General features: G+C 40.5%; 4 protein-coding genes and 2 long non-coding RNA genes across 8 annotated transcripts in view; 4 read left to right on the top strand and 2 right to left on the bottom strand.

The window, feature by feature from the left end:
* The window catches only part of noxo1b (NADPH oxidase organizer 1b), a 3,658-nt gene extending 1,784 nt beyond the window's left edge, over positions 1–1,874 (top strand). Inside the window, exons 7-8 of the mRNA XM_004562313.5 lie at positions 26–143; positions 291–1,874. Of these exons, the coding sequence (XP_004562370.3) occupies positions 26–143; positions 291–969 (797 nt within the window). The 3' untranslated portion in view covers positions 970–1,874. The remainder of the gene's footprint in view (positions 1–25; positions 144–290) is intronic.
* A 13,306-nt stretch (positions 1,875–15,180) lies between these two features.
* On the bottom strand, positions 15,181–32,197 carry LOC101475382 (uncharacterized). Its single transcript, XR_191467.5, has 3 exons — positions 32,133–32,197; positions 16,103–16,255; positions 15,181–15,943 (listed from the first exon to the last, which is right to left on the bottom strand). It is a non-coding gene; the product is annotated as an uncharacterized LOC101475382 (long non-coding RNA).
* LOC143419799 (uncharacterized) lies at positions 23,293–35,897 on the top strand. 2 transcript variants are annotated; one of them, XR_013099807.1, is made up of 4 exons: positions 23,293–24,098; positions 26,394–26,563; positions 33,679–34,258; positions 35,071–35,897. It is a non-coding gene; the product is annotated as an uncharacterized LOC143419799 (long non-coding RNA). The 2 variants fall into 2 exon arrangements; XR_013099808.1 differs by having other exon boundaries at positions 33,679–34,262.
* A 2,788-nt stretch (positions 35,898–38,685) lies between these two features.
* tex2l (testis expressed 2, like) lies at positions 38,686–59,619 on the bottom strand. Its single transcript, XM_004562312.3, has 12 exons — positions 59,395–59,619; positions 50,689–52,121; positions 47,449–47,649; positions 46,942–47,269; positions 44,965–45,200; positions 44,738–44,887; positions 44,538–44,637; positions 43,841–43,976; positions 41,495–41,632; positions 40,940–41,149; positions 39,293–39,413; positions 38,686–39,208 (listed from the first exon to the last, which is right to left on the bottom strand). The coding sequence occupies exons 2-12, from the start codon at positions 52,078–52,080 to the stop codon at positions 39,050–39,052; spliced, it is 3,171 nt and encodes a 1,056-aa protein (XP_004562369.1). The 5' UTR covers positions 52,081–52,121; positions 59,395–59,619; the 3' UTR covers positions 38,686–39,049.
* A 2,504-nt stretch (positions 59,620–62,123) lies between these two features.
* neurl2 (neuralized E3 ubiquitin protein ligase 2) lies at positions 62,124–64,045 on the top strand. Of its 2 annotated transcripts, XM_012922173.2 has the most exons (3): positions 62,124–62,227; positions 62,351–63,150; positions 63,767–64,045. In XM_012922173.2, exons 2-3 carry the CDS (start codon positions 62,386–62,388, stop codon positions 63,917–63,919), a joined length of 918 nt encoding a protein of 305 aa, XP_012777627.1. In that variant the 5' UTR covers positions 62,124–62,227; positions 62,351–62,385; the 3' UTR covers positions 63,920–64,045. The 2 variants fall into 2 exon arrangements, with proteins under 2 accessions (XP_012777627.1, XP_012777628.1); XM_012922174.3 differs by having other exon boundaries at positions 62,179–63,163.
* Positions 64,046–65,137: 1,092 nt separating this feature from the next.
* msrb1b (methionine sulfoxide reductase B1b) lies at positions 65,138–67,343 on the top strand. Its single transcript, XM_074560013.2, has 4 exons — positions 65,138–65,298; positions 65,899–66,041; positions 66,152–66,269; positions 66,839–67,343. The coding sequence occupies exons 1-4, from the start codon at positions 65,244–65,246 to the stop codon at positions 66,853–66,855; spliced, it is 333 nt and encodes a 110-aa protein (XP_074416114.1). The 5' UTR covers positions 65,138–65,243; the 3' UTR covers positions 66,856–67,343.
* Positions 67,344–72,089: the final 4,746 nt, after the last annotated feature.

The raw sequence follows: 72,089 nt of genomic DNA, 5'->3' as shown, positions 1-72,089 counted from the left end.
TTTTTCTCTTGCCTGTGACTTTTAGGTGCTCTGTACTGTGCTGTGAGAAGTTACACGTCTAAGAAGGTTGATGAGATCTCCGTGCCCATTGGCTCTGTGGTTGAGGTGCTGAGGAAGTCTGACAACGGCTGGTGGCTCATTAGGTATGTCGGTCTTGTCTGTTTGCAAATGATAAACTTATCATCTTCTACTTAGAAAACTAGAAAGTCCACATTTAATAGTATAGCAGTTTGTAGACAATTTAATTATTTTTAACAGGTTTGAATTACATCATGTTTTGTTCTCTACAGATTCAATGGCAGAGTAGGCTACATCCCAACCATGTACCTGAAGCCATACAACAACCCTAGGGCCGGCCTTTATGGGCTGCACAACAGGCTGCATAGCTCCTCTCTGAATCTGGCAACAGCCAGCAGGGATCGCCAGGCTCCCTACCCTCCCAGTATCCACGAAGAAGATGACCTACACCAGAATTCTGCTGGCCCCTCCAGACAAATGTTTGAGCCAGCACGTCTCCACAAGGCTCGATCTCTTGATGTCCTCTCCGATCCCTGGCCTCAGGGAGAGGAGGAGAGGGAAGCCCCAGCCTCAAACAGTCACCCGAGCATCATGAGCCAAATCAGCTCTGATTCCATTCTCTCTGAGTTCTCCTCAAGCAGTGACTCGTCCTCCAGTCTGAGGGAGGAGGCGCAGAGCCACGCAGACCACCCTGCAGCCACGCAACAGCCCGACAGCTCGCGCAGCAGCCCCGATCCCAGCCTCTTAGACGGCGTCAGCTTCAACAGCGGCTCAGAGAGTTCTGGGTCTGTCAAGTCCAAAGGCAGCAGCAACGCCTCAGTCGTCCCCAGGGTACCTCCCCGACCCAAAACAGAGGAGATCCTGACCCGCTGCACCACCATGACGCGCAAGGCAGCCCTGGCCACCAAGGCTCGGCTCCAGATTCAGCCCAAGTCCATTCACAGCCGTTAAGGAAACCACGGCACCAGTGCTATACATTACAAATCCTACAATAAGTTGTATTCTTAATGATACTCACTTGTTTCTGCAAACCTTTTAGACTCATTATGTGTTTATAAGAAGCAAATGTAACTTGTTCAAAGCCACATTTAGATGAGTTTAAGACGCATTGCTTAACTTTTTGCTTGCTTCCTTTTTATGTGAAAGGCTAAAGGGAAAGCAGCTTGGACAAGGCAGCCGCAGACTAAAATTTCATAAAATGATGTCAAGACAATTCCCATTTTATCAAATGGATCTTGGCGTCTTAATTTTGAATATTTCAGTGTAAGTATAAGACTAATGTAGCTTCAGTGAAGCATTATGAGGAGCAGTAAGTAAGTCTACGTATGTGACCTTTGTTTGTTTTCTAGCTTTGAAGAGTGTTTTGGGGAAATTTCGGTGGCCTTGAAGCGGTTGTAAATGTACAGGGGCTTTATGGCTGTTTTAACATGTAGAAATCAATCAAATCAGCTGTGGGTTCAAAAATATTGTAATAGATTGTGAATATGGTTAAATGATTATTTCCTCTTTATTCACTGCAGTGCTTGTGCTTGACAGATTTGAAAAACTAATACATGTGAAGCAGCTTTTGCAAAAAAAAAAAGGAGCAGCAAGGCACGCATCAGTGAACAGACTGAATGCTGACGCAAAGGCCTTTTGAATGACTGCACTGAAACGTCATGGGCGTGGTAAACAAGCTGTCGGGGAAACAGGGAGGGGTGGCTTGTGGGTCTCCTGCCATGATGTGTTGTTTTTGTAGGTTTTTTTTTTTCATTTTTGTTTGTTTTTGAAGTAGCCTCTTGTATGAATGTGCTGCTGCTTCACTATGTACCTTATATCCTGCATGAAATAGGTCAATAAAATTGAATGTGCACCGATGTTTGTTCGTTTCTCGTGTGTTTGACAAATTTGGGTGTCAAAAGATTCTGAGTGCAAAAAAACCAAAAGGGCAACCATATGGGCTTGTACTTCTCAGATCACAGTCTCTTTTAATGACTGATTAAATATACAGTGCATCATGGGAAGCCCCCAGCTGCCTTGACCTATTGCAGCATATCTAAGGGAGGATTCAGGGTTGCCTGACCCAGTCCTAACTAAAGTTTGAAGCTTAATATTAACTTCTAAGAACCCACGGTGAAATAGGTGCCCCTTTACATATTTAAGAAAGTTCCTGTTAAAGTTTCAACATTGACTTAGTTTCCCTGACAATAAAAATGTCTCTGGGCTCTTATGGGTTATAAGTAGAGAGGGGTGTCCAAACTGGGAGCTGGTTCCCCTGAAGAGGGATCTCACATTCTACTTTTAAATACCAGCAGTCTGAGTAAAGTTCTCTATTGGGGTAATATAGTACTATGAGGTCTTTAAGATAAGCTGGGGCTTTATTATTCAAGACCTTGTATGTGAGGAGAAGGATTTCAAATTCAATTCTGGATTTAACAGGGATTCAATGAAGGAAACTCAAGAGAAATTTGCTCTCTCATTTTATTCTCTGTCACCAGTCACGCTGCAACATTTTGGATCAGCTGAAAGCTTTTCAGGGAGTTTTAGGACAGCCTGATAATAATGCACTGCAATGGTCCAGCCTAGAAATAATACATTTATAAACATTTATAAAGTACAAATGCAGGCCATTTACATTTATAAAGTTGTGTGACGGGGATGCGGTCCCTAGCTCTGCTGCAGTGGAAGGGTGGTACAGTAAGCTCACAGGGTGGTGCCGGGAGGTCGGAGGACAGGTGAGAGGGACTGCAACTAATGAACTCTCACCCTTTTTAGTGTGGAAGGAGCTGGAAAGCTGGCTTCCCGTTTGAGCATAAGGTGTCAAAGCAGTGGAAAACACTGTTTTAAAATAAAGGTGCTACGACTGAGACTCAAACGCTGTGCGGGTCCTGATCATTTCACAAGTAGTATTTCAGCATCATTCCTAGTTTTAGAAATATTGTGCAAATGGAAAAAGAAAACAGTCCTGCATATTTGTTTTATATGGAGTGAAGGACATATCCTTGTCAAAAATGACTCAAAGACTCCTCACAGGAGGCAATGGTAATACCATCTAGAGTAAGCATTGGGTTGGATACCATGTTTCTAAGATTTTTAGGACAACGTAAAATAACCTCAGTTTGATCCAAATTTGGAATTAGGAAATTAGAGGTCATCCAGGTCTTTATCTCTTTAAGACATTCCTACAGGTCACCTTGAGAGAGATGATGCAATGTCCCAGACATGACAAACTAACATTTTATGGTCTGTGGCTCTTCTGATAGGTCTGAGACGATGTGGGCATTATTAGAGCCAAGCTTCACCTTTCTCACGTGGATTGAATCACAGCATTTTATCTAGTATTGTCTCTTTTTTCATAAGATTAACTTTGGATAATTACTCAGTGCATCTGCTTGTTTGATTTATGAGGAACACATTGTTTTCTTTTTCTTTTGTCATCTAGCTATTTTGTCTGTGTAATAATGTAAGGAATCATGATTCCCTGACTGCAAGATTTTCTGCAGAAAACAGGTACAGAAGAGGTTAAAGGGAAACTAAATAAAAAAAAGATCTAGGCCATCTATAAACTTGCAAGTCAACTATTAAAATCCAATTTAAAGTCAGCCGTGTGCAAAAGTTAAAAAAAACAAACAAACCCTCATGCCTTTATATTTTGCTTCAAAAAAGTCAAAAAAATTATTCTATATTTTTTTACAAGTGCTCTTGAGTAGATGTTCTCCGGGGTTTCTGAAGGTACGCTTGTTTTCAATCCAGTCCTCATAACCAACCATTTTCAGAGGTGTGTTTTTTTTGCCTATTGAACCACTTAACACTGACATTTGAATCATTCAAGCATAAAAAGGGTCTTAACTCAAGAGATGAACCAGGGTTGTGTTCAGTGGCTAATTTAGCTGATGGCCAATTTTAAGCAGCCTTTGATCAAAACATACAATTTGGCCCTATTTCTTAAGCTGAATCTGTGAAAAATACTAAATGTAAAACCATTCAACAGACATAAAAATATATTTTGGTGCCAACAAGTTGATTCCCAAAGAGGTATTAGCCAAAGACCTGGCACAACAGAAATGGCAAAACAAACAAACTAATAAACAAAAAATGATCTACAGCAGACAGAAGAAAAGACCTGACACGAGACTTGAGATCTGGCCCTTCAGTTGATCCATCCACTGTTCACTAAAGACTCATCGGGAATGTCTCAGTGGAAGGCTGGCTGTCAGGAAGCCATTCTTAAGGAAGGACAACGATAAGAAAAGGCTGAAGCCTCAGCATTATTAAAGCAATGTGGGATCATTTTAACAGGAACCAAAAGGAACAACCAACATCCAAAGAAGAGCTCTTACAATTACATAACTCCGTTTTCCCCTTAAAATCTGTATTTACAAAAATTGCTTCTCCTATTTGATGTTTTATTAGGAAAATATAAAGAAAGGAGGAATAGCTCAAGATTTTTGCAAAGTACTGTATTTATCTAATCGTAATCTAATTAATATTGTTTACTTTTATTCACTCTTTTTTATTAACTTAGTGAAATAGTTCTTCTCACATGACTCTTTATTTAAGAACAAAAGTGAAGCTGCACCTCTCCCCAATATCAGTTGCATTCCCAGACTGCAGCTTTTCCACCTTTGATTCTTGGAAGTATAGTTATACCTATTATTAACAGGAAGTTAATAAATGTGAACAGGTTTCCCTTAAGGAAGAATTCGTTTATGACTCACTCTTTTGACTCCTTTTGTTGACTTTTTTTCTTTTTTCAATTCCTTCAGGTTTGTAGCCACAGATAAAGTTTTACTTATCAGTCATTTCAAGAACTAGGAAGTATACTCAAATGTGAACCACATACGTGTTGGGAGTCTTACCCCAGCTAAGACAGACACTCCCATAGGCTAAAGATAATTACCACAATGGGAATCAGATTTTTGTGTAATAGGGTATCTATTGCACCATTTTCAACATAAGTGAGCAATCATAAGAAGAAAACTCAACAAAAACTGCTGTTACTTCCTTAAGGTTCCTGTAAAGACAAAACAAACACACACACACACACACACACACACACACACACACACACACACACACACACACACACACACACACACTGCCATTTTGGTCATGAAGCTGCCTCAATGACAGAAGCAAACTGAAAATCTTTTCGATAAAAGTGTGTCAGCCACGTGGCACATCTTCCCATCAGCAGCCCACTTCTGGCTAATTATTCACCCCAGGTTTCCTTGCCCATGTCAGTAAACATTTAATCCTTGGTTGATAAGTGACTCTAAGGTAAACACAGCAGGAGGCTCTATTTCCTTTTGAGTGCACTACATGAAAAACAGCATCGACGCTGTGTTTTTATGGCATTCGTTTTATGGGGCAAATATCACGAAGCCGCAGTAAAAGGAAGTCTCAAGAAATAATAATTGTAACCCTTGAGGATTTATTTTGCACTGTTCAGTTTGCACAACAAGTCTACGTGACCACTTGTGAACGTGATGCATTTTTGGGATGTGGGTGCATTTGCTTAAGAACAGCGTATCATTTATGAAAGCTTGGAAACCCCAGAGCAATGTGTTCGATTTGTAACTGAATAACCTTCCTCTTTGGCGAATGCAACTTAACACGTGAATGCTGCTGGCACTGGATTCACGTGTTTATTTGAGCAGTGACCCGGGGCATGTTTCAGCTGTGATGTTGTGCAAATTATTTCCCCCACACATTTGATAAAAGTATCGATCTCCCAGGTAATTTGGTTTTCCTGCTAACAGGTAATACTCAAATGAAAAGCTTCGATAGTTGGACAAAAGAATAACCTCTGTATGTGAGCGACAAGCAGGGCACGGCTCAAAAACCAGCATCTGTGATGATGTGTGGCACACGGGGCAACATGTGCTGCCATGCAGATGATTTCATTTTCTAGGAAGGCAACAAAAGAGATCCAGCCACATTCTGAGCATGCACCAGCACAGATCTGTAGTCAGTCTAAACTGGCTTAACTGAAGTCTAAACTGGCTTAACTGGCCCAATTGCAGTCCAGAATTATCAAGCAACTGAAACAAATGATAAGAAGCCTTAAGCTGGTGAGCTTCTCAAATCTATACCTACATTAAAAATGAATGAAAAATATTTCACTTTTTAAGGCTCCAGTAAATGCTCTGAGCACTTTCCAAATGCTTACAGTGTTGATAAAGGTGATGCAAAAAAAAAAAAGAATTTCCACATTTTGAAATGCTTGGTACTTTCCACCGTTCCCAGTGGGTCACCACAGCAGACGGATCAGCATTTTGATACAGATTTTACCTTCACAGGTTCCGTTTGTGCTGTCCTCCTGGTCTTAAACTGGGGGATCTTTTTGCACGTAAAGCAATCTTTCCATAATTTGCAGAAATATGAGATAGAAAACAAATCGGTAGAGAAATTTGAAGTGTATTGCATTACATTTATTGAAAACATACTCATGTTTTTCAATTAAATATTATACAACTTTTCGGTAAACGTAAATTCTCCGGGTTTTATTTGTGCTTTCAAAATCATAAATCTTCATTTATATTCATGCTCATTTTCAGTTTGTGCTTTGTTGTGAGAAACACAGTAAAACCCTGCAGACTCCTATAAAATCAAAGTCTCATTTAGTGTCTTTTTATTGTGATTCAAAGTAGTAAATGTATCCAAATTATTATTTCCCACAAGGATATGCTGCCAGCAACCCTGTAAAATGCGTAAAAGACTGGTACTTGACAACAATGCACCAACTTTACAAATGCACAAAGCATCCCATCAGCTTTGGCAGTGAGACAATGGGTGTGAATATTATGTGTGATTGACAAATAACAAACAACAGCATTTTCCCAGCTACAGAGCTCCATTTCCTGATCATTACCCTGTAACCTGAGAATATACTGCAGCACGTCCAACATAATCAAGTTTCAGCGTAGAAGACAAAGCCTCACACCGTCTGGCAATGTGATCACTTCAGATTTAATGGCAATGTTGACAGATAGTATAAAGAAAGCTCTTATGGGGGCGTTACAGATGGAAAACCTCAACTTAGTAGTCACCTGTCGGACCTGTTACACCTATAAAACTTGATCTGTACTCATTACAAATAAAACTTCTAGGATCTCTCGCTTTCTCTCTCTCTCTCTCTAACACACACACACCTACACAAACACAGTGCTTGTCTGGGTAATGAAGCTGAGGCAGCAGGCACTGCTGTACATCAAGAAAAAAAAGAATAAATGAATGTGGACCACTATGACTTGCTGTCTTGATGCACGTTCAATCATCCAGGTAAATAAATCCCAACAGTTGATTCTGTTCATCTGGACATTTTCAGTGAGAGAAACGTTTCATCACTCATCCAAGTGACTTCTTCAGTCTCAGCTGACTGCAGGTTTCTCCAACCTCATAAACAGTGCATTTGCACAATAACTGAAACAAGCCCCCTGAATGAAAAATGGGCTGTGAGGTCAGTTCTTGATGATTAATATGCAAATTCTATGACCATTGATCAACAACCACTGATCAATGGCCATGAGTCCCATTCACAGAGAGTTGGGGAACGGCTGCAATCACAGCATTGTAACATGGCTAAAGATGTACCCTTAGGCCCCCTCCTCGATTCAGAGATGGTCTTTCTCTTTTCACATAAATGGCCTCCTTGACTCCGCGCTCACACCCCGCTCCTCCCCATCCAGGATGTGTACATCCTCATCACTGAAGGAGGGTCCACTGGCCTGTAGGTGTAAATAGACTGGCCTGACGAAGTAGCTCTTGTGTGTTGTCCGCTTAGCCAGAGGTTGTTTGGTATACATCATCAATCAGGCAATCCTCCTGGAACTTAACAACATACACTATATTACTCTGTTTGTGTCGGAGGACCCCATCCTCGTGGTGGACTAATTTTTGGCCGAGCGTTTAAAAGCCACCGAGACGTGGTCATCAGAAAAAATGCGTCTCAGCTGTTCCAATACTCCTGACACGTACGGGAACACTACAGGTTTTTGCTGAGGCAGCAGTTGGGGGCACTATTACTTATTGACTTCATTCAATTATATAAACATAAGTATTTGAAACAACTTAACTGATCACAACAACGATCAGCTACAGGCCTGTCTTCCTATTGCAGTTTTGATGCCAGCATTACTGCAGCTTTGCAGAGGTAATTTACAGGACATCATCACAGTTTATCAGCACTGATAATTGAAGACCATCCCAGTTTCACGCTCTTCGAACCATGACCAGTAAAATGTTACGAGGATGAGTCTCAAGGCTCGGAGTTTACCCAGAAACTCAAGAATGTTTAGTGTTACTGTCACACTTGGGAGTAGCTCCGACGGGATGTTTTTAATCTTCTGGGTTTGGAGTAACTGACAACAAACGCTAGCAGAAACCACCTTTAAATTCTATTCACATGTCAGAGAAACAAAATGCTAACCTTGTATTTACAGGTAGTTTACTCACAGCAGTTTATCTAAGCATCTCTATCTGACATTCTTGAGAAAACAATGGCCGGTATTTCAACTGACACGTCATATGAGAAACAGAACGGGATTATATAATGAGTCAAAAAGTATGCCACGACGATTATCCGTGTTGAGCTGCTTTAATCAATTCTCAGGACTGTTGTTAAAAGACACACTTCTAGCACTTAATTATGGTAGATTAGTTTTTTCATTGACACTTTGCAAAGTAAATTAAGTAAGTTTGCTGGTTAGAGGATATCATAAGCTCACATTGCATTTTAAAAATACAATCCCTTCTTTTTATTGTGTCCTCATAACATGCTAGCCTACATTAAATACTATAATTTCAATGTGCTTTATGACTCAGAACTACATTTAGTAATACATTATCTGGTGCACGTACTGCGTCTGTGCAGGTTTTCAAATGGATATTTTGATGCATATATAAATGTGATCCAATCCTTGCAGGGATGCTTTCACAGATTTTGTGACTTTTCTGATATGCACAAATCTGACATGTGCATTGGCTTTAATCTGTAGAAATAATATGACGTTTGCAGGGAAGGTAGTGCAGTGTTGTCTCTTTCCTCCAGACACGCAGTGTAAAATTAGACTGGTGGCCAAGGATCAGAGTCTACTGCCTAATCAACCCCTTGCAACAAAAAATCGTACAACAGACCAGACAGAGGAAACAACTCAAATAAAGAGGTGAACAACAGACACAGACAGAAGGGTGAAGTTTTAATATATTTTCTAATTCTGGTCAAACGTGACCGACGCAACGTTTTCATTTCACAAGCCAGATCCAAACATCTCGGAAAGAGTCTTTGATTTCTGAGCTGTATTGTTGGCTTTTGATGTGGTGACTGTTAAGCGGTAATCATTAACTTCAAGCGTTTCAATCTCTAGTATACGGTATGCCTCGCATGAAACCGCAGAATGGTGCAAATATGTATTTTACAGGTTTTATTTTACACTGAAATTTCACCATGAGAACTTATTAAGTTGATCGGGTTTCCTTCCTTACAGCTACATGGATCTTGTTGTTCTTGGAGTCAACTAAGTGCAGAAAGATTTATATGTTTTTTTCTTTGTTCCCCAGGATGGGAAATAACATTCCCTCTTCTTCCTCATCATAAATCTTGCGTGTGCAAGGTGCAACATAATCTCAGCTACGAGCACCAAGAGAGTCAGGTGTAATTTAAACCTTCTATTATGACGACTAAATTAAAATTTGATTAGCTTTACTTTAATATTTTTTTTTAATAAATACTTGAAGTTTATTAAGAAAATTCATTTTGCTTAGGTGAAAAGATTTGTTCTGACGGCTGAGCATTTCTCACACACACCCCTTTTTATGTCTCGTGTATTTGCGTGCCATTATTGTATGTCATACGTTATCTGCCTCCTATAGTTTCTGTCTTGCCACCTTTGTTGTTCGTCCTTCGCCTGCTTGTCTGCTGTGGCAGATGATGTCTCCTCCCTGGACCCAATTCTACCAGGTTAGTTCCTGAGAAAAAGGAGTTCCTACTTCCCACTGTTGCCAGGGTTATGTTATATTATTATAACACTTGTGTAAGATGCATTAATTCTGACTCAGTCTGTGATAGGTTCAGATGTTTTCATTTGTGCTGCAGTCTGTCTCATCTTCTTGTTAGGTCACTGCAGTGTGTCACTGTTACTTGTCTGGGCATCATAATAAGGAGCATTGTCCTCCTATTGAGCATACGACTCAGCGCCACACCAAACTAGATCATTGTTTTGCACAACACATAATTGACAGTAAACAAGTTGATTATAAGTGCTGTAATGAAAAGTATCCTGTCAAACCTCATAAATAAAATGAGCCAGTTCAGCAATAACCTTTTACCTACTTTTCTTTCAGTGTCTCTGATGGAGCAGATGTATGAGTTAGCAGCTAACAGACATGCCCGAGGACTCTCCCTATATCCATGTTGTAAAACACTCATGCAGAAAGCTGCAAGGACCCTGTACAAAAAACGAACAACAACAGTCGATCATTTATTGTCTCATTTATTAACTCATGTGGTTTGTAATGTTTCTTAAAGGTAATTTTATGCACAAAGATTCTTCCTGCTAGTCGTTCTTCTAATAGTAGCTCTGCAAACTTACTGGTTTGTAGAGCTATGACCGATGGATAGTGTGTGCTGTCAGGATTTGATGGTGACTGGAAAATGAAATGTAATCTGTTTTATTCTGAGAAAACAACAACAACAAGTTCACACAGTTTATACGATTAAAAACAATTAAACTCAATAATAATTTAAAAATGCGAGTACAGTGCAGTATAATAAAGTACAGTACAGCATATCTGTACAAACATAGACACACTGTGTCACACTCATGTCAAACAACTGGCTCGGTTCCAGTTTTTCAAGTTCTTTTAATACAATAATCTCTTGCTAGTATACACAATACATGCATTGTGGTTGTCTCTCTCATCTATAATGGCCACTGAGACATTTTTACACTGTACAGTCTATTAAGTTTCATGTTTTAAAGGAACATGCAAAATTGTTGTCTTTGACTGAGTCTACTTTACTTCAGATGACCATGTTAGGACAGCTTATTCAATGTGAACGCACAGTAATTAGAAAAGCATGTCTACATTTCCTGAGTGACAAATACAGAATTAATTACTGTAGTCTAAGACTTGCTCATCTGTGGCAGAAGGTCCAGAATGAAGATGTTATAAAAGATCAGAACTTTGAAGATGATTTGTCTGTGTGTGTCACAAAACTGATGTGTGGCAGGATTGTGGACCCAAACGCAGGATTGAGAAAGCAAGATGTAAAGTCAACAATGCAGCTTTAATGCTGATTGCTCACCAAAGCACATCATCCAAAACAATTCAAAAGGATTTCAAAAGGCAGACAAGTCGAAGAACTCATTAGACTACAGAGCAAGGGAGCGCACACCTAAACGGGACAACTCAACAAAGGGCGAGAGGAGACTGAGACCATGTACAGAAAATGTACTGAGGGAAGTAGGAACAGGTGAGAAACACAGCTGAAGGCACTCAACTAAAGAGACGGGGAAGTAAAACTCAACGCAGAGAACAACACTTTTAAAACAAAACAGGAGGAGAGACAATCGGGAGACACAAAAAGACCCAAAGACAAACACAGAGACTAAACAAGACACTAAACACAAGGCATGAACACATGAACATTAAACATTAAACATTAAACATTAAAGAACACATGAGCACACACAGTCTCCACCCTAAACAAAACAAAAGGTTTTTAAGCTTCAATAAACATGAAGCAATAATTCAGAGTAAAATGCAACTTAAATTCATTAAATCAATTTATTACTCAGTTAAATTATCATTAATTACAATGTGCTTTGGATAAACTCAATTTATATCAGTCAAGTACATTTCATTTTACATTTATATATATATTTAGTTAAAGTCATAATTTTAGGAAGATTTATTGATTGATTAGGTTTTGTTTGTTTTTTCTTTTTGTTTCTTGGATTTTTGGGTGAAAGACTGAAACAGAAACAAAAGTGAAACCAAGAACAGAACTTTGTTTCTCTATTAGTCAAACTAAAACTTAAAATAGAAATACAAAGAAACAAACAAAGCCATGCTTTGTTAGATAAATGAAAACAAACTCAAAAACCATGTGAGCTTCAGCTAAATTATAATAATTCGTTAACATATTATTCAATCAAATGGGGGTTTTTTTTGGTTTGCTTTTGTGTTGATACACAATTGTACACCATTAAACAATCTGTAATACTTTTAATTGACCTGTATTAAGATAACAAAATCAGAGCTTATCTTTTAATCGTGAGATGATAAGACATGGTAAAAAAAGTGCCTGGCTTCTGTGCTCGCTGTTAAATGATGAACAAATGCTGCCCTCTATTGTCTTCACAGATGTGGTGCCGATACTCACAGTTTAATATGACAAAAATTCAACTCTGTTCTCTTACAGAGACGATTACACAACCTATTAATTAAACTGGATCAAATTCCAACAACCTGCCTCGTGCTTTCAATGGAGAACTGAAACAGGACAACTCAACAAAGGACATTAGAGTTGTCTTTTATACAATTTTATATAATTTCACTGCAGAATAATAATTTTATTCACTGCAGAAATGAATTTGCACCTTATAGCAGTTTCACACAGAGACCCGGGGTCTGTCTAATGAGCCGTGCTGCGAATAATTCAGCAGCTGCACACACAGTCTCTCAGATTTATCACATTGCTTTCTCACTGTGATTCTTTCATTTCATGCATTGTTTTTGTGGATGCTTTTTTGTTATTCATATGCATTTCTTCATTTAGATATGTCTTTTCTGCATTGAGCATCTGCTACAGAGCATTTTCATTAGTGTTCCTGACTTCATGCTTTTTCATACAAGCTCTTTGTTATCAGGGAATTGATAAAATGATCTCTTGTTCTGGCACGTCAAAGTCAAAGCTCTGAGTTTGGATACAAGATGAGGTTAAGTGACTTAAGTGAGTTTTATGACAAAGTGGAGGGGCTGAAGCTATAAGAATGTGAGGAATGCTCAGACACTTCGAGATCAGGCGGACACCCACCCGCGCTCATCTCCCCTCCGGATGGTTTATGCACATAAAGTGTTGAATTGTATGGAATAAAAGATTGTTGATTGAGCATTTATACACCGAGTATTGTCCTTCCTTCAGCCCAAAGATCAAAAGAATTGGGAGGTTTTAACAGAGTTTACCCAGAAACTCAAGAATGTTTAGTGTTACTGTCAGACTTGGGAGTAGCTTTTTTAGTTTTTAATCTTCTGGGTTTGGAGTAACTGACAACAAACACTAGCAGAAACCACCTTTAAATTCTATTCGCATGTCAGAGAAACAAAATGCTAACCTTGTATTTACAGGTAGTTTACTCACAGCAGTTTATCTAAGCATCTCTATCTGACATTCTTGATAAAACAATGGCCGGTATTTCAACTGACACGTCATATGAGAAACATATCATTATATAATGAGTCAAAAAGTATGCCACGATTCTGACTCAGTCTGTGATAGGTTCAGATGTTTTCATTTGTGCTACAGTCTGTCTCATCTTCTTGTTAGGTCACTGCAGTGTGTCACTGTTACTTGTCTGGGCATCATAATCAGGAGCATTGTCCTCCTATTGGGCATACGACTCAGCGCCACACCAAACTAGATCATTGTTTGAGGGAATTTTTTAAGGAAATGTTTTTACTTACCAGAATAGCAGATTTATATAACAAATATAGTTAAACTGGTTATGCTGTTTCCTATTTTATGTAACAGTGATGGGATGCCCAACCCACATGAAACCGCAAGTATGAAAGGAGCACAACGCATAACTGACAGTAAACAAGTCGATTATAAGTGCTGTAATGAAAAGTATCCTGTCAAACCTCATAAATAAAATGAGCCAGTTCAGCAATAACCTTTTACCTACTTTTCTTTCAGTGTCTCTGATGGAGCAGATGTATGAGTTAGCAGCTAACAGACATGCCCGAGGACTCTCCCTATATCCATGTTATAAAACACTCATGCAGAAAGCTGCAAGGACCCTGTACAAAAAACGAACAACAACAGTCGATCATTTATTGTCTCATTTATTAACTCATGTGGTTTGTAATGTTTCTTAAAGGTAATTTCATTCACAAAGATTCTTCCTGCTAGTCGTTCTTCTAATAGTAGCTCTGCAAACTTACTGGTTTGTAGAGCTATGACCGATGGGTAGTGTTTGCTGTCAGGATTTGATGGTGACTGGAAAATGAAATGTAATCTGTTTTATTCTGAGAAAACAACAGTGCAGTATTATAAATTACAGTACAGCATATCTGTACAAACATAGACACACTGTGTCACACTCATGTTACACAACTGGCTCAGTTCCAGTTTTTCAAGTTCTTTTAATACAATAATCTCTTGCTAGTATACACAATACATGCATTGTGGTTGTCTCTCTCATCTATAATGGCCACTGAGACATTTTTACACTGTACAGTCTATTAAGTTTCATGTTTTAAATTATGCTAAATGATGAACAAATGCTGCCCTCTATTGTCTTCACAGGTGATGCTACGTGGTGCCGATACTCACAGTTTAATATGACAAAAATTCAACTCTGTTCTCTTACAGAGACGATTGCACAACCTATTAATTAAACTGGATCAAATTCCAACAACCTGCCTCGTGCTTTCAATGAACTGAAACGGGACAACTCTCTTGCACCTTACAGCAGTTTCACACAGAGACCCGGGGTCTGTCTAATGAGCCGTGCTGTGAATAACTCAGAGCCAATAATGTATATTAGATTGTCAGTGGCTTAGAGTTTGTGACCATAACAGTACAGAAGCAAACTATTTGAGTATAATTCATATGCAAAAAAACACTCAAAGTTCTAACAGTATTATTGATTGCATATGTTTCTTCCAGTTTTTGAACCCAATTAGAAAAAGGAGACTTTGTAAAAATCTCATATTGTCACAGTCCTAATGCCAATATGATTCTTCAAAGCTCCTGCTTTGAAATGCTGAAGTTTAAAAATTGACCTGGTGAAAGATAATAATTCATAAATCTTTAATATCACTGTAGTCAGCTGAATCAACTTTCTCGAATGTGCTGCGAATAAATGCTGCTGCAACCCACTGTGGGAAAGCTGTGTTATTAAAATGAAAACATCTGTGACACGTGGAACACATTCACAGAGGACACAAAGGGAGGACATGCAGAGGATGTATTAAAGTCAAAAGTCCAAATCTTTAGTCAAAAACAGGCAGCGGTTACAAGACAAGGAGCCCATCAAACAGTCTGCAGGCTCAAGCACACAATGAATTCAAACAGAAGTAAAAAAAAAAAAAACCAAAAAAAAAAAAAACTGGACACTGAAAAATGTAACAAGGTGATGTGGGAGGGGACAAAGGGAAGCAGCACTGAATTATTGTCATTGAAAGAGCAGAGATTGCAAAATTATTCAGGAAAGGACTTCAGGCTTACTGAGACTAAGGCCTCTGCTACAAATCTGTCTCATACAAAAACATGTTGTACAGGTACAGTATGGTAAGTGCTCATAGTAATTCATAAGCCGGCTCTACCTGAACCCCTTCAATATTTCTAAGTTTGTGTTTTTTTAATTGCAGTCAGAGTGTGGCTGCTAAAGATGAAACACATACAGAATGTAAACTGAGCTTGGAGACCTTTGTTAGTAACAAATGAGGCCAAAAAAACAAAACCCAAACCACACAAACACGATATTCATTAATAATTAGAAAGCATCTAAACATTCTGGTGGTGGATTTTTACAGTCTTCCGCTTGCTGTCATCTTCATAATCACCGTGATTAATACGTGACTTGGCGAGGTCCTGAGGTAGGCGGGCTGTCTCTGGTGATGTTACCTTCACAGGCAGGAACAGCGTCTGGCACGAGTTGGGGAAACATCCCAGTGCACTCGTGTAGTTTCCTTTCCAGCTGTTTGACATTTGACACTTTAACATTAAAGGGAACAAGAAGAAGCAGACTTAGGTCAGGTGACCACATGGTTTGTAAAATAACTGACAGGAAGTAACCAGGTAGTTAGAAATGGATGGCAGCATGTGTTTAGAGGGACTGCGTTATAATTTGTGTAGTTAGGTAACTATACTTACCAAACACAGAAGCACACAGACGAACAAGGATCAGATGCTGAATGTTGCAGGAACAGGCTCATGTGTGGTGGTCCCTGAATGCTGCTCTGTTCTTGTCTCTGTCCTTTCTTGAAGCTGGCAGGTTGGACAGTCCAGTACTGATATCCTGCCCATCTGAGGAGCAGTTTGAAAACACACATGCAATAGTGATGGGATTTCCGGCTCTTTTTAGAGAACCAGCTCTTTCGGTTCGGCTCACTAAAAAGAGCCGGCTCTTTCAGCTCTGAACCGGCTCTTTGGGTTGTTTTGTTGCTTTATTTAATTTATTATTAACGATAATATAAAATTATGCACAAAAGGAATTACTAATGTAAAAACAAACAAAAAAAAAAATCATATATTTATATATGTTTATATATAAATATATGCGGTGGCGCCTAGAGACAAAACACGTACAAACTCCAAAAAGCACGTACAAACTCCAAAACACATTTTTAGCATGAACTGAACTTCCAAAGCAGAGCTACCTAGATCACTTAAATTACACAATTGAAAGCATATGTGTATTGTTTGTGTATTTATACACAAGCATTCATATATAGATTATATAGTCAAATAATTAAAAAGCAAAGTTCATTTACCTGTTATTACCACACACCAAATCCAGTCGCTGGTACTTGCTGGCTTGTGTAGCCACTAGGTAACAAAAGCTCAACACTGCCCCTAGCATCCTGGAGCACTTCTGTTGTCTTTTGTACGTGTTTTGAGTTTTTATGTGCTTCGGAGTTTGTACGTGTTTTTACGTGTTTTGGAGTTTGTATGTGCTTTGGAGTTAGTACGTGCTTCAGGGTTTGTACGTGATTTGAAGTTTGTATGTGCTTTGTCTCTAGGGGCCACCGTAAATATACTTTTATTTATTCACTCCACATAAAATGTAATAAATAAATCATATAATACAAAAATCAACTATTCACATTTCATCTTTTAACTATTTAAATTTTCAGCTTTTTCCTTTTACAAATTTAAAGTGAAACAACACAAAACACTGCAAACCACAACACAATTAAATATAAATTATAATATGAAAACAAAAAGAAGATGCATATTCTCTGTCATATGGACCTGCATGAATAAACTTTCTGAATCCTTTATTATCTGCAACTGAAAATAGTTGTGGATGATTACTATAGCTTTCTAATGTGACGTTGTTGTCCCTGGCTCTCTTTCTCTGTCTCTCCCTCCTGCTCTGTTCCTGTGCTACTGCGAGTGTAACTACCCCCCCTCTTCCCAGTGTAAAGCACAAGGCTCGCGTGCTGAGTGAAGCGGAAAAAAAGTGCGAGAGAGAGGGTGAGAGAAAGAAAAAAAAAAAAGAAAAAAAAAAAAAACCGGCTCGCCATAAGGAGCCGGCTCGCCTCGTTCACGTCAAAGTACCGGCTCTAAGAGCCATTTCGTTCGAGACCGACCCATCACTAAGTTTGAACCCCAGCGGCAATGGTTTGAATCCCATGCTTCCCATCTGCTTACGCTCTGTACTCTTCTCAGTACACCTTCAGCCAGCCTAATCTGTAGTCTGTAGAGCTCCAGACTCATTCTGCCTTTTTACCCTTTTCTTCAAATCCCTCCTTAACTTTTCAATCTGTTCTTCATGTCCTAACAAAGGCTCCTAACTCACTCAATTTCCCCTCCATCCACACAATTTAGACATCAAAACATACCTATATTCCTCATTGCCATTAGTTAGTTTTCTTTAGTTGATAGTTTTCGAGTTACACAAGGTTTTTAACAGGAAGAAATGGCGGTTTTAACTTCTCATTGTACTCTACAAATGTAAGTTTTGTTCATAGAGCTGGCGGTAGCCCACGTTTAGCTCAGAGAGTAGAGAAGGCGTTAGCGGTCCTGGTTCAAAACCTCCCAGCAACAGTATGTTTTGAGCAGACATCTCAGCTTTTTTGCCTCTTTTCAGCAGACCATTTGCAGCTACACGGCAGTCACTACTTTACATCCTTTCTTTTTTGGTGGATATACCAGAGCTTGCAGGTCAGACCCCCACTATTTATAGAGTGCCAGCAAGTTTCAGTAATGTTAATGTGCTTGTGTGGAGCAATGAGTGTATAATAGATGAAAGACACAACAGCACTTTGTTAAGGTTCAAAATATTGGGGATGGAGACAAGAGAAAAAACCACAATAACAACACTGGTCCGGCCGGGTTGAGTCAAACGATGATTTTAATGAACACACGCGTGGGAGATGGACACTGATGCAGACAGCCTCAAAATCTCAAAATGGTGGAGCATTGCTCAAACTTTTATAGCCTCTGGTGCCTCCACCTTATCATAAAAAGCCTAAACATTCACATGCTCTCTCTCACACAGCGCCTGAGCTACGACCTTGGCTCCCTGTTTATCTGCTCCTGCTGAAATGGGGCAGAAAACTCCAGCACACTCTGTTCTCTTCTACTCAGACAAATTAGACAATAACCTTCTGCGAACAATATTTCTTATAACTCAGCAATATAATGCATCATAAAACAATATCATTCATTCACAACAAGTCAGCAATTTAATGTAATGCAAATCAGTTTAACTAATGTAATAGTTATCAGCTTCTTCTAATTCAGGAGAATAATGCAAACTAAAACTACATAATAATTCACAATCTTTAATTCGGGGTATAACATGGCATAAAATAATATTAGAATCTAACAACTTCTTCCCATTGTGCAAAAATGAAGCCAAAATATCCCGCTTGTGGGAGCTGCACGTTGCACTTTTGGAGCCTTGACTTCAGGCTCCGGTGTTGTGCCAGAAAGTGATTGCCTGCCAAAAACTGATTTCCAGTGTTTCTGTGTATTTTTCATGTGTAATATCTTTACGCATGTTGGTAAATACACTTCAGTGAACAGAATTTACAAAGGGGTTATATATAGAATTAAAAAAAATTTTGTTTTTCCAAGTATCTTTATAACTCTGTGTTATTGTACTTACATTATAACCAATCCAGTCCTTTATCCCCACTTAAAATATTTTTACAGAACTATTGTGATATTTGCTGCCATTTCTGCTGTCCTCTTGGCCAACTTACTCTTACAAAAGACATTTTTAATCTTAATGAGATTTTTTTTAACTGCATAAATAAAGGTTCTATGAAAGTCGCTGCCAAAAACTGATTGCGGCTTCTACCTTGTTACACGAATGTTGTTTGTGGCTCAATAGGACTTTGTGTCATCCATGAGGGATGCATTTGACATATGTTTCACATATTATAGCCCAACAAGTTACTTATAGCAGTTTAAATACGAGCAATCAGTTTTTGGCAAATGCCGGAAATCACTTTTTGGCACAACACCGGTACACTTTTTAGGTAGGCAGACTGATCCAGTTTATCTGTTAATGGGTTTACCTCGACTGACTACTCGGTCAGTTAAGGTTAATACAACCACGTCATTATTAAAAAAAAAAAAAAAAAAAAAAGACACACAGCTTATCATCTTATCTTCTACAACACCTAAAATCACTGTTAATTTGTTTGCTAGATTAGCTGCTAGCATACACACTGTGTTAGAGGCTTGCTGCTAGCTAGTTAGCATGCTACACACCTGTTACTCTAATACTCTGCATTGTTTGAATAATTCAGCACTTCTTAGGTTTTGTTCTCCATTTTTAGACAGTAATGAGATCAGCTGCACACTCCACAGAAGTCCAGAGTTACTTTTAATATTAAAAAATGTAATGCTGTCCTTTGGGTTTTTAACAGAGATCTTCACCAGCAGCTCCCTCACAAAAAAATGTAACAGTGCAAATGCAAATTCCTTGCTGAAAGTTTAACCAAAAGGCATTTCCAGTAGAAATGGGCTGACATATCCTGAGCATAACCATGTATAATATCCACTGAAGTTAAAAAGAGGTGCTTTGCAACATTAAACTGCAGTGTGCAGTACGCATTTTTCGGACCATAAGGTGCACGGGATTATAAGGCACATTAAGCGAAACAAAGCAGTCAGATAATAACTGATGATGCCATAGCCCTGACACTACATACTGCCCTGTCACACCTGGAGAAGAGAGACACGTATGTAAGAATGCTGTTTGTAGATTACAGCTCAGCATTCAATACCATCGTTCCCTCGAAGCTGGACAGGAAACTGCAGGATCTAGGACTGAGCAGCTCCCTCTGCAGCTGGATCCTTAGCTTCCTGTCTGACAGACGCCAAGTGGTCAGACTGGGCAGCATCACCTCATCCCCCATCACACTGAACACTGGTGCTCCACAGGGGTGTGTACTGAGCCCTCTCCTGTACTCACTCGACACCTACGACTGCACAGCCACTAACAACTCCAACATCATTGTGAAGTTTGCGGACGACACTACAGTGGTGGGTCTTATCACCAATGGTGATGAGACGGCCTACAGGGAGGAGGTCAGCGCCCTGACCCACTGGTGTCAAGACAACCATCTCACCCTCAACGTCGCAAAGACAAAGGAGTTGATTGTGGACTTCCGGAGGTGCAGAGAAGTACACACCCCCATCACCATCAACGGCGCTGCTGTGGAGAGAGTGAGCAGCTTCCGATTCCTTGGTGTACATCTGGCTGAGGATCTTACGTGGTCAGTACACACAAACAAAACAGTGAAGAAGGCGCAGCAGCGCCTCTTCTTTCTCAGGAGACTGAAAAGATTCGGCATGAGCCCCCGCATCCTCAGGACCTTCTATCACTGTGCCATTGAGAGCATCCTCACTGGATGCATCACCACCTGGTATGGCAACAGCACCGCCTACAACTGCAAAGCTCTCCAGCGAGTAGTGCGGTGCTCTGAACGGATAATTGGAGGTGAGCTTCCCTCCCTCCAAGACATCTACAGGAAGCGGTGCCTGAGGAAAGCGGGGAGGATCATCAAGGACTCCAGTCACCCCAGCCATAAACTGTTCAGACTGCTTCCATCAGGAAGGAGGTTCTGCAGCATCCGGTCCCGTACCAGCAGACTGAGAGACAGCTTCTTCCACCAGGCCATCAGACTGCTGAACACGTCATAGACACCTCAGCTTCACTACTGGAACTTTAACATTATGCACTCCATACTGTACAGTAATGCCACTGTTTTGCACATGTCTCAACTCTGTATATTTTTATATATTTATTGTTTACTCTAATTTGTAAAATATGTGTATACACACACACACACACACACACACACACACAGAAAAATATTTAATATACACATCCAGAAATGCATATACTATTATATATTGTACATATATTTATTAGTTTCAGATGTAGCCATTCTTGTATTTTGCACAACTCTGTTGCTTGTGAAGCTCGCACACAAGAATTTCACTCACAAGTACTGTACCAATGTACCTGCACATGTGATGCGACAATAAAAGTGATTTGATTTGAGATAAATCAAACTTTATTAAACTCATTCTTCTTGCTTCCTCCACTTCTGTAGCATTGATGCATTAATGTTGAATTCTCTGGCAGCTGCGCTATTCCCATGTTGTTGCAGTAATGACTAACCTTGTATTGTGGATGGATTATCTCAGTTGTTCTCCTGACTGAAGTTTGGTCCATTTACAGCATCCTGCCATGCGATTGCATTTGTCTCTAACTATCAGGAACCTTAACGTTAACTTTTATAAGTGGAAAAGTGTTAGTGTTCGTCCTCCAGCTTCACTGTTTATGTTATGCTAACATAGCTGAGTCGCTAGCGATCACGTAGCACATCATTATATACCAGCTAGCCCAACTTTAGTAACCCTACAAACGTCACTGCTGTTTAGTTTCCTGTCTTCATTTATGTTGGAAGTGATAGCAGAGCTGTACGTTTTAATTTTTTCAGAAATCTCAGTCAGAACATGCAATATCATGCTTAGGTAACTAGCAAAACTAGCGAGCTAACTTCCGCTAGCTTCCTGCTAACTTCTAACTCCGTTAAATGTAATAAATTTTGTTTTCATGGATGCCTGGAAGTTAAACTTCACAGTTACACCTGGTAAAGCAGCAATGCTGATCATTTTATTAAAGATGAAAGAATTTAGACAGTTTAACTCTCAGTGATGCTGCAGTGTTCGTTTGACCTGAAGTTTACGGAGTTTAGGACCCAGATTACTCCCAGATTTAAGAGCATCTTAATCCGACAAATCCAACAATAACGACAGCTGCTTGCATGTTCTGCAAAAAAAAAAAAAAAAAAAAAAAGGCGCTTTGTCGTGTATCTGACGGACAAACATCAAACCAGTTCCACATCACTGAAGTTGCACCATTTTTACAAACCAATCCTGGTTCATCTGTTTCACTCAACAATCGGCCATGTGCGTATGAAAACAAAGGCACTGCGCATGCGCGTTTTACTCATATTCTATCACAATATTTCATTTTCCTATCGTTGCCTAACATACCGGTATTACCGTGAACCAGAGGTGGGACCAAGTCATTGTTTTGCAAGTCTCAAGTCTTTATTCTCAAGTCTCAAGTCTTTATTCTCAAGTAATGTCAGGCAAGTCAGAGTCGAGTCTCAAGTCACTGGTGTAAAAGTCCGAGTCAAGTCACAAGTCTGAAACTTTGAATTTCAAGTCCTTTCGAGTCTTTTTATAAAAAACAAAAACAAAAAACACCAACCACGAAAAAAGCATGTTGCAGTTATATGCTAAATGTAAATATTAGACCATGTAATTTTTAAATCTGTGTTTTTCTCAACACATGACAAAATAGTGAACTTAGAAAATATACACAAATTGTGAAATTGCACCTCTTTAAAATGCAGCTCAATTAAACCTAGCTCCAAGAATAATTTTCACCGACAGTTCTGAGATAAGCTGCATGTTATTCTTGGATGCGGTTGTAGGACCGGCTTTAAAATCGCATGACAAAAATATCATACATATTAAAAAAAACTGCATCAACAACGTAGCCTGGACAACATTTGCTAGTTAGATGAAGTCAGCTATCTCATCGTAGCATATTTATATGCATATTTATAATCATACGGTTCTTGGAGTGAGTGCATACACTCATGAAGTTTAGTAACTTCAGGTCACTGCAACAAGCCCAGGTACAGTTTACCGCCGGATGGGTACAGGACCTTGAAATGCACCGTGTAGAAAGTAAAGACCATCGTACCTATCATAAGTTTTCCAGTCTCACAAATCGTCTTCATAAATACACATTCGTTAACAGTTTATTAATAGGACCTTTGAGCTCAAGGGTAATTAATTAGTAGTGGAAATAATTTCTGGTACGCGTTACAGAAATGTAGCAGTGACAATAATACTGTATGCTGTAATCGTACTGGGCAATTAGTGATACAAAAAACCTGTTTTATCCTGTGAATAAAAGTACCGTAATTGTCGGGCTATAAGCCGCTACTTTTTCCACAAGCTTTGAACCCTGCGGCTTTTAGTCAGGTGCAGCTTTTCTATGGATTGTCCATGATTTTTGTCATATCGTAAGACGATTTGTTTTGTTTGTTCCGCTGTTGTACGGCACTACGTTGCCTGGCGGAAGGGCATGTGATCAGACACACAGTATCGGGGTTCAAGAGTGGTGTGTTGGTCACGTGTCCATCCGCCAGACAACATAGTGCCGTACAAGTAGCGCGAAAAACAAACTTCAAAGTAGCGCTACACGTTCAGCGGGAGTCGTGGATGATGTGCGGCGATAAACTTGCGAAAAGCAAGTTATGCTCAACTCCACCGGTGGAATCTGACAGCGTGGAAAAGTGTGAAAACATCAATGATCACCAACGGATTTCGAAGGGCTGAATGCTGCATGATGGAGAGGACACCGCCACGGCCCTTCTGAGGGTGTTCGACTCTGACACTGACAACGAGGATTTCTTTGGTTTTGAAAGTGACAACGAAGGAAAGAAGCTGAGAGTGGATGATGAAGCCACCCTGAGCCTGTTCGTATCCAACACTGGAGAAGAGGACTTTGGTGGTTTTAGTGGGCAGGAAGATGGTGGTGAATGACTGACTTTTCTTCTTGTTAAAGCCGTGTCACTGCACCTGAGCCTAAAAGGTAGTCTGAATCTATTTTTCTGGTGTGCTGTAGGTTATTGTTATGTACTACATTTATTACTCATTTCAGAATCAGAATACTTTATTGATCCCTGGGGGAAATTATTTTTTGTTACAGTGCTCCATTTTAAACCAACATTAAGACAAGACAGACAATACACTAACTAAGAATAGTACAATATACACACACGTGTGTGTGTGTGTGTATGTATATATATATATATATATATATATATATATATATATATATATATGTCACTCATAAATAAATAGTTGGAAAAGAAACATGTGTAGTTGTAGCAGCAAACAGTGTGTTAAGTGGATGCGTTGTACAGGGAGATGGCCACAGGCAGGAATGATTTCCTGTGTCGTTCAGTGGTGCTTTTCGGTAATCTCAGTCTCTCACTGAACGAGCTCCTGTGACTGACCAGCATGTCATGGAGTGGGTGGGAGGTGTTATCCAACATTGTCTTTATCTTGGACAGCATCCGCCTCTCCGACACCACCTTGAGGGAGTCCAGCTCCATCCCCACAACATTGCTGGCCTTACGGATTAGTTTATTAAGTCTGTTGGCATCTGCGACCCTCAGCCTGCTCCCCCAGCATGCAACAGCATAGAGGATCGCACTGGCCACCACAGACTCATAGAAAATCCTCAGCATTTTCTGGCAGATGTTGAAGGACCTCAGTCGCCTCAAAAAATAGAGACGACTCTGGCCCTTCCTGTAAAGTGCTGTGGTGTTTTTAGCCCAGTCCAGTTTATTGTCAATGTGTACTCCAAGGTATTTATAGTCCTCCACAATGTCAACACTGACCCCCTGGATTGAAACAGGGGTCAAGTGTTTCCTGGTCTTCCTGAAGTCCACGATCAGTTCCTTGGTCTTTGCCACGTTGAGCTGCAGATGATTCTGCTCACACCACGTGACAAAGGAGTCGACCACAGCCCGGTACTCTGTCTCATCATCCCTGCTGATGCATCCAACCACCGCAGAGTCATCAGAAAACTTCTGAAGATGGCAGGTCTCTGTGCAGTGGCTGAAGTCTGTGGTGTAGAGGGTGAAGAGGAAGGGGGAGAGGACAGTCCCCTGTGGTGCCCCACAGCACAGCACATGTTTCCTACTTGTAATTACTGCTACTTGTACATATACCTAAAAGGTTATGCAAATATGTACTCATAACTTGTTTTTCAAAATATTAATAAAAGGGGTGTGTCTCCAAACAGCCATCTCTTTCCTGACAATTCGCTTTGTGCATATTCTCTTACATATGATAAGTCAATATTGAAACACCTGCGGCTTTTGGTCAGGTGCGGCTAATGTATGTACAAAACAGGATTTTCCCCTGATTTTAGCTTGTGCGGCTAATATTCAGGTGCGCTTTGTAGTCCGGGAAATACGGTATATGTTTTTGTCAATGTACCATAATAACAGAAGCGAAACGCAATATTGTGTCAGGACAATTCACTATTTATGCACAATAAACAAAGGAGCATAGCGCGACAATTTCTGTTCAGCACCAGACTTGCTTGTAACCTATATCACCAATTATGTTATGAAAAATGACGCATTAACTACAACAGAAGACTGACCTTTGTGAAAATGCTTGGAGCAGACTAACCTGTGAGCTGGAGTGTTCTGGGACGTTATATTTGGTCTTTGAATGGCTGCGATCCAGGCCATCCCTCGCGTCTTTGTTACTTCGGAAACATGGCTCGAACAATTTCTCTTCAACGACGTAATCCGATAACAACCGATCTCTTTACCCGTCGGCTTCCCGTGGCTGTCATGCGACCGGCTATTGCAGTTAATAATACAACAGCTTCTTGACATTTTTGTGTTTCTTTTTATCGCTGTGTAACTGATTTCAATTGAAAGCCTGCGTGCGCTAGTACCTCTTGCCACGAGTTCCCAGAATCCTTTGCGGTTTTACCCCTGAATGACGTCACATTTTCAATCTCTATATAATATGCATGTTAAATTTTATATTTGGGGTGAAATATCAAGTCTTTTCAAGTAAACCGGTTCAAGTCCAAGTCATGTGACTCGAGTCCAAGTCATGTGACCTCTGCCGTGAACGGTATAATATCAAACTGGGGAACCTGATCATAAATGCAAAAATGTTTCTCCATTGAGCTACAAGTGATCAAAGAAAACATGATCTGAGTGCTTCAAAGTGTTGCTTCTTGGATATAAATGAGACAGACGCCAGTCAAATTTAACAGGGGTGCTGGCTGAAAATGAAATCCTACCTACAGAAAGTGTGTAAATCTTTAATAATATTTGCTTGGGTATTTTAGGAATGTTTTTCTAAACATTGAGATGAGATAAAAGATGGAAGAAACCGATCTGAATTTCCCGTCTCCTGCCTCCGATGATCACTGTGACCTCAGAGGGCAACTGGTCTGCGAAGCTGGAACTGGAGTGAGGGAGAGAGGAGTCATCATCCAGCTTGAAAGAAAACATCCGGGTAAAGTGATGTGGATCAGTGGATAAACTCGTCTCTTTTCTTTTTGGCCTCATTTGTTACTAACAAAAGGTCTCCAAGCTCAGTTTACATTCAGTATGTGCTTTGACTGCAATTAAAAAAAAAAAAAAAAAAACCCACCAACTTTTAAATATTGAAGGGGTTCAGGTAGAGCTGGCTTATGAATTACTAAGAGCGCTTACCATACTGTACCTGTAAAACATGTTTTTGTATGAGACCGATTTGTAACAGAGGCCTTAGTCTCAGTAAGCCTGAAGTCCTTTCCTGATTTATTTTGCAATCTCTGCTCTTTCATTGATGCTTCCCTTTGTTACATTTTTCAGTGTCCAGTTTTTTTTTTTTTGTTTTTTTACTTCTGTTTGAATTCATTGTGTGCTTGAGCCTGCAGACTGTTTGACAAATAGAGCTGGGCGATATGAGATTTGTTCATATCACGATATATCGTTATCGCCTGAAATGAAAAAAAAAAAAAAAAAAAAAAAAACATAAGCCAAATAACTATATTTGTAAGATTTAAATGTGCCGTTGCTCACAAGTAAAATGTGAAATAATCAGCAGCTTGTTTTTATTTAAATATTTATTTCCCATAATAAGTTCAACAGGGTAGATGTACTTAAGGAACATGAGACTTTTTCAGATAAATAAAGGCAAATATTGCAAACTACACAAAAGGCAGCCGCTAAAGCGTTTAAGTTTCAAAATAGAACAAACGAAACAGACTAAATTGTCAATTCCACTTAGAAACAAAATATTAATTCTAAAAATAAATCTTAGTTTGTTTTACAGAAGAAAAGACAAAACTGACTAACTTTTGTCAATATCAAATAAACTGAGAACTAAAAGGAAATTCTCAATCTCTCCTTGTTGTATAGCTGAGCTTTTCAAACAGTTTTAACAGTTACTTTAGTCTGACAAAAGCCGAATGACGAATTAGCGCTTCCAGTCAGAGACTGAGGCTACGTCCACACGTACACGGGTATTTTTGAAAAAGGAGATTTTCCGTTTTCGTTTTTAAAAAAATAATCCCGTCCACACATAAAGGCAGAAATGAAGGAAAACGCTGCTATGAACATCCCAAAGCAGCAGGTGGCGCTAGATTCCTAACAGTGCAGAAATGTTGGCCAATCAGAAGTCTAGAAGCCTCGGTGGGAAAAAGTAAACAAAGCTGGGGCATAGAAGCAGAACCGAGTCGTATGTGTGGACGGACAGTAACTGTGTGTATATGTAAGCATTTAAACACTGCAGAGAGTAGAATTAACAGTATTGTAGAAATTCATTTCACCGAAACAATAACGTGGCGCACAGTGTGACGCATGCACCAGTTTATTGTATTTCCAGACTTGCTTTCGGCACAATTTACAGTGCACGCTACTCTGTTTTTTGTCAGACTTGAAATAGCCGAAATACCTTCAAACTACGGAACTTCTATGGCTCTTCCGTTCGACAATCTCTCCAGCATTGGAACCATCATCTGTTTTCTCTTCGGTCACGCTCGGTTGATTTTTCTAGTCGGCACACTCATTTCCTCCATTACGCGCTGGCTCCATTACCCGCTGGCTGCTTCCCAAACAAACACACGTGCGGCTTGGCACTTGTGCTGTACCTAACAAGCCACGCGACGTGACGCTGCGGCTGTGATTGGTTCGGCTCTGCGCTACTTAATTTGGATTGGCTGACTTTTTCCCCCCCCCCCAGAGGACAAGAGCAGCGAGGTCTATCGCGATAGCTTAATTTCTCTATCGAGTAAAAGTTATATCGCGATACATATCGTTATATCGCCCAGCTCTATTGACAAAAATAATCCAACTAGAGCCCTTAGATCTGCAGATTAGTTTCTTCTGACTATCCCCAGAACTAGACGGGAAAACAGAGGTGACCGAGCTTTTGTGATCGCTGCACCCAAACTCTGGAACACTCTGCCCCTTCACATTAGGTCTTCGCCAACAATCGACATTTTTAAAACCTGCTTGAAAACACATTTGCACTCTCTAGACTAGTCCATCCATCCATCTTCTTCCACTTTACCCAGGTCCGGGTCGCGGGGGCAGCAGCCTATGCAGAGAAGCCCAGACCTCCCTCTCCCCAGCCACCTCCTCCAGCTTATCCGGGGGGGGGGAGAAAAAAAAAAAAAAAAAAAAAAAAACCACCAAGCGTTCCCAGGCCAGCCGAGAGATATAATCTCTCCAGCGTGTCCTGGGGTCTCCTCCCGGTGGGACAGTCCCAGAACACCTCACCCAGGAGGCATCCTTGTCAGATGCCCAAACCACCTCAGCTGGCTCCTTTTGATGTGGAGGAGCAGCGGCTCTACTCTGAGCCCTTCCCGGATGGCTGAGCTTCTCGCCCTATCTTTAAGGGAGAGGCCAGCCACCTTTCGGAGGAAGCTCATTTCCGCCGCTTGTATCCGCGATCTCGTTCTTTCGGTCACTACCCACAGCTCGTGGCCATAGGGGAGGGTAGGGACGTAGATCGACCGATAAATTGAGAGCTTCGCTTTTACACTCAGCTCCCTCTTCACCATGATGGACCGGTGCAGCATCCGCATCACGACAGACTAGTCTGTTATAATTACTATGCATGTTTACCATTTTATCTCTACTATGTGCAGCACTTTGGCTCAACCCGTGTTGTTTTTAAATGTGCTTATAAATAAATTTTGATTTGATACTGTAATGAGTACTAGAGATGGCACGATACCACTTTTTTTATGTCCGACACCGATATCATAAATTTGGATATCTGCCGATACCGATATGAATCCGATAGTGTTTTTTTTAATCAACAAAAGTGTTTTTTAAAATATCTTGCTGCATTTTGCAAGTCTGCAAGTTCATACTCAAGTTTAAAACAACTACACTAAAGCTATTCTGTTATACCTGTATGCCAAAAAAAAAAAAAAAAAAAAAAAAAAAAAAAAATTCTCATAGTTCAGCAATACTGATCAATCTAATAAACTTAAACCTACACCATCCTCCCTATTCTGGTATTTTAAAGAGTACTTAGCATAAATATTAAGCAACCTAACTAATAGGGTTCCAACTCCCAGCAACAACAAAAATAAATAAAAAAATAGGGAACCACCCCTCACACTCCACCTCATGATGCTTAATCAACGTAATCAACCTTAATTTGATGCAGTGTGAAAAAAAAATGCACAGAAATCACTTATTTTTCAAGAAATATTAAATAGATTAAACATCTTTCTTCAACAAAATTGCAGACTGCACAGATGGTACCTTCCCAAAGGAAAAAGTACTATAGCTTGCTTACGTGTGTGTGTATTTTGTGTGTGTGTGTATATATATATATATATATATATATATATATATATATATATATATATATATATATATATATATATATATATATATATATATATATATATATATATATATATATATATATATATATATATATATATATATATATATATATATATATATATATATATATATATATATATATATATATATATTTTAATTAGACTTAATAGTCACTATATATAGTAATTGACTTCTATTCCTTTTACATCAAATTAAAACTTTGGGTGTCAGATAATTATTTATTAAAAGCTAGACATTTTAAATGAGAATAAGAAAGAAAAGTATGTCTTTGTGCCCCCTTTTCCCTGTTAATGCCCTATCGGCCCCCCTGGCTAAACTTTGCTAGATCCGCCCCTGCACAGTTACCAGCCGTCAGCTACGTAGAAAAAGATCCTCGAGTAGAAAGTAATATTAAATACATTCTAACAACAGCTGATCAAGCTTAAACGTGCTCCTGTTGTTCAGCCGCTGGTTTCCTCTTTCTGGTGCAAAGTGGGCCAAAAACAAACCAGAGAGATGGACTTGCGACAGAAAAGCCGATCAGCTGATCGTTAAGCAGTTTCATGATTGAAGTAGCAGCAAGAAGAGGCAGTTGCTCCATATATCGTTTGTTAAGCTTAACGCAGGAATGCTTTACAAACATTCAGAGATGGACTTACACACTTGCTTTACTTCTCTCGGGATAACTTTGTCGGAGATGAAATGCCGGGTTGCTAGCGAAGCTCCAAATGCTATCCAGACCACCGACAGGTCCCGCATGCCACAGCCGCTCTATCACGTGATGCCTACTGCTCCGACATGCTAACGTTCTGAGGTGAGTTATGGCGTGTTGCAAGTTTTGTGAGGTGCTTTCGTGATATTTAATGGATTGGATTACATTTTTTATTTTTCTCCGATATCCGATCCAGTAATTTAGGTCAGTATCGGACCGATACCGATACGTAATATCGGATCGGTCCATCTCTAATGAGTACAGTTTATAAGTACAGTGCAAGTGTCCATGAGTGTTAACAGCACAGCTAACCTTCATTCAGGGTGGAGGTAGGGCATGTTTGACAGCCTGTGGGTAGCAGCTCCTATTGAGTCTGATTATCTTTGACCTGGTGGACCAGAGGGAGGGGGAAACGTGAGTGTCCAGGGTGCGAGGGGTCCTTGATGATACTGGCTTTCCGCTGAAGTCTGCCAGTATAAATGTCTGGGGGGGGGGGGGGTTAGTGAAGTGCCGATGAGCTCAACACAGGTGAGGAAAAAATGCTACCGTTTCACCAAATGGATAATACATATATGTACACATACACCCACATACGACTGTGTTGAAAGGCTTTGAGTAATGAACCCTTTTTCAATAACAATAATTGTCAAGTTAGAGGTCAAGGTCTGGGCCTCTTTGCTTAGGCTGCTGCCCCCGCGACCCGGCCCCGGACAAAGCGGATGAAAATGGATGGATGGAATAATTGTCAAGTGTTCTGTCTGAGGTGCCCACACTTGAAAAAGACCAGACTTTGAATTTTGCTCAATTCATTTTGACCAGCTAGTTAGATAGCTGATAGGTAGATGGATAGATATGTAGATAAGTGAAAAACCTTTCAACACAAAAAATAAAGAACATTTCATTAATCATTCAGATAAATTAACTGCATTATACAGAAGACAAATGAAATAACAAAAATATATACACTTCAGTAAAGCCACTTAACATAGCTAAAGCTAAATACTTTTGTCTAAACTATCATTTAACCCAGTTTAAGTTAGTTTTACATTCATTGGTTTTTAAATCACAGAGCTGAGTAATTACAAAAAAAAATGAAGATGAAATAAACTGTGGTTCTTAAGTACACAAAATGTGTCTACCTTGCATTTTTTACACTTTTATAACAATTACATTTTTAAAGTATACATTTTAGAGTTTGCAAATATTTTAAATAGAGACTTTAACCAAGGATTTTCTTTTACAAAGAATTTTCCTTAAATTAAACCAAACATATTTACACGAGTTTTAAGATTTAACCAAGGATTTGGGGGTAACTATTTTTAGTATTAATTAACATAAATGTGGGAAACACTACCTACATAAACAATTTATTCAAACTTAAACATTCATTTTAATATCAATATAATTTTTTTTTAAACTTAAATGCAGTAACTATTTCCCAAAGCATAAATACATTTCCACAATTGAGCTTCCATAGTTCCCCAACATATAAGCAGCAAATATGAGTCCAAGAGCTTACCGATAGCCCGTCTAGCTCAAAGCCTTCCTCACAGTGGAAAGTGGATTGTGCTTCGTTTGCTGTCCTCTCAGTATGTCGCACCCAGGTCAAATGACTGCTGCATGCATTTTAAGGTCTACTAGGCACGCCCGCCCTTGATTGCTCTAATTCAGCTCACCTGGCGGAGCGGCGCGCACCAGGCCGCGCTTAGCTGTAGATTGCACAAGGTCTAATCAGCGGCCACGCGCAAGCAGCAGCACAGAGCAGGTAGTGGGCAGGAGGAGGAAGAGAAGAGTAACAGCCACACCTACTAGGTCAGCGCGACAATAATAATAATAATAATAATAATTCTTTATTTAAAAGGAACAGTGCAGTTTAACACAGTCCAAGTATGAAACATAAAACTGATGTACTGCACATGAGTTTATAGCTGTTGCTAATTTCCAACCATTGTCCCTTGTTGGGCTTACATTGCTTATAATACAAGCTTCAGTGTTTCAGAAAGCTTCATTTGGCCATCACTGATATCAATAAAATCCGTAAACTCTCTCCATACTCTTTTACGTCCATGCTACAGAGGTAGCCCCTCGTTTAGGAATAAGGTCCTCGATTTGTTTTGACTGGTCCTTTTGTTTGAAGCTACCTTTTCTCCCTGTGAAATACAGCAGCTGGACCTTTAGCTAGCAACACACTGTTAGACAAACTGCATGCAAACATTTGGTGCGTTTCAAATTTTTGTTGAGCTGATAAAAATGCTGCATTTGAAATTAGCTGCCACTTAAAAACTATTACTCCACGTATGCTCGCTCATCTTGTGTGTGGCTAGATGCTGAAGTACTGTGACAGCAACGTATGAGCGCTGCAGTCATTCCAGCGTTGTGCCAAAATAAAAAACACTGGCCCACTTTGACCCCTGACTATGGCCCACAGTTTTCTTTCTTTCATTTTCATGTGTCACACTCTGGTGATTAATACACCATCTGGATTGCCGTTCATGTGTTACTGTTTAAGCTGTGATGAACTAACTCCTCTCAAAGGCCTTAAACCAAAAGTAACACATCTGTTTGGAAATGTAAGGAGTATAAAGTACAGATTATTATTTTTAATGTAGGGAGTAAATGTTAAAAAACAACAACCTTAGTTTACAAACAGACTCTTCACTGAACCAAGCTTGCAACTATTACACTGGATTTATTATCATTGAATAAACTAGCAAATTATAGAAATATATGATAGGAAACAGGGGAAAGAAATATAAGAAAGTATAGACCTGGTAAACATGTATTACTATTCTGAGTGTGTTAGCATGCTAGCATTAATATTTGTGTAAAGCAGGGTGGATGGGCATGATTTTAGTGTGTTTGAACAATCATTCATTATTTTTAACACCAGGTTGGATGTAATGTGTTACTGTTACCAGTAGGTGGTGATAAGAGACCTTTAGGTGTTTGGTGCCACACTCCACCTTCAGGTTTAAAATTAGTGTTAATGGAGGGACTTTGAAGGTTCAGTTTGTTCAGCGACTGCATTTCACTCATTTCCTGTGTTTGTATCTCTGTCGCTGCAGGACCAACATGGACAGAGAAGTCAGCGCTCTCAGGAGGCCGACAAACCTCACAGAAGAAAGAGAGAGAAAAACTACAGCTGTGACGAGTGTGGGAAGGATTTTTCTCGCAAAGCTTCACTAACAATGCATCAAGTCATCCACACTGGAGAGAGACCGTTCAGCTGTGACTTGTGTGGAAAGTCTTTCCCCTGGGATAGTTGCCTAAGAAAACACCAACTCGTCCACAGTGGAGTGAAAGCGTACAGCTGTGATCAGTGTGACAGAGCTTTTGATCGCAGTTGCAGCTTACAGAGGCAACTCTGGAACTAAGACATATAGCTGTGACATTTGTGGAAAAACTTGGCGAGACAGCCGAAATAGACACCTACGCATTCACACCAGACATGTTGTGTACTGGTGTGATCAGTGTGGCAAACAGTTTATAACAGATGTACAGTTACAAAGCCACATGTTTACCCATGCTGAGGAGAAACCTTATAAATGTGACCTGTGTGAGAAGACTTTTAAAGCTCCACGTTACCTGAGACGACACCAACAGATCCACACCAGAAAGAGACTCTACAAGTGCAGTTACTGTGACGTATGTATGTTTATTTTTATCTTATAATTTTAGCCTGACTGTTTGGGAAAACTCAGCTCATTAAATTGTGTTAACATGTTGGAAATTCTACTGGACGGAAAAGCAGCTCTGAGTGATTATTCAGATTTTAATTTCATTTATGGTTTTTGTTTACACTGTCATGAAAAACTAAAATTGCTGTAATGTAATCCTCAGGGAGTTTCGTGGTATATCATGGTTTTGTTGTTATTTCAGCATAAATGACCTTTGGTTTACAGCGGCTCATTCCTCTGTCAGGTGTACGTGGAATACAATAAAACACAAAATAAGTACAAAACCAAACCATTCAGTAATCTTCTCTTATGTTAACAAAGTTGTATCGTTACATATTGGCATTGTAGTACTTTAGCTGTAGTATCACTGCTTCCTTGTAGCTCAAGTACTTTTAGACATCAGTGTTAAAATACTCATTTAATATTATCATTGCAGTGTCATGGGGGTAGTAGTGTTTTTTCTTGTGTCCCAATCAGCTGAGTACCGTAACTGCACAGTTGCAGTGTTTCGAATGCAGTATTAAATTAATATTATTGGAGTGTTACATTAGTAGTTTAGCACTGTGTTGGTACCCTGAAAATATTAGCATGGTGTAACATTAAATAAGTATTACTGTAGTATTATGGTGGTAGTATTGTAGTTATCGTATCCCTGTGAACTGAGAAAGTAATTGGAGTAAAAAGTAATTGGACGTTGGCAGAGATGCTTTTTATTTCAGGCGACGTTCACGATACAAATGTTGAAGGACTGACTTCCACTGTCTTTGTGTCTTTGTTTAGAAGCAGAGCGGTGCAGATGGGTCCAGTTCTCAACCCTGTCATCGCTGTGGTGGTGGGAAAACTTTTGTTGTGACCTTTGTGGAAAATCTTTCAGTCATGCAAAGAGCCTAAAAATACATCAACGTAGACACACTGGAGACAAACTGAAATACTGCAAAGAATGTAGGAGAAGCTTCCCCAGATCACATGAGTTAAAACACCATGAAGTCATTCACAGTGGGGTTAAAAAGCACCTCTGTGATCAGTGTGGGTCATCGTTCACCACTGCAGGTGAGCTTAAAACACAAACGAGTCCACACAGGAGAGAAACCATACAAGTGCACACACGGTCACACTCACACAGCTGTGACCGGTGTGACAAGACTTTCAGGAATCTCAGTTCATACTCCGAACACAAACGATCCCACACTGCAGATAAACTGTTTCACTGCTACAAATGTGCAAAAACGTTCACTTCACTATCTGTTCTGTGCAAACATCAGCGTGATCACGGTGAATCTGGTGTCAGGGTCAGACTTAAAACTGTTGAGATCAGGCTCCACAGAGTTCAGCTGGAACCGCATGTAAAGAACTGATGAGGCTGCTGTAAATATAAATGTTCCTGCAGTTACATCTTAAGCTTTCTAAACTCTTCTACTTTAGTGCTCTTATTGAGTGGTTAGCTTTTTTTTTTTTTTTGTTGGAAGAAGAAAGCTTGTTATGTAATCAAGTTTTTATTGAATGCATTTTGATCCATGTGTTCTGTAGGTGTTCTTTGTTCAGGCTGTCTGTGTTATGAAACTTTGCAACGGTTAAATAAAAAATGAAAATGTTAAATAAAGAAATGGTTTAATGACAGCTTGAGCCATGATGTCATTTCCTGTATTTCAGAGTAAAGACTCGAGGGATGAATGGAAACATGTTTACAGTCAGAGTCAGATTAACTGTTTTCAGTGACCCAGATGGAGGTTTATCGGAGGACACTTGGCTTTCCTTCCCTCACACTGAACAGGGTTCCTGCAGCTTATTACAAACTCTGATCTTAAATTTAAGAAAAATAAGATCTTTAAAATCTTGTATTTCTTTTTATCAAACTTGCTGTAGGTGTTAAAACTTCTGATTTTTTTTTTTTTTTTTTTTTTTTTTTTAGGGAAAATAATCTTTTATAGTTGTGGTTTCATTTGCTCAGAGTTTATCAGCGTTTCCTGATACAAGGCAGGATGGATCCATGCTTTTGTGTTTTTTAAGACAAATTCTGAAGCTAAAATCTGAATGTTACAGAGATTGAGACCCATCAGATCAGGCAACATTTTCAATCTTCTGTTGCCCACAAAAGGGGACAACAGAAGATAACTGTGGAAGGAGAACGAACTGGGAGATCTCAGGTCCAGTTTACCTCCTGGGTACGTCAAGCTCTTCCTCTGCTAATCGTTCCAAACACGGAAAGCTTTTAGGAACATTTAAAGTTTGTTTGGTTTTTAAGTAAATTTTGTGGAAGCCTCAGTCTGAGATGATGGTTACAGAAACTGTGCAAGGATGACGTTTCGTACTTATTTGATATAGAGAAGTGAGTCACCAGAGAATGGACACATGTTAGACATGCTGGAGATGGTTTTTGTGTCACAAAAGACTTCAAAAAATATTCAGACTCACAGACATAATAATGATCAGAAGAGCATAACAAGCATACGGATGCAACGCCCACTTTTTCTCCATTTCATGCATGAGAGCAGATTTTAAGAGAAATGCATTGTCAAAGCTGTCGTCAAAGACTGCTACGGTAGCAACCGAGCCAGCTAACACACCTGGTCAGGAAACCTGAAAGTACTAAGTGCTGGTTAGTACTTTCAAAATATGAGTGTGGGGATTGTCTAATAATAATAATAATAATGGATTGGATTTATATAGCGCTTTTCAAGGCACCCAAAGCGCTTTACAATTCCACTATTCATTCACTCTCGCATTCACACACTGGTGGAGGCGAGCTACAGTTGTAGCCACAGCTGCCCTGGGCAGACTGACAGAAGCGCGGCTGCCATATCGCGCCATCGGCCCCTCTGGCCAACACCAGTAGGCGGTAGGGTAAAATGTCTTGCCCAAGGACACAACGACCAGGACAGACAGACAGAATCAATTGTGAGCGCTCGTGTCGCCTCAGATGGATAAATAGAAATAAGTCAGTAGGTAGATGCCTGACCTTACTTGTATTATCCACATGTCTTGATGCATGGAAAGGCACCTAAAGAAAGCTCCAGCCGATCCAGGAGAGAAGGACAACCGCTGCCCAAGCGAAAACCTGTAGTGATCCCATATGTGTCAGGAGTATCGGAACAGTTGAGACGCATTTTTTCGAAACACCTTCACAATTTTGTCATTTTATTTCAACACTATTCAATAACTTTTACCCCAGCACTACTTGGTCACTTAAATACTACATAATGTTCAAAGTCTAGAGTCTGGTTACCATAACAATTGAATGGATCTACAATAGCTACCATCCTCCTAACCTTATTCTGGTGCAGGGAAATAACCCTGAAGTGATAGGTTACAAGGCAGGACAACTCACAAGTCTATCACAAACCACCATTTGCACTTACATTCACGGGTAATTTAGAATCACCAATTAACCTAACTCTAACAACTGCTTGACTTTTAACTGTGGGAAGAAACCAGAATACCCAGAGAGAACCCAGTGCAAACTAGCCAGATTGTGGATTTGAACCCAGGACCTTCTTAATGTGAAGCAACAGCACTAACTACCATGCCACCAATCCAGACTTAACGAAAGCTATGATTTCAAGGCTTGATGCAGAATTCTTTTGTACATTTTTGCCCTTGACAGGTTAAACCACAATAAATAGCAATAGCATACATGTCGTGTGTGTGTAGTTGTCTGCCTCTTATAACTCCAGTGATTTTCCTGCAGTTTGACATCTCGTGCGATCTTGTGAATTTCATGAGTTCAGCAACTAACCACTCTTACTAGATTGTATCATGTCATCTCAACAAGAACAAATTAAGTTGTTGAATTTCGTACAGATTCTTCATGATTTAATTACATTCATAGAAACATGAAATTATTGTGTTTAAATTACAAGTTAGACTTTTTTAATGCAACAACCACCCAATTTACTTAGAGGCGGTTGCTCGATTTGACTGAGATGGATGCCTTCCTGAAACCACGATCCAAAGCGTGCGAGACTGAAATCCCGTGCGGTGTCGCAGTAAATTATTGACTTACTTCACTCGAACATGATATGAACAATTTAATCTAGCCTCTCTGCATATCATGTAGTTTCTACACTATATAGTTACACTTAACTTTAAAGCATGAGGCACTTATGTTAAATACACGCAAGATGCTTACGTAAATCCAAGAGTTGGCCAATCCCTTTTTTTCAGTGCAGAGCGACGTTTCGCTGTACAGGAGAAGGACCGTCTGTTAAATCATATATCACTAGAAAAAATGTCAGCTTCCTTTAAGCAGCAAACGACTGAATTCAACAAAAAATGGTTGGTTATAAATTAACACATTTCTATTATTTATAACTAACCACCCCTAATGCTAGGGACTGTTGATGTTCCTATGGTTCATTACACACACACACACACATTTTGTGTATTGTAGTAAGATGAGATGCTTTCAGTATTTTCCAACTTTATTTAATAATGACCATCATCTTATTATCCAAAGGGACATTGTAAACATCAGATAATTAAATAAATAAATAAATATATCTTCTATGGATCATTCACATGTAAACAGTTGCAAGTTGCTCCATAGCATTCATTGTGACAGTTATTCTCCTTTAGATGATACAAGCAGATCTCTAAGTCATGGTCGGTTATCTTAACACATACAGTGTGAAACGCAATTTATAGAAACTCCTGGTTCAGACATAAACACTAAGGTTAGTGAGTCTGCCTAAGAGCTACTAGCTTCATGTTATGTATCCACTTCACAGGGTCGGCTTTCCATTATTTTATTATCACTGTGGCACTAGTCTGATTCTGCCCCGGCGATCTCAGGTGGGATCCTTTCTATGGATTCTGTGGAGGAGCTTTGGGATTGTTGGGACTCTGAGGCTTGAGTGCTGTCCACGCCGGACTGCATCAGCGGTAAGTAGATGTCATCCATGTTTGGCAGTACTAAAACTTTCTGAAGAAGAAAAGCAGGAGTGAGCTAGGAAAACGCATCAGAAACATTTGATGGCAGCACAGAATTCGAATGATTTTTGACTACCTGGAACTCGTCCTGCAGTTTCCTTTCAATCCACTCAGTCACATGGCAGAAAGTCACCTCCCTTTCCCCCAGTTTAGGACGGACATGCAGATCCAGCTTTGGTGGTACACAGAAACTGTACCTGCGGATGACATTCAAATATTCAAATGCATCAAGATGATAACAAGTATGAGAATGTTTCAGGTCTATTTCGATCTCACGTTGTTGGAGCGCTTCAAAACAGCCTCAGTGCTCGAACAGATTTATCGGGCGAATAAATAAATGTTCCTTTGGCAAGCAGTGAAAAGTGAGTCACTCCACAGAGAGTCAGAAACAGATCACACAGCTGATTTGTTTTTGAGAATTTGTTAAGTGCACTTATGGCATGCAGCATAACCACGTCTTTTAAATCTCACAGTGTTTTTTTCCTTGAATATATGTAAACTTATACTGTGTTATATCTTAAGAAAATCAATTAATCAGGACGTCCTGAAGTAAAATCAGATGTTTTGTTCATGTTCTCCATATTTTTTTTCTCCGCATTTTATGTTTTTCTTAACTTTTGCATTAGTTCCAATCTAAAGCTTATCAATCTTAAGCTCAACTTGTTTGTCACCTCTTCATTCTGTCAATTTTTAAAGATGCAAAATATAGAAAATCTTACTCTAGAAGGTGTCACCATTTTTTTTTTAAAGACAAACCCAAGTAGCGATTGGTGGCACTTCCATTAGCTTTATTTTTTTTTATATCAAAAAAGGGTTAACAGTCACTGGTCATTTTATTACACCTTAAACTGCCTTGCTTCTTCATGACACACATATTCAGCAAGGTGTTGGAAATGTTTCTCTGAGATTTGTATCCATTTTGACACGATAGCATCACATAGTTAATGCAGATTTGCCAAAGTTGCTTTGTGACATGGACGCAATCGCCAGAAGACGACTACACTGTGGTCACAAAGCGATGGACATGAACAGCAACAATGTTTTGTCATTTAAACAATGCTCACTTGATACTAAGGAGCCCAAAGTGTGCCAAATAATCTCTGCCTCAGTATTACACCAGCAGCAGCACCTGAACTGTTGATATAAGGCAGGATGGATCCATGCTATGATGCTGTTTACACAAAGTTTTCACTCTACCGTCTAAATGTTGCAGCAGAAATCAGGACACATCACACCTGGCTGTGTTTTCCAGTTTTCTGTTGTCCAATTTTGGTGAGCTGGTGTGAAGATCAAGGTATAATAAATGAAGTGACCAGTGAGTGTAATTACGCCTTTGATGCCGTTTCATGTTCGCTTGATTCATTGTTAATATTTGGATGCTTTAAACTGTTTTCAAACTATTAATTACAACACATGCATACGCAATTGTATGTTTTTCGCTATTTAAACACTTGCACTCATAATGGTCCAAAGCCTCCAAAGCCCTATCAGCACATACATGTTTATCTGAATTGCTCAATCCTCTTTAATCTTTAATGTGGTTATTGAATAAGCTATAGCGACTGATCTTCTTACTGGGCCTGAACACTTTGATCCAACATGGTTTTGAAGGGCTTCTGAATTAGTCTACATGTTTATATGCAGAAAGAAATAATCTGGATCAACACTGAAGGGCTGCTTGTGCCTCGTTCCAGCTCTAAGGCAGCGGCGTGTCTTTTCGTACCATATCCTGTCTGTAGGGGGCGGCGGGATGTTGACAACCAGAGTCCCTGACAATTCTTGAACCTCGACAGTGAGCAGCAGGGGTGTGTTGGACATCTCCTCGAACTTCTTCTTAATGAACTCGTTTTCTGTCGCCTTCTGGAAGTACTTGGATTTGGCGATTTTGTCCACAAATCTCAAAATCTTCCTTCCAGTCTTGCCACCCCCTGTCCTGTTAGAGAGGATTAGAGGAGACGAAACGACAGCGTTTGTGTGATCCTACGAGTCAGAATTTTGAGGAGACGAGAGCCTCGAAATGTAAATGAGAGCAGCAGCCATCTGGGGTGTGATGTCAGCACGGTTTAAAAAAAGAGCATTTGCAAGATAGCAGGGTGGAAGTAACACTTTCTTTCACACTTCTTACTGAAACGTTCCTTTTAGAAGCCGTTATTGCTGATCATTCCACAAAAGTAATATAATGTCATTGCTGCAACTTTTTTTTTAGCTCTTACTAAGCATGATGCAAAAGTAGGATATATTTTCCATGAATGGATGACATGAATCATTCAAAATTTACCCTTCTGTAGCTGGTGGGCATCCCTTCTCCCCCACCGGACCCTGAGGCTCAGAGAGAAGCGGCTCCTCCTCGTCAGATGAACCAGCGCTGGAGGACTCCTCATCACTGTCGGCCAACACACTGAGGATCGGCCTGCAGCTGGGAGGATAAACAGGCAGGCAAGTTAGGTACTGACACAGGCATAATACAAGTATTCAAAAAACATTTCTGAGGCAATTCAGTGCTTGAAACACTCACTTATATCACCATGGATACAATCTCAAGTGTTAAAACATTGAGACATTAGATTTAGAATTAAATGCTTGGGACAATGGGACGATAGAATTAAATGATGTGATCTCATAGACCTGAATTTAATCAAAGCAAAACAGAGAACAAACTTTTTGAACTGAGAAAACATCGCATTTTATTGGCTCATTTTGAATTTGATGGCAGTAAAACATCTCAAAAAATGAGAAAAAAGACCATGTTTACCACTATGTAGCATCACCGCTTTCTTTTTTTTTAACAACAGCCCATAAACATCTGGGAAATGAGGAGGTTTTTATTCTACCATGAAGCCATGCAATATGCGGTTTAGCATTTGTCTTGCAGAAATATGAAATATGCAAGGATGCAGGCTTTTGAACAGAGCACGGATATCAAGCTGGATCCTCCCTCTCCTCTTTAGTCCAGACTATGTGACATCCATGTTTCCCAACAAAACATAGGGTGACCATAGTTCAGGGGGTTGGGAAGCTCATCTGTACCCGGAAGGTTCGATCCCCCAGCTCTCTCTGTCCTGGTCGTTGTGTCCAGGGCAGCTGTGACTACAACTGTGGTTTGCCTGCACCAGTGTGTGAGTGAATGAATAGTGGAATTGTAAAACGCTTTGGGTGCCTAGAAAGCGATATATAAATGCAATCCATTATTGTTATTAAAATAATTTAAAATGTTGATTAATCTGACCACAGAACAGTTTTTCAGTTTGCCTCGATCCAATTAAAATGACTTTGGTCCAGACTATATAGCAATGTTTCTGGATCATGTTCATATATGACATATTTACTGCACGACAGAGCTTTAACCTACATTTGTGGTTGATATGGTGAACTGTGTTCACAAACAGTGATTTCTGGGAGTGTTTCTGATCCCATGAAGTGAATCGTGACTGTTTTTAATGCAATGCTGCCTGAGGGACAAAGATCACAGCATCCAATACATGCAAACTGAATCCTTTCATGATATTATGTACTGTACAGGATGCGATAGTCAGTCCTTGCAATTTTGTGTTGAGGAACATTGTTTTGATAATTTGTACACACATTTTTTTCCAGACTGGCGAACCTCTGCCTATCTTTACTTTTGAGGATCTGTGCATCTTTAAGATGTTCGTTTTCTATCTAATCGTGTTACTGACCTGTTGCCAGTTACTCTAATTTGTTGCAAAATGTTCCTCCAGCTATTTCTTTTTAGTACCACTTCGTTTCGTTGCCCCCACCCCTGTTTGTGAGGTGTGTTCATGCCAACAAATGAAAAAAGAGCAAATATGTTTCTTAAAATATCCTGTTCTATTCTGATTAAAATGTCGCTTTCTGAGATTTGCGAATCATTCTGTTTCTATGTACACTTCACACAGCGTTCCAACTTTTCCAGAACTGGGGACGTACATGTGCAGGAGCCAATTTTGCATCTGCTATTAGTGAACATATCTGCAGCTTTGCTATCTTGACTTTTAGCTTTAGATGCAGCACAAAGACGGCTAATGTGAAGCTTTGCCTGGACTTTAATCCCTGTGGGTTTATGACAAGAAGGTCTAATCATTATAATGTGCGGCTCTGTAGATCAGAAAGCAGAAGGGATCAAGGGAGAGAGATGTGTAGGTGTGTGCGTGCGTGCAATAGAAAGGATTAGAATGAAAAACCCATGTTTACTGTTATTTTTTACATTGCTCGTGCTACTTGGGCAAGGCAACATGATGAAATATGCATTACAGATGATAAAAACACTATTAGCTTTTTTTAAAATAATAATACATGACAGAATTTAAAAATAGGAGGCAGCTCAGTAGGTAAGTCAGGATGTATCTGTCTTTGTGAATTTCACCCCCGCGGTGATTAGTGCATTAGAGATGAGGATGCAATTAATACACTGCTCTGTGGGGGTTACTGGAATATGAAAACAAAGTCAGTAAGGTAGCTAATTAAGGAGATTATCCACAGACATCACTGGCTATTACATTTTAAACAGCATCTTGTTTAAGAAAGTGTGTGATATGTAAGAATATATCTATAGATAGGTAACTCTATAAGATTACAGGGATGCGTCACGTGTCACTGTGCGAATGGACATGTGTGCAGCACTGACCGTGGGCTACCGGTTTCCGTCATACAGTGCACTGTCTCCTGACCGCCATCTTTACCCAGCTTGGACAGGTTGAACTTGGTCTGCAGGGTCATCTGCAGGTTACCAGTGTAAACCAGCTGAAGCTCCACCCACAGGCCTGCAGAGGGCACCCCAAACAGGTCAAAACTAGACCTCCAAAATTAAGACAAATGCTGCTAGAGACAGCCTAATCTGGACACACGCTGCTTAGTAGGCAGATTAAACAGCTTTCATTGAGATTATCGAGGCTTGGAATTAAATTCATAGTAAATTACGAGAGACTATTAATTCTCTTTAGGAGGTGAGTGGGGGGAAAAAGTGGGGGAGGACAGAAAACAGCAAAAGCTGTTGACACACGGTTGCGTAACGGCGAAGGAGGCGGAGAAATCGAAAAAGGGGAAAGTCATGATGTCACACAGCTACATTCATGCTGATAAGCTTAAATTTCCCTCATCGTTAGGAGCAGCCAAACGGCCTGATTTCAAAACATACACACACACGCAAATATGCCCCAAATTGCAGAGTAATGGTTGCCCTGCCCCACAAGATTACGACAGGATAACCGTGTCTGATCTGATGCTGAGGTCATCGCTTGCTGTGTTTGTGTATTTGTGTAAATCTCTTTGCATTTTGTGTTGCCCTTATGTTTTGCGGTGTTTAATCTCCTCTCTGCACTCACCTCTGGGGTTAACCTCTGGTCTGGAGGTAGCGGTGATTTGCGGCATTGAGCTGCCCATATCCAGCTCAGTCAGAGTCAGTTCATTCATAAAGTAAGGCAGCTGTAGAGAATATTGCATGATTTAAAATCACAGGGGGGCAAAACTGTGGTGTAATTATGGTTAACCTTTCTGACTCGGCAGCTTTCACTACTGCTCTCACTCTAATTTTGCTGAGTTTCTTCTGAATCTTGTGGGAGACGGCGTCGGCCCAGCGCTTCTCTCGCAGGAAATCCCAGAAGATCCGACCGAGTAGAGCGTTAGCCCAGGCAGTTTGGCTTTTCCCTGGGTACTCTGCTAGATCACAGGTACACTTAAAAAAATAAAGACAAGGAAAACACAAGTTTAGATCAAATTAAAGGCTGTATAGTTTGTAATGGTAAAGCTTACATCTGTGCTGCTGGCTCCAGGACTACAGAGTGGGGTCAGCTCCTCTGTAACCAGGAGACGGGCCATATAACTGGGGTAGTCGAGCACAGAAAGGCCCCTGGTGCTACTGGAGGGCGCTCCGGAGATAATGGGGAATGGGGGTGTGGATGGGGCGTCCTCGTCACTGCTGCCCACTCTGCTGGAGCCTCTGCTGCTCGGGACATTAACCTGTACACTGGTGCGCTGTGTTTGGTCACCTGGGAGAACACAGGATCATTTAATCATAGTTCTGACAAAAAGTAACTCTGATAATTTTTCAGAGCAAAGTGACCCACTTTAAAACCAGAAAATCTCATGCCCAATCATAAATCTTCTCTCTAATTAAAATATAAAATAAAGTGATGTATTTCTTGAAAACTGTATTCAAAAAACATAAACAACACAGACACGGATTTAAATGGCTAATTCTACCCAGTCAATGCGTGGCCGACCTGTCACTGGGACACAAACTTCAAAAAAAGAGCAGAGTAATATCACAAACTAAATATATGTACATATATATGCAACTATACATACGTGTGATACTCTCGGCCGTGTTGCTATAACAACCCCATGCACATTAAGTTCTGGTTCTCGATTATAATGGAAAATGACCAGAACCAAGTTATGTCGAGCTGATTAGGTACTAGCGGAGAAGGGCTATTTGCAACTTGCAAGTTGTCTCATTTTCAGCAAGGGATAACTTGCAAGCTACTTTGGCTAGTTTCACAACATCCACCTTGGAAATCTTGAGTGAGAAATATTGTACTATGGGTTTTAATTTCTGAAAGCTTTTTTTTATAGTGATCATATCATCGCTTATGTTGCAGTTCCTCATTAATCCTCTAATATATTTTCCACATGAACAGGGCAGCTGGAAGTCTGTTTTTGATGGACAGACTTGTAGATGATGGTATCTGAAAGAAAATTCTTTGCAAGCATATATCTTCAGTTTTTGAGGAACAATCTGTTGACCATGTAAACTCCACTGGAACCTGGCTGACCATTAGTTTCTAATCATATCTACAGTATGTAACGGACAGACATAGTTTTCAGGATGTGAAAGTGAAGCTAAAGTGGAAATACCTCATACCTACAATCTTTTTAATGACCAAAAGGGGGCGACTGTACATATAAGACAGCAGCGCTACTGCTTTATCCATGACTTCAATCACTAGTTTGAAGTCAGTATATCAATAATGTTCTCATTTAGAATAAAACATCATTTTGGGTGTAGTATCAACAATTTCTTAGTCGGGTCCACCCTTCCCCCCTAAACCAAAAAAATAGCCAAACTACTCAAGTTGCGCTTTCAAAACTGGAGTTCACAAAAAATAGTGTCTGTCCATCTTTGATATACAGTCTGTGGTTTGAACCCTGAATCATCCTGTGGTGTGGGAGTATTGATGAACACTTTTCCGATATGTTCTTGTATTCTGTGATTCCCGAGTATATAGTAGGTGAGACCACTACGACAAAGCTAGGGGCAGTGTTGCCCCTGTACGACAGTGCATTTATGCTAAGCTATGCTAGTCATCTCCTAGCTTCAGGTTTTTACTAGAACAGTACAGGAGAGACAGCGCTAATAGTATTCTCAGCTCCTCAGACACAGGAATAATCATGCATAATTATTTCAACTATTACTCTATTTGAATTTACTAAAATGACCGTTTAGATTAAAAAACCAGCCTTTCCCAAGAGCGCAGCATGACAGATACTTTTAGTGCCGCGGATTTCGGATGAATAAAGCTGCCAGTGGAAGAGGGAAGTGTAACAGAAGCATGATGAAATAACAGATTTGATTTAAGAATATTTGTAGTAAAACCGTTTCAAGTTTCCCCAAAACAAGGCTGGTCTCTGTTTTTTATTGCATGTTCGCTTGAAATGGATTGCCAGAGCACGTAATCCATATTCCACTCATATATTACAGATTCCTAATGCATTAACAATGTGTCATACCCTTTGTGCAGGAGACATATTTGCTCTGTCTGTTTCTCTCCTTTTCCCTTTCTGTGTCCATGGATGCAAACAGGAAATGATGGAACCACTCTTCTTTCTCTCTTCCCGTACGGCCGAAGAGGTAAAGAACGGTGGGAAGCTCATGGTCATATTTGGAGGATCTTGGTTTTGGACTGGCTGATTCGGCTCCGGACTCCGATCCTCGCCTCTCCTCCCGCCTTCCCCCCTCATCCTCCTGAGATTTTGCCCCCCTGGTTAGCTGGATGCAGATGGGATACTTTGGGTTCCACATCCTCTTCTGCGCCAACACAGATGGCAGCAGGAATACCTTTGGGAAAAGCAAGCAGAGTTCAATGGCGTTGAAGCAAAACTGTTAAACGGGGAACGTAAACAGTTTATTTTAATATTGAGAGTTAATTTCAAAATCAAATATTTCATTTCAGCCAGTGGGGCCTCAGATACAGTAAAACCTTTCATTTAACACTATTACTTAGCGAGTTCTCATACTTTGCTATTTGCCAGCTGATAGCAGCGTGACTTGACAAAGGTGGGCTCGTGGAATCTCTCGTCATACGTGGCCCTGCGGCTGATGTTCGATCGTGGCGTTTCCAGACGGAGACACGATCCCTCCAGGGTGGCAAACACAGAGTGAGTCAGACCTAGATGGCTGGTTTCTGGGTCGTAATCAAATATCTCATTCATCCAGCCCTGAAAAGAAAGAAAGTAAGAGGTGATTTAAAATCAACACTAGGGGTTTTTATGCACATTCAAGTGAGAAGTAAACACTTCATCTCAAATTGTTCCAGCCATGAAAATCCTGATCTTTGTAATCAGACTGAGATGTGATGTGGAGAGCGAAAAGTAAAGGTGCATTTTAAACGCTTTATTTGTCAGTGAAGGTTTCAGTGAGAGCTGATGTCTCGGGACCAAACTAGGCAAATTATATTCAACTCTCTTGATTTTTAAAGATATGCTTTATCTTATTTCACCTTTACAAATACTCAATGTGCGATTGAAGTGCAGACTTCCAGATTTAATTTAAGGCAACAAACAAAAGTACCTCATTAACTGTTTGTGCACTCCACTTTAAAGTTCCAGTCAACTAACTGGTACATTACACACAGTAATTTAATAATTTAAAGCAGAGTCACCCTATGACCTCTGAGACTGCCTCACAAACCTCCCCAGCTTTCACGTTTTAATTGCTTTCAAACTGATACCCAACTGCTAATGGCCAAAAAAGGGAAGTAGCTCAATAGCGAGACAGCAAACATTGTTTTCCACTCTTCTCCATCCCTAGTCTGCCGAGCTTCCTGACAAATTACAGCTTATTCCAGTCTGTATTTCCCACTAATTGCCTCTGGAGCTGACAGTGTCTGGGTGGTGTAGTCCTTCCCGGTTGCCCCGTGTCAAGCTAAGCCAGGAGCAGAACAGCAATTATCACTGCGGCTCCAGCACTTTTCATTATTGACGGTTTTAATTGTGTTCCAGGATCCTCGTGTACGGTAGTAGCACGCCACATTCAGAAGCTTTAATCTGAGAACAAAACAGTCAGACCTGCTGAAGCGACTCGCCAGCATGACATTGTTATTTTGGACCAAGTGAGCAGCAGTGAAGACTAATAACAACTACTTGGCATACTCTGGGTGCTGAAGTTTACTTGGAGGAATTTTTTAACAAGCTTTTTAAAGTGAATTCAGAAATTAGTAAATTTTCGTTCGTATAAGAGGTAAACATTTTGAAATAGCCATAATCCCACTGTGACCATACTGAGGTACATGTTTCCATCCATCTGCTTCATGTGAACATTTTAGACAAAACTGAAGTTTGTTTACAGAGTAGGAACATGCCAACATGAAAAAACTTTGTGCACTACAATATGAACCTGTTTCAGCTCTCTGTGCACAGGGGGGTCAAAAATCAGAATTTGTTCTGAGACTATTAATGCCCTATTTTGCAGTAACTCTTGATCCCATCTCCACATAATATTTATACAACAGTATTTGTTCAATTCATTCTTTTGAACACTTATCAAATTCAAGGTCACAGGCAGACAAAACCTGTCAAAGCTGGATAGAAATGACTTTACACCCAAGAGAGATTGCCACTCCATCACAGTGTTGACACACAGAGACTCACGTCCACACTAATACATTTTCGTTTTAAACCGCATCTTTTTCTCTCCGTTTTGGCCTGAGACGGCGTTTTTGGTCAAGGAAAACAGAGTATTTTGAAAACACTCTCCAAAGCGGATCCATTTGAAAACTCAGTTTTTGCGTCGCAGTGTGGACAGCGAACTCGGAGTCTTTTCGTAAATTAGACATTTTAGTCATGTGATGCAGTCATGTGACCAATTAAACTAAGATAGCAGAGGGCATTAGACAGCAGTTGTTTTGTTTGCTCTCAATTTTGACAGCCCTATTAAAGATTAATATCAGTCTGAACATGCTCCACATAGCTTTTCTTCAAATTCTTTAATTCTCACTCACTTTTGCAACTTTGTACTTTGGTTACTCGCAGCAACAACTCCACCTCATTGTGAGTCCATTTAAAAGACCTTTCCTCGACATTTTGCCGCAAAGTTTCAAAGAGCCAAAAAGTAAATAAATGGCAGACAGAAATGACGCAGGTCAAATCGTCTGGCATTTCACGCATGTGCAGTACTGGAACGTAAGCGTTTTCGGCCGTTTCAATGTGGACACACAACTCTGTGAAAATGAATGAAAACAATAGTGTGGACGCAGAGCGTTTTTAGACGTATACGCCGTTTTCAAATTTATCCGGGCTAGTGTAGACGTAGCCCCACAAACTCTCACATTCACACCTATGGCCAATTTAAACCTCTGAGATCAAAGTTTTCAGCAGCAGTACCGAACCCTAACCTTAACTCTACCTATGTAATTAGAATAGTTTTTGGGTTGCTTTTAAAAAAAATCTGTGTCTTGACAGTTAAGGAACAAACAAAGAAAATGACCATCCTGACACAAATTAAAAACTACTTCCCTTTTAAAAAAAACGTTTGACTATCTCAAAAACAGAGTTAGGTTAAGTTGAGAGTCAGAACTAGAGTTATTACCTACAGTAACTTATAATTCAGAGAGTTAAAATCTCCAGTCGATGTAACATGCATATCTGAGCCTGAAAAATAACCCATACCAGGGAAGGTGGGACAGACAGAAAGGCCGCAGATGACTAAGAGCTTCAATCCAAGAACTTTCTTGCTAATAAGTGCAGAAAATGGAAAAGCCAATGTACAGTATATATACATTTGCTTTTGCCAGTTTTCAAACATTTGGTGGAAAATTGTTCAGCTTAACAGCCTCTGAATCAAAATAGAGCCAGTTGAGCTCATAGTATAAAGACTATAAACAGGTGCAATGTGGGGTATATGTAAAGATCACTGATTGATGAACAAAAATGTAAAATAAATCCTCAAAATTTTCATCCAGGACTACTTAGTTCTCCCTTTTGCCAGCCTTTTTCTAACACTTCAACTGGCTGTCGGGTCTAGTCTCATTTTTAACCCCGTTCCCTGTGAGTTGGAGAATGAGGAAAACAAAGAAATTCAATTCTGTATCTGTTGAGCATTATGGCACCTTCAAGTGCGTTATGGCACCTTCAAGTGCCATAACGCACTTGATTCCCAGGCATTTTTATGACAAACTAAAAATGTGTGAGTACTGGAGCTGAACAGAGGTGTCTGAAAATAAAAGTGACATTTTCATCGTTGATGACTCATCCATTTACCTTGAGTGTGTCAGGCTCAGTGCTTACAATGCCACCTGTCAGAATCCCTTCTCCCAACAGCGTCTGTGGCGGTCTATAGGTATGGACTGAGTTGCTAGACCTGGAGGAACCCATCCGAATGAGCCAAAGCCCTAGCAAGAAGCCCAGTGCTAATCCCAGAGCCAGGCCAGAGAAGTATGGACTGAGAGGTAGGATAAAGTAGCCGTATGAAAGCACTGCCACACAAAATAAACTCATTCGTGGCAGAGGGTGAGGGGGCTGTGGAACGGGAGAGGTCGTGGGTGCTGTTAGAGCCTGAGAACCAGGCAACCTCCTCGCCTGCTTATGAGTTTCGATGGCAAACACTTGCATCATATCACCATCTGTACATATTTCCAGCTCCTCATCCCTGTGTTGCTGCACGTGGTGATGCACTGGGCAGGGGCAGTGCTGAGTTCTCCCGAGATGTCTTACAGAAGGCCACTCAAAGACAGAAAAAACATCAGCATCTGTTTTCCTGGCGCTTCTCACAGGAGACTCGGACAGAACAGTGTCTGTGCTACTTTCCCGCCCCAAACCTCTGGAGCTGATCTGGTGAGTTCCCTGGTTCTTACACTGGTGTTTGGGGCTGCCTGAGCTTTCTTCCCTCCTGATCTTACTGAACATGCTGCTCAAAGGTTCGTGCACAACCTCAGTGAGCTTCCTCTTGGTGTCCTCCAGTTCCATTTTGAAGAAACCACCTTTCAGGCTGTCTCCGCTTGGGGAAAGCGAACTAGGAGATGGGGGAGCAGTCCGAGAGTCCCCATTGCTGCGGGTTTTCGGTTGTGTCAGCTGCTTCCACAGGTGGAGGTTAAGTCGGGAGTCTGATTTGGACTGCGACACCTCGGGCTCTGAGCGGGAAAGCTCTGTGGAGATTGACTTGACGAGGCTGAGAAAAGGTCTGGGTTTGAGGGTGGAGCTCTCTTTCAGATCCAGCTCTGTGGACAGAGACTTGCCCAGGCTCGCTAAGGGTCGGTGGGTGGGTGAGGGCGGGCCAGGCAAGAGGAAGCTTGGGCCCAGAGAACCAGAACAGTTCCCCAGGGAACCTGGCGTTGAGGGAGACAGAGGGACATGGAACTCTTCGGACTTCACCCCTCTGTCATCCTCGACAGAAAAATGTTTCTCCTTTGAGAGCGATATAGCAGGGTAGTCCTCATCATGCTCAAGGGAGAAGATGAACTCACTCTCATCCAGGCTGTCCCACTCTCCTTCAGTCCCTGTTAGCTGGATCACAATCCCTCGGGGGAGATGCCTCTTTGTCCCGAGGGAGGTGGCACCCACTGAGGAGAGACCGTGGGGTTCCTCGGGAGATCTGCCACCTGCTCCACCTTTGTCCTCGCTTCCTCTCTCTCCATTTTTACCACCTTCTGCCATTTCTTGACTTTACATTTCCAGGCCGAGGCACTTATGTGTCACTGAAAAAGAATAAAAAAAAGACACGGTCAGCTACATCACTAAGCCTCAAGGGCAGAACAAATGAAAGCAGTCAGGGTCTGAGCTGTAGAGAATGAGGAAGGGCATCTTTTCTGTGCTAGTGCGTAATTTCCAAAGAAACTGCTTACTGATGCCAACTGCGCATTAATGTGTGAATGCCGCTTAGTTGAGCTCTGAAGAGCTGTGGAAACCTACATTAATCTGAAGACCAGTGAGCCTGAATCACAGCCAAGTAAGCATGTCTCCCATAGCTGTCGCTCCACATACTGAAGGTTTTTTAGAAGCATGCAAAAATAGACAAGACAGACTTTCTTCCCCAAATGTTGCACAAACTAGGGCAACTCAGGCTTGGATCTATATGCTTTTTGGCCCTGATATGAATGCATTTATGGAAACAGAAAAATCTGTGCATGATAGTAAAAAAAGGGGTAATTTAAATATGGTAAGATCCCTTTAAAGCAGAAACAAACATAAAAAAGCTCCACTCATTCTGTGAAGCAGTATTCAGAATGTAATCTCTCTCCAGCGTCACCCTCCAAAGAGCCTACTGTCAGCCACTGAAACTGAGCCACAACGCTCCCTGTGATGTCTTCTCAAGCTGCTTTGAAAGTTACTTATGCAACCCTGAGATGAATAGTGAGGGGGGATGTTTTCTGTCGTTCACCCCCCACCTCCATCCCCGCATATGGCCTTTGTGTGTCGCAACAGCATTGCGCTTTTTCACATAACACGGCCACCACCAACAAACTTGTAAAATGATACAAGTAAAAACCAACATTGGAGAGACGCATTAGATCAGCTCTGATTTAGTGAATGAAAAAAGCAGTTCTGTGTCCCAAAACACAAGTTGGAAACCAGCATAAAGGCCCAGTGGGAGCCCTTTTATTTGCAGTCTCTTGAGGTCAAGTGCCCTGCAAGTTGAACCCTACCTCTTACTGTTCAGATTTACGTAACTGTATTAGGGCACTGTGTGGCACAGTTTCACCCACTTCCCCAGCAGCTGGTGGATTCTGACTAATCTGCTCTTGCCCAAAATGGACGGAGGGGAGATAAACCAACACACACAGATGTGTTGAGGCGGCTTTACTCCTTCCTCACAACCTTTAACGGGATGGAAAGAGGGACCAGAAGCTGCAAGGTGCTAAATGCACTCACACATTAAACAACTGTTAAGCTAATAATGTTTTGTCCAAGCTGACTGTTGTCTTATCATCATGTGAGTTAGGAAACTGCTGTGGACTCCAGATGCTGCTGTAGTTCTAATCCAGATGTTTTTATAACAATCACGGCAGCTATAAGTCGGCTTTATGCATAAACGCATATAAGATTATTGTATTGGTCAAATAGCATAACACAAAATCCACAGTGGAGAGGGCTTTAAGCTAAAACATGTGCAGGTCTTCTATATGTCTCAAATAAGACAGAGAGAAAATAAAACTGTACAGAAATTGCTGTTAAACACCTTAATTACACAGGATTCATGTGGAAGTGTTGCTTCAGTGATTGTCTATAGTTGTTCCTGTCACTTGGGGGGACATGTCTGCTGGTGGGAACCTCATAAGAACTAGAACCAATCATTACAAGCCAAGATAACCAAGCTTCGCTTGGAAGGTAGCATTAGCCGAGCATTAGCCCATTAGCGAGCTGGCTATTGCTAACTTGGTGCATATACAACAGGCTGCTTATTCACAGAGTGATCAGTTTCCTACATTTTGAAGTACATCTTACACAATGTCCACGCCGTTCTCTAAGGACGTTTGCATAACGTTTGCATAACGTGATTCGCTGACTGCCATGCTGGAGCATGACAGTTAGCGAATGAAATGAATGTGACTTGACTGGCTGATGTCAGTGCTGGTGCTTCAGAAGTTAAATTTCTCTCAGCTTTCAGCACAAGCATGGACAGGTTAAAAATTGATATAGCTTTCAAGTCAGAAAAATGAAGCCAGTGTCGTAAAAAAAGGATTCTAAATGAAGGACCCCAGATGGCGATAGCTGTGGTTAAGGCTGTTCGATATAACGATATATATCGGATGACGATGTAAAAACGTCATTTCATTTTGCGCTATCGTTTGTTTCATGGTGTCGCAAAATAAACTGTTTACGGCAATATTTTTTCATCGTTTTGATGGTCACTGTAGCGGCTATATTAATTTCTTAAAGTTCTCTCTTTCTCTTATATTTAATATAACCACACTACGGGCGGACAAGCGCCTGTTTTTAATGGGTTGTCGTTAGCAACAACGACAGTAAAACCATCGCATGTCCGCTTGTTTATTTTCCACATAAACCTTTCACAATAAAGCTCAAGATCCTGTTGAGACTTTTCAAAATAAACGGAATCACTTGAAAGAGGATGCAGCGTATTGATGGATGAGAAGCAAAAAAAGAGCCGCCAGGTGCTAAAAAATAAACCTTAAGACTCAAACGTTAGAACAGGCTTTTCCCCGCAGCACGCCGTGTAATAAATACTCAAAGAAAACAGCGGCCGTTACAACTTATGTCTAAAGATGTATAGTTTCATACATCGGTTAAAACACTCGACTCCAGGTACACGATGCCCAGCTGGAAACACTTCAATTACCCGAGATTCACAGAATTTACAGAAAATATAAAATTTTTTGTGATTTATATCGTTATCGGGACGATAGATGTTTTATATCGGGATATGAGATTTTGGTCATATCGCACAGCCCTAGCTGTGGTTGCAAAAAGACTTCCAGGGCTATTTATAGAAAACAACTTTCTGTCTTGACCTCTAAAGACATTCAGTTGGTCAGTCATTTTTTTCAGTAACTCATTTTGGAAGAAGTTACATGCTCCAATTTGTCACTGTATTGATATATAACTGGGCTCTAGACTAACTTTTTGCCACGGTTGCACTGGTGCACCTAACTTTTTTTCTTAGGCGCACCAGCACAAATGTTAGGTGTAAATGATTAACTAACAATCTTGTGCTTGTGCTTAAAGTGCTTTGGCACTCTTTGGCAATATTTTAGACAATGTTAAATTTAATCATCACATCGGCCTCTTCTGACGACCTGTTTGCTGCTACCTGCTGCTGAAAGGCCGTGGGGAGAGGGGACACTTGGGCAGCGCATTTACCACGACATATAATGTGTTTTCTGGATACACTGTGCTTTTTCAGCATTCAAAGATTGATGGCTCTGTGTCAGAGCACTGCCTATGAATTTCAGACAGATCAGGCCTTAACTTAACAAAAAAGTTATCAATCGTTCTTTTCAATAGAATCAATAGTTTCTTTTCAGGCAGTGAATTTCGGTTGGAAAGACACAAAACCTGCAGCTCAGAATCTAGCGCAAAAAAGGCGTAAAGACAGCGCAGACCCGACGCATCAGAATCAGTGAGCTGTCGGCTTTCAGCCCCAACGGCGTGTCAGTCTACGTGCCGTCAGGTGAGAAAGCTGAGAAAGAGAAAGCTGATTTTGATGCGTCGGGTCCGCTCTGTGTGTCTTTGTGCGGAATCCGTGTACCTGCTCTCATTTACTGTTTGGTGGTTGTTGAAATAGTTTTGTGAGCTTTAACCTGAGATTCTGGGGTTCCTGGCAAAATACATTTATATTTAAAAGTCGATTCAGGATTTAATGAATCGATATCGCTTTATTCAAGCTCACCTCTCTAAATCCACCTGCACTTTCAACTGGACCACGGCCAATCAGAGAGGTCCCGCCCCTGACTATCTCTGATTGGTTTAGACCACGATAGGGGCATAATGTGTGTCTGCTGTTGACCACACAGAGACTTTCAGAATTGCAGAGACTTTTTTTTTGTTACTCGAACAGTTGGTCGCACCGGTGCGACCTAAGATTGTTTTTTAGTCGCACCATTGAAAAATTTGGTCACATTTGCGACCAAATTGGTTGCACTCTAGAGCCCCGTATAACAAAATTTAGAGCCAAAATGAGCCAAATGTCTTTTTATGACATTTGTATAAAAGATATATTTGGGCGTTTGGATAAAAGCTTTTCTTCAGTCTAGAGGGAGGATGTGTAATGCCTTCCAGAGGGCAACCATGTAAGAAAATGAGAAGCATCGTTGATGATGTCTTTGACCTAATGTACATATGCTCAACTGAAAATAGCTGAGTGTTGATGGCCATCTGTGCTGATTTATTCAATTTCAATTCAATTCAATTTTATTTATATAATGCCAAATCACAACAAAAGTCGCCTCAAGGCACTTCATAGATATTATGATCATAGATTTATTAACTCTCTCAAAAGCCTTTTTGTTTGTATGCCTGCTGCGCTGATGCTAACAACTGTTTTGACAGATTAGCTTTCCTCAGTGTCTCAATTAGTGCCACTTCTGCGCCTTCTTCACCAGACTGGTTGTGTTTATAATTCATGTGAGGTTCTGGAACATGTGTGCTAAAAAAATTAAAGTTGAATAGTCTCCAAACAGTTTCTCCACCTATGTTTAATGGAACAGGTTCCTAGAATAGAACAGAATAGAATTCAACTTTATTGTCATTGCACATGTCATAAGTACAAGGCAACGAAATGCAGTTTGCATCCATCCAGAAAGCGCTTTAGTAATAATATAGGTATATTACAAGATATGGATCTATTATAGGTATGTTACAATGTACGTGGTGTGAAGCTATGTTATGAATATGCTATAACTATAAGTATGTATAGGCTGCAGTCAGTGTACAAGCTATGTACAGGCTATGAACAGGATATAAATATGGTTAAAAATATGAGACTATACAGATTGTAGATATACAATTGTAAGTATTAATAAACAGTTGTAAACAGACCAGAACAGAACTATAATTATTGTATTGTACAGAATGATTGTCTATACAGAAATAGTTCTGTATAGGTTCCTATTTCTGTCACCTGAAGCTAGTGATCAGTTCTTTTGCTTTGGAGGTATTGAATGCCAGGTTATTGATGAAGCCCCACTCTGATAGTTTGCAGAGTTCATTCCTGTTGGCAGAATTGTTATCATTATATATTAATCCAATGACATTGGTACCATGTCCAGTCTTGATGACTAAGTTGGTGCTGGGGTGGATGTGCAGTAGTAGGTGTACAGGGAGTAGCAAAGTGGGCTTAGCACACAGCCCCGGAAGAGTGTCAGAGTGGGGAACTCCCAACTCTGTGGTCCATTTGTTAAGAAATCCTTGACCCATCTGCATGCGTGCTCACTGTCACCAGTGTGCTGGGCATGACTGCGACTTTAAAACAGGGCTTCAGAAACCAATGGGCGACATCACAGTACTTATGTCCATGTTTTATATGGCTTATGATCCACATGTACAACTAACTACATGTTTGTTTAACTTACACTACTATCTTACTGTATGTTTACATGCTAACTTGCAAAAAAACAGTTTCTGAGGTTATTCCTTCTGTACCAAAATGCAGACCAACTGATAAATAACAAGTGTGGCTCAGAACTTGATCCCTGATGTGTTTTTGAGAAGAAAATTAGACACAAAGTCTAATGTTTCAGAAACATTTACACAAATATCAAGATCCCTATATGATGTGTTTGTGTGATCTCTGGGGATTCCCCTGACTTTGTCCTTTTTGTCCACTTAGTTAACTGTGCATTTGGAGTATTCATCTGCGGCTGTCAGGGGTTGCTGAGTGGATGTGGAGAAAAGGACTCAAACGCAGGACTCACGGTGAAGATGCAGGGTGTTTATTGTGAGGGACGAATGACGAAAACAGGAGATGGCTGACTGACTGAATAACTGAATGAACGGCTGACTGATCTGAACTTGGAAGGCAAACATGGGGCATAGACAGCAGTGACAACATTAATGACGCGACGCCGACCAGGAGAGAACTGAGGACTTAAATACACCGGCTGAACAATGACTGATAGGTGACAGGTGAGTGAGCAGCTGAACACAATTGAACTAACGATGCATGGAATAAGAACTAGAACATAATGCACACAGAGTAACGTAACACAAAACAGGAAGTGGAATGTACAGAGGATAAACAGTGAACATGAACTGAAAATACTGGTCAACAACCCAGAAACCCTGACAGTGGCAGCCCCGTTGGGCATTGAAAACTGTGTGAAACAAGGGCAAAAAAAAAAGTAGTAATTTGGTGTCTCAACATTACTACTCCTAAAGCCTTTCATTTGTATTTGTGATTCCAGAAACTCATTTCAGTTTCTTAACTGGCAACATGAAAAGCTCAACCACAAGCTCACTTGTCAAACAATTAGGCCATAACAGATCTTAACATGCAATCCAAGCATTCAAATGACAGGGTGTCTTTCACTCACTTTCTCTGTATGTGAGTGTAGAGGTTTGTGTGTTTGTGTGCTGCGCCAATCAGACACAAACAGTAACAATCTCAGATTAACATTAATGCAGGGCTTTACTGTGAAATCTGACAAATCACAGAGCCGGATTATGGGCTAGACCAACATTTGCTGGAGTGTGTTTCCAAGCTAGCTCATCTCAGCTGACCCAATGTTGATTGTAGTTATTAGTACCAGTGCAATACTTTAGAGTCCCTTAGCTATGAGTCATCTTCCTGGGCTTAAAGTGAAAGCCAGATGATTGACAAATAAAAAATTGCAGGAATCATATCCAGACTGAGGACTTATGGGAGATTCTGCTCTTACATGAACCTGAGATGGAGGCCGGTGGAGACCACAAACAATATAAAGATACCCTGAGATTTTTTTTCTTTTCACATGAAAAGTCGAAGAATGTCAGTCCCTGTTAGATTAAATATTACAAGTAACAACTGACTTCTTGCAGCAGTTTAAAAGCAACTTCAACCTCACTAATAATAAAGTTATGAGTTTGAAAATGACACTCAGGGCTCCTCCCACGACGTTCAAACAATAAATGTAATAAACGATACATCAATCATTCAATCAATAATAAGAACAATCCTTTTTGCACCAACATATGTGATAGGTATGAAAGAAAATATAAAATATTATTGGCTGACTTTACAGCCAAATCCAAGAACAGTTGTCTCATATAAACTATTAAAGCACAGAGTGCAGCTTTGGAACAGCGCATACAGACCGTGTAGCAGTAAAATCTTCACTTTTGCATCCCTCCTTGCATGCACAAGACGAGCGTGAAAGGAAATCACGGCGGGAGAGGTGGAAGTTAAAGAGACGATGGCGAGTGCGCACAATTAGCTAAAAGAGCAGACACGTCTCCTCCGCTTATGATGTTTGGAAAATAAAATAAAATAAAATAAAAGGAAGATAAAAATGTGTTTAGGGGGCGTTTACTTACCCCGGGAAATTGTATGTGTGCGGAAAATAGTTAAACCGGTTCGTTAGTTTTGTCTTCCTCCGGGTTCCTCTCCATTTGTGCGCGAGAGGACTGCGAAATGCGAAAGTGTCGCTCTTCTGTTCGTCTGCCTGCCCCCCCAATTCTCTTTCTCCCGTCTTCGCACGCGCGCACACCTTCCCTCCGCCCGTTTCCAGATGTGTCACGCGCTGCTGAGAATCACAGCTCAACAGCCTGATTATGAAAAGCGTGGCCGCGCGGCATGGTAATCCAGATTAACCACAGAGTTCTGCGGTCCTAACAGACACTCGCACAAACTCACCCACGCACACACGCACGCTGGCACAGTGTGTGTCTAGTAATCGTCTAATTGTATCCTACACACCACAGGGTGACAGCTGAAGTACACCCTGAGGGTTGAATACCGTTACACAGCCTACTGCATTAAATTCCGTTACTCGTCTTATCGATCAAAAGTACCATAATCAGCAGAACACACTGATACTGGAATGTGCGATTTTTAAAAAGAGTATGTTTAGCTTGAGTGAAATGCCAGAGAAGACTTTTATGCGATGCTAAAAAGGAAAGAATAAATACGGCTCCCTTCTTCTGTGCAGTTTGGCCTACATAAAACACAATATGAGCCCTAGAAATGACAACGTGAGGAATGGGGCAGACTGGCCTGCAGGCTGCAGCTGGGGTAAGAGACAGTAACCCCCATCCATCACTGCCTGGAGGAGGAGACTCAGTGAAGAGCTACAGCCTGTGTACAGTTTGGTCATTTTCATGGTTCTGTTTTACTTTAACTCTGCTCTGTTGGTATTATGGCGTTACACGTTTTGTTTAACTTGTTGGTGTTAACATATGAGCAGTGAGTGGAGTCATGGAACCAGAGGGTCCTTAAATAGTCCTGAAAGGGTTTGTTTTTGCTCCTGTGAGAACTTAAAAGATTCCTTGAATTAAATATATGTCCTTAGTCACTGTCATTTTTCTGGTGCGCTTGTCATTGCTGCAGCACATTCAGTTTGCAGAGGTTGTCCAGCTCCTCCAGGATGGCACATCTATGCATTTCATTGCAAGAACGTTTGCTGTAGCTCTCAGCACAGTCTCGAGAGCGTGGAGGAGATTCCAGGAGATGGGTGATTACACAAAGGTGAGGTGAAGGCTGTTAGAAGGGCTTCAACCCAGCTGCAGGACTGGGATTGGCTTCTTTGTGCGAGGAAGAAGAGGAGGAGCACTGCCAGAGCCTTACAGAGTAACCTCCAGTGGTCTACTTGTGCATATTTCTGACCAAACTGGCACGATGTCCTGATATCCTTTATTAGGACCTGTGATCACACCACAGTGCTGTGCAGCTCCATTGGCATTTGCATGTGAACAAAAGAAGTAACTACTCCTCAGACTTTCTGTCAGACCATAAATTGGTGTTTTTTTATTGCACTGTGAAGCTTGAGCATTAGTTCTCTTTAGCAGTGTCATTTTCTAAAGACTCTCTAATGGCCACTTGAGCTTTCAAACACAGAGTGAAAGCAGCATGCTAGATCAGCGTCTCCAGCAGGAGGCACAGGACTGAAAGCGGGTCACCACTTGGCAGCTGGCACAGCATATAATTACTGTACTGTAGATGTTAGACCCCCCAAAGTAGAACACTATGAAGTGCATTGGGTCAAAAATAAAAAGCTTCATAATAAGTGTATTTACGAAGTGTGCAGATTTTGTGACATTTTCAAACACAGACCAGGTGGAAGCTTGCCTCAAAGTAAATCTAATCATGCAGTATGGTAAAGCATAGCTTTAAGGTATTAAACATACTTTAAGGTTTTCCCCTATTTATTTAAAATTTTGTTAAATTTTTCTGTTTAATGCTATTTCCTGGAAGAACACTCTTTTAAGCTTTCTGGTGCAGAGCTTCTTTTCATCACATTATCATATTAACCTTCAGATATTGAATCTCAGATAAAGAACTGAGTCCCTTAAAAAGACAATCGCTGTGGTGGAGTTATGCAATCTCCACCACAGCAGCTGCATAATGGAAATAGTTCATGTAGGCAGTATTCACAGGAAAAAGTAAAGAAAAGTCGTATCTCATAGCATATATCTCTGCCGAGCAACACAAGAATATATAAACGTGCTTTTCATAACATTTGGTTGCACAGGCCATGATGAGCTCGCCGCCACGGTAACCCAAGTGACGTATTTTATTCTCATTAGTTTAAATGCTCATTTCTAACATCTTATTTCTTTTTTTTTTTCACAGTTGCATAACTGCTCTAATATGACCTGGTTAAAGAACCAGATAGCTTCACATTATATTCTTTTATTTATACATAATAAGTAAAAAACCGCTCATCACATTCCTCCTTTAAAAAAAAAAAAGTAATTCTTCTTCATATTCTCCACAGCTCTGTCTACCTCGGTATGTTACTTTAATTGCTGCTTTACATAAGAATGAAATCCCAGTCTGTTTGCATGAGCTATTTTTAGAGTGCAGCCATGAAAGGCCAGTATTTTAACATATCTGCCTGGCATATGGTATTAGGATAATTACGCTGGTATTTCTTCAGTACGTGGGTTTGTGAAATCAAAAATGAGCGCTCAGGCCCCGGGGGCTTCATCGCCCCAGCTAACCCCTGCTCAGTCCCTGTCTTTCTCCGTGTCTGCCGTGTGAGTGACTGTGGCCGTGCGAGTGTTGGCCACCCCCTCCTCAACACACACTCACACACATATCTTGCCATCTGTTGACATGTGCAGCTGTTCAAAAATAGCCCCTCTACCAGAAGCTTCCGTAAGTGGCCTGCAGATCAGCAGAGAGGGCTCCTGTCCCACGTCCATGCAGGTTGTTTTGACTCTACAATGACCACGTGTACTCTAAAACCACTGCAAGTTCATTTCTTTTGTTCATTTTTTTAACCCCTCTGTTCATCTGGGGTTTTTGTTCTTTGATCATTTCCTGATCCAGAGTGGCTGCTTGAAGTGCTGCAACCAAAGCTGGAAATGGAGCCCGTTTCTGACCAGTTCATGCAATTCCACCCCATCCATGGTACCAATGTTCGACTGGACCACTCGGGAACCCAGGCCACAAGAGTAGAGAGCTTTGCCAACGGAGTTTGTTTTAGCAAATGCCCCCTGAAGCCTGGAGAGATTTTTCTAATAGAGATTGAAGATAAGGAGCTGGGATGGTGTGGCCACCTCCGGATCGGTCTGACTGCCAGGGACCCCAGGAGCTTAGAGGTGGTACCTGAATACTCCATTCCAAACTTGACAGATTTAGGGGACAGCTGGATATTTGCTATCACGCGCAACCATAACAAGATCGTCGAGGAGGCTGAGGTCCTAGAGCCCAGGCAGGGAGAACTGGTCGGGGGACGGAGGCTTGGGCGAGGGGAGGAAGAAGACGGGGCTGGAGATCAGGCAGATGAACGAACGGCCAGGAACAGAAAACCAAAGACTTTCTTCACCGACACCCACTTGTACATCGAGAATGTTCGAATTCCCAGAGATAAGCTGGTTGGTCGGAGCCGGCCCGGGCGCTACAGTCACATTTTAGACGACTTGTATAAAACCAACGCCCTGCCTCCCACAGCCAGACGCAGCAGGATAGGAGTACTGTATGTGCCTAGAGGAGAAGGCCTGGCTGACATGCACATAGTCATTAATGGGGAGGACATGGGAGCTTCTGCAAAGAGAATCTCTACTGCGGGGCCTCTCTATGCTGTGGTGGATGTATTTGCTGCTACCAAGTGTGTTCGGATTGTCCAGGTGGAGTATGGATGTGAGTGTAGGAATGATTTTGAGATAATAGGATGCAAGGCACAGACATTGATTAGCACTAAAAAAAGATACAACACAGCTACAAAGGAGTCATTGTGTACACGCTCCTTTATTAACATCTTTGTGGTCATCTTCACAGTCACTTTGCATTTCTCTGTAGTTATTTAATCTCTTTGTAGTTGTCTGGCATCTCTTTGCAGTCTGTTGTGTCAAGTTTTTGTCATTTTGAGTCTCTGTGTTGTTGTGTTTGTGTCTGCTTATAATTTTTATCTTCTCTTAGTCAGATTATGGCTGTTTTTAGCCTCTTTTGGACTTTTTGCATCTCTTTGTGTTCATGTTGTGTCTTGTCGTGATTGTTCTCTGCATCCAAAGGGTCGTCACCTTTTTGTCATGTTGGGCTTCACTATGGTAATTTGACCATCCATCAAATATTAATGACTGTTTAATAATTTCAGTTGCTCAGGCTCAGGGACAGCTGGGCAGTTTGCATGTTTAGAAATTCTTTAGTGCTTTTTATTCATCTCTTATTTTCTCCATTGCCTTTAATCTGCTAAAACACTTTGTATTTTTTGTCATTTTCCTCTTCTCTTTTCTGTCACTCCAGTCTCATCCTTGCAGACACTGTGTAGGAAGGCCATCCAGAAGCACATTGTTCACAGGATGGCCATTGACTGGCTCGAGCTGCCAGAGGCACTCAAACACTACTGCAAGTATGAATGAAGGACACATGGACACGTGGATATCACTTAAGTGCTAGGTCCCATCAAGAATTTGATATTTATTTGGATGACATTTATAAATTATAGCGTTACACTCTTTTCACTTGGAGCTGACATGAATTGTTTGAGATGACAAGATCAAAGTAAAGTAAATTTAAATAGTTTGTTATGTGTCTGTTTGATTGATTAGTTTTAATGTTTGCATCACAGGGAGCATCGGTGTGTCACACATCGCTGTGTCTGTAATGAATAAAGTTGTTCCAGCTGCGGTGCAGCTGCTTGCAAGCAGAGGGTTAAATTCATGTGATGATCTGGTCACACGGAGTCATTTCCACATTCATGTTCACGTTTCACCCTTTTTTTTTTCTGACTCCATGGATGAACCAGTGTTGTGTCTACACATAATACAGAACTTAGCAAAGAATTCATTTTAAATTGTATGTTTAGACTTTGTCATTAGTAGCCTTTCAGAGGAAAAAAAAACTATGGCAGATAAACAGTAGTTATAAGTAATGTCCTTATGAAGTAGGAGAAATCCAGCAAAGACCCTGTAGCAAGGCACAGGGCCTACTCATAATGAATATGTTGCCCCAACCTAGTTAATTTAACTGCACTTTACTTCAATTTTTTTTTCTTCAATGAGTTTTTGAAGCCTCGTCAGAAATGGTCTCAGTGGAAACTTGTCAACAATCTGTTTTTGCCTTATATATTTCCATGTTTGCACAAGTTCCAATAAGATGACTGCAATTATTCCCCAGTTTCCCAGCAAACTAAAAAAAAAAAAAATGAAGGGTTGCTTGATACTTTTTGCACTGAACTGTGATTTTCAGATTTACATATTTCAGAATAACAATCAATCTCCTTGTAAAGTTAAAACGAGTCTGGCTGTGGTGGAAAGTTATAATTAAATCAATCTTCTTAGTTCTTCTTCATCTGCCTCCATAACCCTCTGCATGTCCTCCTTCACTACATCCATGAATAAGGCTGTAATTGAATTTTTAAAAGGTATCACGTGGTTCCAATTGAAAATATGATGCTTCATTTCCGGTACGTTATGTTGGTTAATGTTTGCTCAGCCCATCAAACACATAAATTAGAGATAACACATCTGTTTCAGTCCGACATCAGACTCGGAGTAACACGACCTCCACCTGTGCGTCTGCTGTCAGACACTGACATCTAGTGGCCGTGGTAATAACGGCAGTGGGCGGAGCTCCCGTTAAATCCTAAGCCAGGATCACGTCACACGAGAGGAGGGGAAACCGGAGACGTTCCGTAATCGCTCCCAAACGGAGGAAGAAACACCGAGCAAGCTTAGAAGAGAGAATTTTCCCTTCAGCTAATCTATTTAGACCAAATATCATGTCCTTCTGTCAGTTTTTCGGCGGTGAGATCTACAAGGATCATTTTAAACCAGGTGAGCAGCAGGCGGTCCCGTTATTCGGTAAACGGTGATGTGATGTAACCTCCCCTGGACTGTAGTATATAAGTAAGGATGAAAATGAACTTTGAGGCATCATGTGACTGTAAAATTAAGTAAATCCTGTGCAGCATCGCAGTGGCAGGATACAGGATGTACTGTGGCAAAATCTGGGTACATTTATAAAATAAATGTAGCTGGATTTTACCAGGATCACAATAGAATAAAGCTGCTGTAATAGTAAAAACAAAGCAGTGATACAGCTTTAGAATCCAATCAAGTATTTAGCTACAGCTATTAAAGGGTGGTATGTTCAAACGATTTCTTCAGATGTTGTCATGGCACTTGGAGGAATTTTTGTAGCACACAGATTTTAGTTTTTGTTAATGAGCAAACAAACTGTAGAATATGGAGCAATGCTGGAAGGATTTTAGCCCAAAAAAAGTGCAAAAAAACAGCACGATCTCAGCTATTCAGAAAACAAAATAAACCCAGTTCTCTCTAACTACTTAAACATCTTTAGATTATATTGAATGTCTTTTTGCAGGTTGGAAATAAATAAAGGCACCAAAGCTTTTTTTGCATGTCCCCCTGCAGGAGTGTATGTGTGCTCCAAATGTAACCATCCGCTCTTCTCCAGTCGGTCCAAGTTTGCTCACTCGTCTCCCTGGCCGGCTTTCACAGAGACCATCAGGGAGGACAGTGTAACCAAGATGATGGAGACCCTCACCGCCTACAAGGTCCGAGTCACAACCAAGCAAAGTGTGCATTGCAGCAACAAAAATCATAATTACAGTCACCTGTTGGTTCCAACGGGAGGTTTGTGCACTCTGGTGTTGTGTGTACACAGGTCCTGTGCGGCAAGTGTGGCAATGGACTAGGCCACGAGTTTGTAAATGACGGTCCAGAGGAGGGAATATCGCGTTTTTGAATATTCAGCCACTCGCTCAAGTTTGTCCCCAGAAAAGGTAGAGAACTGTGTTTACTGCTGTTTTATAACAAGTTAACCTTGGAAAATCCATGCATGCAGGCAGAAAAGGTCACTTCACCTATATTATAAAACCTGCTTCTTAGCAATAATGCTTTGTTAAGCTGTGAAATGAATACTCCCTGTTAAAAGTTTTAATTGGTAGCTGTTTCTCTTAAAAGCAGAAAATAATAAGCATTGTCCACAATGAGGTCAGTTGATTCTCTCACATATGAAACAATCCTTTCTTGCAAAAACCACTCACCACTGGTGATTCAGGCTCGATAAGCATTAGGAAAAAGAATCAACTGTACACTTACTTGACAATATAGCTATTAGAAGAATATAGTGGATTTAAAGTACAATATTATTGAATCTGAAATGAACTGAGGTAGCAAATGCTGTTCCGGTTCTCTCGTCTAATAACTCGTGTGTCCTGATGTTGCTCCACAAAGTGCTCGATGTTTGAGATTTGACTGGTAGCTTCCTGTAAGAGTGAATCAGCATTTTTCAGATTTAGCCTCACATGCAATCAAACAACAGCAAGTGTGTTTCTCTTCTCTGTCCAAGGTAAGGACAAGCAGTAAAGAGCGAGTGAAGTGTTTCGTGTCCAGCTGCTGTACCTGCTGCTCGGCTCGAATCCGGCGAACAGGTTGGGTCGGTGGGTGACGTGGATGGGAGAAAGGCCCCGGAGGGACGTCCTGTCCACTGAAGAATCTTTGACCGGGCCTGTGACGCCGAGCTCGGACCGCATCTCTGCAAATATTCCTTTACAAGATGGTTCAAATATTTTGAACACCTCATATTTAATGTGCATTTAGTCATTTACTCTCCTCAGCTGAAACACGTTGATGTGAGTAGACACACTTGAAAGCAGTTTCACTTCCAAAGACTGCTGTCTATTTAAAAATATCGACTATGCACCAAAGTCCAGATAGTCTGCCTGCTGTTGTGTTACTTGAAATTCATGCAGTAGCAAACAAATCATGACTCAGCTGATTTGTTCTTCCAGTTTCCAGTGTTTTGTTGCTTATGCGAAGGAAAAACCAAACAATAAATTATATTTGATAGAGTCCGTCTTTGTCTTTAAAGATGCATTTGCAGCACTTAACATAGCTACATTAGGGATGAACTTGCTTATTTAAATTTACCTTCAAAGTGGTAGAGCTGTCATTCTTTAGATTGAGCTCTAGATGGCGATATTGTCCTTTCACATGACATTCACTGTTTTCCACAAGTGAGGATTCCCTACATTTGCCCCTATATGATGCAAACGGTGTACTGTATGCTTTGGTATACTGCCTACACGTGTGATTGATGCACAGGCAGAAATCTGTGTGTGTGTTTGTGGGAGTTCTCTGGCATTAATTCCTTCAGCTGGGGCTTAGGCGCTCTCTGACGCCCAGCTGCAGGCCATATTCTCTGGGTTCCGGGGGTTGGCAAAGACCCTGAGGTTCAGAGGAGTAGCTCGGCCGCCTGGTGAGAGATTGAGGGCTATCATTACAAAGGAAGTAAACATACACCCTCGTGCACACAAAGCTCGACAAACGTGTCAGTCGCCACCCTCTCTCGTCCATGTCACAGACTTGTATTACCTCAAAGAGATGTATTATTTTTTTCCCACCTAATTGCTGTCACATGCATCGACTCGCTTTCTTTTTTTTTCCTATGTGCAAAAACATGGAGCTGTACATGCCAAAACACACACAGAACACACACACTGAACTCCATTTTATTGGTCTCACCACAGACAAGTTAAGTTTAAAGCCTATTTTCTTTCCAAACATCACTTCTTGTAGTGTGCAATTACGAGAGGTCATCATAACATTGGGAGATGTCGATGAACTCTCACCGTCCGCAGCTTGAATATTCAGCTGCAAACATTCCATCCGACTTCACGTGTTCGCGCTGCCAAAGGTATTCAAATGCATTCAGGCCTCAGAGTGGCAGAGAAGCCTGACCTTGCACCGAGGTTGTTACGGCTGAGTGAATTTCCTCTTGTGTTGTCTTGGCAGGCAGACACTCAGCTTATTCTTTCAACATAACTTAGCTTATTTGGTGGATGTTTTTACCCAAGATGCCGCACTGCACAGCATTTTGAGCAGAGGTGGTCCCGCTAGGAGTTAAACCCATAACTCTTGGCAGTGGTTGTCATGCTCTGCCTCTGGTATACTGTACAGCCCTGTAGGATAAGGTAAAAGCAGATACATCTAGGGGACTGTGATTACGACATCAGATAGCCGAGATGAAGTCTGTAATTACAGAGAAAGGAGCCCCATGGATCATCTTTGCTGTTATATTCCACGAGGCTGTGACATGTGGTTCATTCCTGTCATGATTGACTTCTTTCTTATGCACTCTTTGTACCTCAACGAGTCTTTCATATTGTGCAGAAATTTGCTCGTATTTCCCACAATAGTTTTCCATAAAAATCTTAAGGGACTAACTCTTTCCAGTTTGGTCTGGGCATCATCTTTTTCTTTCCTTATTCATTGTCATCTTTAAACACTAGGTGGCATCAACCACCATAGACATCATCCATTTATGGTTAGTGAAGTCCTGTTATGTGTTAGCATTTCAGTGTTTTGGAAGCCTATGTGACGATCTTTGAAAGAAGCTTGCTACACCCTTGCTGACTAACAACTTGTGCTTGAGGAGTCTACCCTTGCTGGCTGTTGAAAAGAATAAAGCGCCTTTTTCGTAATCAAATCTGGAAGGTACCCATCTGTTCTGCTATCCATGATGCTAACATGGAATAACAGTGATAGCATGCTAATGTTTCCTGGGGGTCACTACGGTCAGCAGCTATTGCTCAAAATCTTTTATGTTCTTAAACTGCGTCCGCATCCCATTGGATTACTAATGCTGGTGTCAGTACTAATGCTAGGTGTCAGAAAGGAGCCCCCCAAGAGGAGTATCCAGGCTAACGTTGTTAGCTAACAACGTTGTTAGCTACTGAGCATGTTGTTTCACAGATAAATTTGCTCCTCGCTAACCACATGCAGTTCAAAATGCCAAAATAGCGAAGCCAGAAACGCTCATCTCAAGGCTTTAAAATAGGACTTCACACACAATTCAGTTAATAGTGGAACACTACATACTTCTTACTCTTATTCACAACAATTAAGAGGACTAGCCTGCAGCACTTTTTTCGTTTCACTCATGTATATGCTGCTGTATATATTCAGATGAGAAAAACTTTGGTTGTTTATAAAAATTCACAACAGAAAGATACATGTGACAGTGATTCATCATCTTTGCAAGCTACATATAGCCTGTAAGCCTTGGATTGATGTTGACGTGAAATTACTGTTTCACGTCAATTACTTATTATACAATTACTTGATATAGAGATGTTATTAATTGCTGTATGTGTGGTTATGTTTGTGCAAGTTTCGTCCAGAAATTTTGGCCAACACATTAAGAAGATTCAAACAGACATACATACTTATTAAATTGCAATGCCAATGCTAGCTATCTTGATAACATCCATAGGTTTTTATCAGGCATTGATGTAACATCTGCCATTTTTTTTGTTACTTTGTGTTTAATTGCCATCTTCACTTGTTTCAGTTTAGTTTCTTGGTCAGAGGCTTTAAAAATCTCAGATGTTTACAAAATGTGTTGCAGTCAAATGCTGCAATTGTCATTTCCACTGAGTGCCAAACTTTCCATTTTTTGAGATACACTACACTGGTCAAAATATAAAGTGTACTAAATAAAAGTGCGTCAACAGAAGGGTCTGATTTGAGACATAATAACCATTTTAATATTAGACGCAATGCTACATTTGGTAATTGGCCATGAAAATCTAAACAGAAAGAAACAGTTTCACCTCTTGTTGTTTATGGAAAAAAAAATGTCATCATATATATTTCTTTTAATTTATGTTGGCGTTTTCTGCAATATGACTAAACATGTCTGTTTTCTAATGGCACTATATCATCTAATTTTGCCCTCAAGAAAAAGAGTTGCTTCACAAAGGCCTGTGCTTACATGTTTTACAAGGATTTTTCTATTAAAAGTTGGCATCTGTAAATGTTCATAACACTACTGTCAGTGATCTGAAGTTATATCTCGCAGGAAACCAAACAAAGTTGCACACCTCTAAACCACAAATATGATAACTACCTTTCTGGTCTGAACATCTTTGCACGTCATAAAAGGCTTCCACTTGGCATGTTGTGCACAGCTACTTGATAGATAATTCAGCAATAATTGATCTTCTCATAGCTATCATTAACTTTAGCATGACTCATACGCATCAAGCTGCATTTGGGTTTCACCACTGATGAAATGAAAGACGCAAAACAGAAACAGAGTGCTTTCTCAATGAGGTGTGTGGACGTAGGACGTCTGCGGGTTAATGGCGACTCTCTCCGAAGGGCAGACATCACGCTGTTGTTGCAAAGGCGCCGCATTAACCTGGCTGCCCTGAAACATTTTAAGATCGAGCTAATGTTTGATCCAGTGAGAAAAAACATTTCTGTACTGGTGTGAAGAAGCTCAAATATATGTTACCTGTGCAGTGTTGTAAAAAAAAGAAAGGGTATTCAAAGAACTACACCTTTTCTTCCCCGGCCGTACAGATGAATCTTTCATTACAAACGGGGAGTTTATGGAGGGCTCTCCTACCACAGCTTAATTGAAAGGGTAAATGAATCCAAATTAGTGTATTTTATAAAAGAAAATGTTCTGGTCTACAAAACAAACACTTTTCAGACATTCTGCACAGCACTTTGGAGAAACCTAATGGAAAAAACCTTTGTTCTCCAATTTTTCCCAAAGCAGTAAATCCCAAGGGTATTTCCGAATAGACGACTTTTCACATTCATAGGTACTATTTTCTTTGGGTTTCTAGCCCACGGGCTCCAGATCAGATAAGATGATTATTCAAAATTGTCCCATCAGTCATCGCTGCCCCTGAGCCAAAAAACAGGTGGATGACATCATGGTTATTAGGGCATATTAGAGCCACTTGCTGAGCCAAAACACACACAAACGCCGAGACGCACATGCATACCCACATATCAGTTTTGCTATGGGACGGTGAAACTCTATTGTCTCGATCTAGATAAAGAGTTAGATTTAACCGTTATATATTCAGCAGAAATGCCTCCTCCATAGGGGCGACTGTTAGACGACAAACAATTACCTGTACCTGCATCGCGGTATGTTTATCCTTCCTATTAGGAAGGCATTTTAAAATGGAGTATGTGAGCAGGAATGACTTGATGGTGCAGTTTAGTGTTGTGTTTTATTGTAATATTTTATTCTTGTAATTATGTCCATGTCATGATATATTGCATGGTCAGAGACTTTGCCTTAACGCCTTACTTTGAATGTACCAGAAGTCAAAGTACGAGTTTTGGTGGTAACAACTTGCTCAGTAGATGGGAAAACCCCCAATGAGAGATAGCATTTCTATCAGTTTGCTAATATGTGGTATATATGTGCTAAATGGTGCAGCCATATTGGACTCCCACACTATGAATCTATTTGAGATGCCAACAAAAATAACTCATTATAATTTTTGATATATTATATATGAAGCTTTAAATCTCAAACACATGTGCATGCTAGCAAAAATGTCACGATTCTGTATTTGTTTCATACTTTTTAAATAATATCTATTATATGTTTATCTTTTTTTGGTCTGTCGATGCTGTTTTTTGTTTTTTCGGTTGCTTTTGCAGTCTGTAGGTAGAAAGTCTTCAGAGCGCTCTATGCAGTCCTGTGAATTCAGTAGCTTGTAGAACCACCTTTACCAGCAATAACATTTTCTTAGTTTATCAGTCTCTCACATCATTGCGAAGTATAG

The sequence above is a fragment of the Maylandia zebra genome, linkage group LG8 (genome assembly GCF_041146795.1).
Source record: "Maylandia zebra isolate NMK-2024a linkage group LG8, Mzebra_GT3a, whole genome shotgun sequence".
NCBI lineage: Eukaryota > Metazoa > Chordata > Actinopteri > Cichliformes > Cichlidae > Maylandia > Maylandia zebra.
This window is presented reverse-complemented; position numbering and strand designations above follow the sequence as displayed.

Excerpts from the sequence above, each read along its gene's own strand:
- tex2l (XM_004562312.3), bottom strand. The coding sequence starts at position 52,080 with ATGGCAGAAGGTGGTAAAAATGGAGAGAGAGGAAGCGAGGACAAAGGT. Across the intron at positions 47,270-47,448 it reads ATCAGCTGGCAAATAGCAAA|GTATTCCTGCTGCCATCTGT; the intron begins GTATGAGAACTC and ends CTTTTCCCAAAG. Across the intron at positions 44,888-44,964 it reads CTGGAGCCAGCAGCACAGAT|TGTACCTGTGATCTAGCAGA; the intron begins GTAAGCTTTACC and ends TATTTTTTTAAG.
- neurl2 (XM_012922173.2), top strand. The coding sequence starts at position 62,386 with ATGGAGCCCGTTTCTGACCAGTTCATGCAATTCCACCCCATCCATGGT. Across the intron at positions 63,151-63,766 it reads AGTGTGTTCGGATTGTCCAG|TCTCATCCTTGCAGACACTG; the intron begins GTGGAGTATGGA and ends CTGTCACTCCAG.